Genomic DNA, 72,089 nt, shown 5'->3' on the forward strand with positions numbered 1-72,089 from the left:
ATGAGCAGGTTCTGTGCCAAGCTGCAAGTGAGTCTGTAAGTCCCACGATTGCCATTTTATATAGACAGACAAAACTTTATTTGTCAAGAAAGACAGACATACAGACAAAAAAAAGAAAGAAAGAAAGAAAGAAAGAAAGAAAGAAAGAAAGAAAGAAATGGTCTGAACACAAACCAGAATGACTAAAAAAATGTAAAAATAAAGAAAACACTGACTTGGCTGTCACAGTCACAGTGAGACATTATTTGAATATATTGCTGGTGGTATAGAGGAGTCCCCCCAGTAGCATTTCTAGATGCACTGCTGCTGAATAAAACAATGACTGAAAGTCAGTGTTAGTGTGTCAGAGAGAGGATGTGCAGCATTGTTCATAATCACACTCATTTTCACTCACACTCATTGTTTTCATTCTCTCCATTGCTACAACCTCCAGGGGTCCATAGTATAACCCATAACTGAGTTTGCCCTTTTAAATAGATTGCAGATTCAGCGGGCCTTTCTTGAAGTGATGTTACCAGCCTAGCACACTACAGTGCTGAAATCACATTGGTTATCGTAAAGTTGTAGATGTGAATGATGTAATTTCCCACATTAATGGAAAGCAATACTAAAAAAAGCCTGCTCTGCCATAGATACATACATAGTTCTCTGTGACTGCTGTGGACCCCAAGTAATTTTGATGTGGCCAAGTGAGCTGCCTGAAAGAGTAATGAAGTGAGCAGAAATCTATTTGCTTAGCACTAGTTTTAACATATACATGCATTAAGTTATTGTACAGTATTTTTGTCAACTGTTCTGAGGAAACATGCAAAAGCAAGAACTTCACTGTACTATGAACATGTGGCAATAGACTTGATAATGGTCCACCACCCATTTCTTCAACCCATGGCAGAGCTACAAGGCAGCTGGGGCCTATCCCAGCAATCATTAGGCAAAATGCAGCAATAAAACCTGGACAGGGTACAACACACCCACTTTATTCAGTTCAGTACTTAAGGGAGTCGAACCCTTCTGAGGCACCTCTGGGCACACAGCTTATAACACTACCTATATAGTGTGTTCCATATATATATATATATATATATATATATATATATATATATATATATATATATATATATATATATATATATATATATATATATATATATAATATATATGTATATATGAGCGTTATCATTAAAATTAGCGTGTTTTTAAATAGAAACACTACATAAAACTAAAGCAATACTTATATATGTATCTAAGTGTTTTTTAAACAGACCAGAGTAAAAGCACGAAAAAACTTTACAGGACCAGAACAATTGAGTGCGTGTGGTCAGAGCGGCGCTGACTTCCTGTTTGTCAGACTTGACGGTAAGAGAATGAAAAAAAAACTGGAGATTCATTTTCTCACCGGAGCAGAGAGGATTCCAACGCAGCAGATATGTCCTCGGCTGGCGTTTTGACAGGCGTACTTTTTGCGGTAATGTTATTTCAGCATGTCTCATGTACTGAGCTGAACGTCAACAGACCTAGTAAGTGAGTTTCATTTGCTTTGTGTTCACCTCTCTTGTGGAATAAAATGTAAGCATTTTTGTTAGGTGAAGTGCGACAGATAGCATCAGTAAAGCCTTCTTGCTTTGACGAAAAGTTTCACAGAATGAGCAGACTTGTTAACACCCGGGGTTAAGGATTTAAAATAAAGGTGCCTTCAATATTGTAGCTTGGGAAAGGGTCTATATAAATTTCATGTATTATTATGATTATATTCAAATGTTTCAGCTTGCAAAGTGATAAAACGATAAACGGCTTTACAGTTAGGAATCAAATACTTCTGCTTCTCCATGCCATACAGTCAAAAATGAGAACACCTCCACTTAGAAGCTACGTTTCGATTATATGAGGGCATGTCACATTTTATTAACTGACTGCTTCTTTCATCACTTTGAGTCTTTATCGCCAAATTTAACTGAATTAGTGGGTTTGAAAATGTTTGTTATAATAAAGATATTTGCATCGTTTTTTTAAGTAAGCTTTAACACTCTAAAAGGTTTTTGAGTTTCACGTGTAATCCGAAATGTAAATACCGAGCTAACATATTTTCGATATGTGAAAGTGTACATCCAGTTATTTTGCTGTTTCACTTAATGGTGATAGTGAGCAAGAGTCGGTTTTGAAATCGCTGGGCAAAAAGTAGGACTGAATGCCAGTATATTGCAAACTGCATTATTACATTTGTTCATCTGTTGAACTTCCTTCACCTATATCTGGCTCAAAGCGGAATGTGTGCTTGTTCCGACAGCAAAAGACTCAAAAGCCAAGAACAAGTTCTAGATGGAATGAAAGTCCAAGACAGCACGAATAAAATGATCCGTCCATTCATTTTCTGGACTGATAGGGATGTCCGACAAGTAAAAAGGTTTGCGAAAATTGATGGTGACTCGGGGTTGAGGGGGAATAGGTTCTATTTTCCCTATTTTATTACTTTTATAAAATTAATTTTAAAAATAAAAGTATAATACCAACGACTGTTATGTCACAAACTTTACTTGTATGCGACATTTTCGCTTAACATAGGCGAGGCAGCAGGGTTTTGTTAGTTGCTAAACATTAAGAGACTCTCCCGATAGGCACAAAAACCCACAAGTCTATAGTTCAAGTGTTATTACACAAAAAATGTGTAAAGTAACGTGTGAATGTCATTAATGTTTTTGACCTGCATATCTATAAAGACTGTGGTGGGGTGGCGCCCTCCACGGGGTTTGTTTCCTGCCCTGCGCCCTGTGTTGGCTGGGATTGGCTCCGGCAGACCCCCGTGAACCCTGTAGTTAGGATATAGCGGTTTGGATGACGGATTGATGGATATCTATAAAGAAAGGACAATTCACTAAACGTCGAAAAACACATCGCCTTACCTGTTGATTTTCCATTTGCAACACAATTTAAGCCGAATAATTTGTTTGTTTCTGGTAACGTTATGCCAGCGAATGCCGTTAGCTCGAGAGCGGTACATCATGGACTAGAAGATCAGCGGAGCAGAATATGCCTATAGACAGTTTTAGGTCCGCCGCCGAGTAACGTGCTCGCAGTGCCACCATGTACTGGAGGAAAATGCGAGGGAGATTTTCATTGACAAATATTGAGAAGTTAGTTAATTTAACGGGGCTGCACGGTGGCGTTGCTGCCTCGCTATCAGGACACCCGGGCTCGCTTCCCCGGTCCCTCCGTGCGTGGAGTTTGCATGTTCCCCGTGTCTGCGTGGGTTCACCCCGGGTGCTCCGTTTTCCTCCTACAGACCAAAGACATTCAGGTTAGGTTCATTGGCGATTCTAAATTGTCCTAAGTATGTGCTTGGTGTGTGTGTGCGCGCCCCGGCTGGCGCCCTCCCTGCCCGGGGTTTGTTTCCTGCCAGTGTATATATATATATATATATATATATATATATATATATATATATATATATATATATATATATATATATACTGTGGCCCCGGCGGGCTGGAGCCCCGCCGGGCATAGGAGGACATGAGGAGGGCTTGTGCCTCCTCCAGACCCGAGGCGTCCGTCCTGGTTCTATTGGGAGCCACGGGTCGAGGGCATGGAAGCCCTACCCTGTAGGGGCCCGTGGTTGCCGCCAGGCGGCGCCCGATGCCGGTTGATCCCATGCAGTCGCCGGCGGGCTGGAGCCCGGCGGGACACCTGGAGGGCGAGAGGAGGCTTGTGCCTCCTCCACACAGCAGGCGTCCGTCCTGGTTCTGTTGGGGCCCGGGTTGAGGCATGGAAGCCCTTCCCTGTAGGGGCCCGTGGTCACCGCCAGGCGGCTCGATGCGGTTTATCCCGCGGTCAGCGGCTGGGGCTGGAGCCCGGCGGGCCAGACAGAGTGGGCGTCCGTCCTGGTTACGCAGGGGCCTCGGGTACAGGGCATGGAAGCCCAGCCCTGTAGGGAAGGCTTCCATGCCCTCAACCCGTGGCCCCAACAGAACCAGGGCGGACGCCCCCGTGTGGAGGAGGCACAAGCCCTCGCCCTCAAGGTGTCCCGGCGGACTCCTCCCGGCCGGCGACTGCATGGGATCAACCGGCATCCGAGCGCCGCCTGGCGGCTAACCTGAGCCTACAGGGTAGGGCTTCCATGCCCTCGACCGTGGCTCCCAATAGAACCAGGACGGAGAGCTGCCAGGAAGGCAGCCAGCACTTCCGCCACGCTGGGGCGTGGCCAAGGAACAGGTGCCGGAAACACCTGGGGCTCATCCGGAGCCTTATTTAGGCCGCCTCCCTCCAGTCGGTGGTGGAAGTCGGGAGGAAGAAGGACTGAGCTGGAGGCGTGGCCAGGAAGCAAGGCACAGGACTGTGGGCCCTGGACTTTGGGGATTCGTGCAAGAGGCACTATATATATATATATAAACTAAAGTTTATTTGTTACATACAATTATACGCATAGTGCAAGTTGTAGTGAAACATGTTATACAGCAGTCCAAGATTAATACATAAAAAACTGGCTTTAATAAGAAGGCTGCTGCTGTCAGTTACATGTTTGTACGTGGCAGTGAGATGGTAAGATCTGCTTCATTGTATTGCAGGTTTTCATTTAAAGATATTGACATTCGAATATAGCAGGTCCAACTTGTTGTGTTCACAAATGGAACATGGTAATTGAAGTGTTTTTGTTTTGTATTTAAGTCACCAGCATTCTAGGGCTGAATGATTCTGTTAATGGAATATTAGCATAAAGTGACTCACTACTGTTCCTGAGTTAATAAAAATTAATCAGGATGATGTAAGTTATCTTTCTAGGTTGTAACGTGGATGAATTCAGTCAGTATTTCAATGACTGGATAGACCCTTTGTTAAGGTCTTGTTACACAAGAGTAAATGAGTGGTGCAGTACCTAAACTACAATATTACCAATGTGGAATTTGCAGAGTTTGGGCACCCTACTAAATCACAGCTTGAAAACTTATTTTGTGGCTGGGAGTCTTTGAATCTTATTTTGTACCATTCTTCCCAGCAGATCATATCCATTTGTGAGATACTCTTGGGCTGCCTTGCATGTACAACATGTTTAAGTTCTACCCACAGATTGTCAAACATGTTCAAGTCTGGGGTCGGTAAGGTCCATTCCAAAACTTTCACCTTATGTTTCTTGAGATGCTTAATAGGAGATTTCAAAGTATGTGGTGTAGAAGCCATGCTTTTTGCAACTTCGGTTTCCAGCCTAAGTCAAGTCTCTGACATTTTCCTCAAAGATCTGTTCATATTCAGTGGAATCCATTCATCTTCCTTGGTACTCATACAATGGTTGCCCCATACTTAACAGTTGGCAAGGTTTCTTCAAATGCTTTCTCTCAATTTTAACTTCATTTGCCCACAAGCACAGTATGTTTGCATACTTAAGATGTTTTTTGTAATGATATCACAGGTAAGGTTTCCTTCTGATATACAGTATCTTCAATAAAGGTGAAGTCATGTTTGTGAATGGTAGATCCCTCTTCTATAATTGTATATGTACATTAACATATTTATAACAGTGCCATTGTTTTAGTTTGCTGTCAAAGCTGCATCTATTTTTTACTTAAAATGTCAACAAAATATGTAAGCTAGCCAGTGGTGCCCAAACCCATTGAAATGTATATACATTTAAAGTAGTAAAAATTGAGGCTTGTACTCTGAAAGCTATTTCATTTTTCATGTGGAATGGATAACAGATACCACGTGAGTACATACAGGAACTGGAACTGAGATATGTGTGAAAAAGTAATGACTAAGGACTTGTGGACTGAAGTGACAAGTTTAAAGTGTCAGTTAAAAACCTGTGCAGGAGCACACCAGAATAATAATTCCGAGTAGACAGACAATTCTCATTTCCTGAGGCAATATTTGTGATGTAATCAGTTTTAAATTACAGAATGCTGAAGAAAGCAATGGAAAATGCAAATGAAATAAAATGTTTTTATGCTTCCATACAGTAAAATAATATAAAAAATATCCATCCATCCATATCCAACCCGTTAGATCCAAATTTACAGGGTCAGGAGGGGTCTGCTGGAGCCAATCCCAGCAAACACAGGGTGCAAGGTAGAAAACAAACCCCGGGCAGGGCGCTAGCCCACCGCAGGGCTATAAAAAAATATGCACATCTTAATACACAAGGAATGAATAGAAATAAACACTTAAGTCAGAGTATAATATGTCCTTTAGAGCAATGTGGGACAATACTTTTTCTGTGGTAAGAGATCACCTTATTGCAATAAACAATTCATTTTTGAGTTTTTAAATCAATTATTTGGTGTTGGTATTTATGCCTCTTCAGATATGTTTGTATGCATACCATAAACAAGATCATGCTAAAAAGAGGGTACAAATGGGACTTTAACCACAGGGCTTGTTGACTTGCAGTCAGATATGCCATTATGTACTATTCTTCAACTGCAGTAAATTGACACTAAGATTGCCTCTTAAGGCTGTTAAATTTTATAATTGTTTTTCATATTTTTTTCAGGATTAAATTTGGATTTAATGAGGGATGATGTTGATCCATCACTGAAAACCCTTTTTCAGAAAGATTTCAGAATTTCAGAAATCTAATCTTATTCTCAAAACCACTTAATCCAGTTCAGGGTTCTAAATGAGCAGGAGCCTGTCCCAGCAGCACTTGGCTCAAGGCAGGAAACAGACCTGGGTGAGGTGCCAGTTTCATCGCAGGACCTACTCATGCACATACCCATACTCCTGATGGGCCAGTTTAGACTACTAAACCTAATCTGCAGGTCAGCAGGGATATGGTAGGAAAACCTGACTATCCTGAGGAACACCGAGAAAGACGCAGGAAGAACACACATAATCTATACACACAAGTCCCAGGCACAATTTTCAAATCCAGGTTTCTGGATCTGTGTGTCATAATCAAGTTTAATTTTTGGGGTTATGCTAATTTTTAATTAAAATTGATATATTTTTCCCATCTTTGCTGTCAAAGTTTTGGTTCATCATTAAGGCTGCATCCTGTGTTTCTTGGGGCGTTGCCTATGAGGTTGCAATGTCAAGTCTGGTTCATTGGTGTGATGGGATAAAAGGTCAGCTAGAAACTCGTTTCATTATCCAATACAGTATGTGGATACAATACCTTTAAAAAAGCTCTAATTTCTACTTTTCACATCTTTTTTGGTTTTGACTATTTGCCTAGTTTTTTTACTTTAATTCTTGCTTCTTGTCTAGATTTTGGTTGCTGTTTTTATTTTTATTTTTTTGTTTTGCTTTCACACGTATCTCCCAGTTCTTCTCTGAAACATTTCACTTGTCAATTCTAAAGCAGGACATAGCGCCACCCAGCACAATTCTGCAGTATATCACATAAAAAGGCAGAAGAGATGGATAAATAAAGTTTCTCCCAGCAAATGAATGGGAAATCAATTTTTGTTGTAGGTGGTTTCTTTCAGATCTGTCTTTCACCTTCACTCCTGAGAAACCCCACCATCATAATAGTCTATAGTACGATTGAGATTGGAAGCCCATTCCAACAGCATTAGACAAAAGGCATAAATAAATATGGACTGGATGACAGTCCAGTGCAGACTGAATTATTTCATCCATCCATCCATCCATCCTTCTGTTTTTTAAAACTCACTGTTTTCATTACAGGGTTGTGTGGAGCTGGAGGCTCTCCTTGTTGCAAGGGACCAAGGCAGGAACAAAGTATAGGTGAGGAAACCAGTTTTATTTCCTCCATTACATGGTCAGATGCATTGGACACAAACCTAAAGGAATCCTATCCTGAATTAACATTCTTCTCTTAAAATAAACTAACTTTTAAAAAGTGTTGTTTTTGTTAAGGAAACTCTTTAATGCAAACATAGCTGATCACCCTATCAGTTATTCAGTCTTTTTTATTTAGCGTGTTTAAAGTGGGAGGTATTATGGTGCAGTAATTAACATTGTTACTTTGAACCTCCAGGGATCTACATTTACATGTTGGCCTTGTCATTGTCTATGTAGAACCTTCTTTTCCTTTGACTGTACACTTTTGAAGTTTTTCCTTGTTTTAATTGTTAGATGAAATTTAAATATTTAATATTCTGTGTGCTTCTGCTGAAAAGGTGATTTAAAGCATGGGTACACACAAACCAACATTCACTAAAAAAGCAGCAAAGGTTTTGTTTGTTGAAGTAGCAAAAAAAAAAAAAAATCTAAGATGATGCACTAACAATTATAGGCCAGTTATTCTCACTAATTGAAACATATATATCCATCAATTTTCTCAAGTCATTTTCTTCTGGTCACACTTGTAGGAGTCTTTTTTGATAGTAACAGACATAAATCAGTTCGCTACAACAAAGCAAATTCTCTCCCTCACACACACACACACAGAATGATACACACACTACAAACAGGCAAACAATCTAACACAAACTGCACAATCACATACATACACCCACAGGATGACATATATCCATCCATCCATCCATCCATTATCCCACCACTATAACACAGGGTCACGGGGGTCTGCTGGAGCTAATCCCAGCCAGCACAGGGCGCAAGGCAGGAAACAAACCCCGGGCAGGGTGCCAGCCCACCGCAGAGGTGCAACCTAGAAAAGCTCTTTCAGACACACATCCTTAATTAGAAACTGAAAAATCTCACACACATATACACAGACATGAACAGTTATACTATACATAAGCATCCTTTACAATCGCTGTCATACAACCACAAATATACTCTGCCATATCTATTCTGAAGATCATACACACCTAACCCTGAGAAAATCACACCTACAAAATGACAAACCAATATAATTGTACAGAGATATTCACATCAGATGATTAGATAAACACACACTCAGGCAATTATGAAAAATTGCTCACCCACACGGACACACAACTGCAGATTAAAACCATCTGAAGGGGTTTTTAAGTCCTTAGGACTTGCACAGTTTTTACCACAATATGTATTTTCTGACTTTTCTGTTAAATTTACTTTTAAACAGTTTTGAGCTATGCATTTGTGTAAACGTGGGTGGCGCAGTGGTAGTGCTGCTGCCTCGCAGTTGGGAGACGTGGGTTCGCTTCCCGGGTCCTCCCTGCATGGAGTTTGCATGTTCTTCCTGTGTCTGCGTGGGTTTCCTCCCAAAGACATGCAGGTTAGGTGGATTGGCGATTCTAAATTGTCCCTAGTGGGTGTGTTTGTGTGTGTCCTGCAGTGGGTTGGCACCCTCCCTGGGATTGGTTCGTGCCCTGTGTTGGCTGGGATTGGCTCCAGCAGACCCCTGTGTTTGAATTCAGCGGGTTGGATAATGGATGGGTTTGTGTGAACATATCTTTCAAAATAAATGCACCATGCTGTATATGTAGTTGTGTAATATGTATTTTATCTGAAAAAAATGGAACCATATATAGTATTTCCCTTAATAATAAATATCTAAGAAGACATGTGAAAAGTAAATACAACCCAAGAAATGTTTTTTTTCTTTCAGCATATGTGGTCATATCTTCATTTAAACAGTATCTATAGATAGATAGATAGATAGATAGATAGATAGATAGATAGATAGATAGATAGATAGATAGATAGATAGATAGATAGATAGATAGATAGATAGATAGATAGATAGATAGATAGATAGATAGATACTTTATTAATCCGAAGGGGAAATTCAGATAGATACTTTATTAATCCGAAGGGGAAATTCACATAATCCAGCAGCAGTATACTGATACAAAGAAACAATATTAAATTAAATAGTAATAAAAATGAAAAGAATTAAAATAAAATTAATGTTCGCATTTACTCCCCCGGGTGGAATTGAAGAGTCGCATAGTGTGGGGGAGGAACGATCTCCTCAGTCTGTCAGTGGAGCAGGACAGTGACAAAAGTATAGATAAAGGTGATAAAATATATCAAACATCATGCGACATTTGCATTTTGTAGACTCTTGTATAATTAAAATAAACAAAAATAAAAATTTTGCATGTAGAAAAAGTAAGTACATCCCTGCATTTGTCAGTCAGTCAGTCATCTTCCAACCCTCTATATCCTAACACAGGGTCACGGGGGCCTGCTGCAGCCAATCCCAGCCAACACAGGGTGCAAGGCAGGAACAAATCCCTGGGTAGGGCGCCAACCCACTGCATTTGTCACTACCTTAAATACCTAACAATAGAATCAGATTTATGTGCACATTATTACAACATTATTAGAGATGATCTTGACTGAACCTGCCTTTTTAAACCTCAGACATTTAGCCTGGCTTTCTCTTTGAAGCTGAAGAGTGTGTTATCATCCATCCTAGACTGATAGAGGCCTTCAGAAAGAAGGGTATTGATGATTATGAATGAGTCTGGGAAGAAATTTTTTCAAATCTAACATTTGAAAATGAACCATTCTATTGTCCAGAAAATCTTCTTTAAATGAAGAACGTTTCAAACAACTGCCAACTTGTCCAAGCCAGGCCACCTCAGCAAGTTCAACCCAACTGCAGAATGCAAGATGCTGAAAGACATATTGAAGAACAACTAAATTTCACCATGGGACCTATAGGTAGCTTCTGCCTCGGTTGATATCAAACTGCACGACTCTACCATTAAGAACTGGCTGCACAAATTATATCTACATCTAATAAAGGAAACCATTGCTGTCCAGAAAGACCATCAGGGAAAGACTAAAGTTTGACCATAAACACATAGGCGAAGACCAGGATTTCTGGAGGAATATACTCTAGACAGATGAGGCAAAGATAGTTAATTGGCCACAGTACCAGAAAACATGTTTGGTAAAAATCAACTGTAATACATCTTGATAGAAGCATTATGGTTTAGGGCTACTTTGCCACATCAGGGCCTGTGAAACTTACCATCACAGAGTACACTATGAATCCTTCATTGTGCCAGAGGTTGCTTGAGGATGAAGTGAGACCATCTGTCTGAAGATTAAGGCTCAGCTAAAAGTGGACCTTGCAACATGATAATGACCTTAAACATACCAGTAAATCAACTAAGGAATGGCTACGATAAAAGAAGTCAAAGCCCAGATCTGAATCTTATCGAGATGCAGTGGGGGTGATTTGAAATGGGCAGTGCACACCCCTCAAATATCACACAGTTGAGAACAAATTCTCCCTGTCAATGTCAAACAGTTATAGGAAATGCCTACTTGAGGTTCTTTGTGCCAAAGGGGGCAATAAAGGGTGTATTTTCTCACAGATGGGAATGGCATTTCTTTTTATGTTTTATTAAATAAGATATTGCAAAGTCAAATTTTCATTGTTTTTTTTTTCATTTATGTCATCTTTATCTAAAGATACTTTTTAAATGAAGATCAACTCTTGACATGTCCACATATGTTAAAAAAGAAAAAAAATAAATAATTGTATGTACCTACTTTTTCACAACACACAATGTCTTATTATCTAAAAAAAGCTAAACATAGTCTTCCCAATTCCAGTTTATTCTGAATTCCTGGTAACCCACTAAAATTAGTTCATTTATGTACAAGGGGCATTCAAAACATTTCAGCACTTTTATATTTTCGTTGGAAAAGGTGAAGGTGGGAGTAGTAATTGAGCATTGAAAGGTTGGTATGACGCTGGGAAAATTTTTATCACAAACTATGTAGAAAAGTGATATCATTTGTTTTTGAAAGTAATAGTTAAAAATAGTGAGGAAACGTTTTGAATGTCCTTGTAGCTGCATCAAAAATTTGTATGCTTCAATCTGACTTTTAACTTATTTACTTTATACTAGGCTAATAGGTTTATAGGTAGTGCTGTGCCCAGAGTGATTTTTTTCTAGAACATATATCAGTTTAAGAATCACATGTGAGTTTTCTGTTGGCTAATATTTGCAAAACCAAGTTAATATGCCACATTTGAAATGCACTGCAAAATGCAACAGGCTAGAAAATGTACACATAGCATACTTTTAAGGAAGATAATTTAACTTACATATTAACAGCTTTTAAAGCATCAGGAGGAGTGAGATGTTGATGCACTCATTCTGTCCCATTCGCAGTACATTAACTGGGATTACTTCACGAAGCAGTAACATCCTACCCATGCACATAGTCTGCTGATGTTTCATGAACTTATGTTGGGGATCCATGTGCCATTAGTGGCGACCATTAGAGGTAAAGAAGAGGAAAATGTACTAAGTAAACAAGTTGGTGTTACTGCTATCAAAGCAAAGTTGAAACAGTAAAATAATTTGAGAAGGTGTCATTGTTGAACACAGTTGTGTTTGCAGTGTTCCCTATAGACAACCATAATTATTATTTAGGAAATTACATACTGAAATATAAAGTATTTATATTTCAGTGCGACACCAAGCTGGAAATTAAAGCAAATCAGTGGAACTTGTGAGACGTTATTGAAAACACAGGTGTATTGCAACTTTGCCAGTGAGATTTCAAACAGTTATTTTATTTATTTATTTTTTTTTAAAATGTCAATTAAATTCAGATGTAGTACTTAATAAGCAAAATCTGAATTAGAAATTTTTTACCATGGGGAGAAAAATCACAGGAAGTTACACTCATTCTCATTGTGACTGTATGGCTTGATTGGCACATAGTTGTATATTAATGAGCCCAGTTAAATGACCTTTTATTTCCTGCAGTGGAAAAAAACAAAAGTCATTACAACATTTGGAAAATATCTAAACATAGAGTGCGAATGAAAGGAAAATATTATTTTTAAGGGTTAAAGACAATGCCTCATACAGTGGGATTACATGGTGTAGGTTAGATTTCATCCTTAAATGCTTTGCATTACCTTGTGGCATTGCTAAGAGTATGTTTTTTGTTTTTTTAAATCTGCCACCACTTTACTTATTATAAGTTTAAAAATGGCTATTAAGATTTTTATGGGAATCCTCAGATAAATTCCAGAGACACCGTATGTATGTATATATATATATATATATATATATATACAGTGTTAATTAATGTTTGCTATTGTTTTAGGTGTCTGAAGATCCCACTGTGTTCTAACTCATTTTCAGTCATGCATTGATTCCATTTGTGAATGAATACTACAGATCTGTCATAACCTGTAGTTTATTTTTAACTTTTTTAGTGTCTCCTTGGCCTTATTTCAGAGGTGATTTTAGAGGTCAAGAATGGTTGTCACTTTGTTTTTTGAATCAAACAAATTTTAATAGTGTTAAAGAAAATTGTAAAAGAAAATTGTAAAAGTAAATACCACTATCTCGAGCATCTGTAGTTAGGTATGTGATCATGCGTTGCATGCATGAATACAACCTAGTATCTTGTGTTTTTGCTTGAGTATTTAAAAGACTCTCTAGTTTTAAGCTTTCTTCTGCTCCTTGATAAAGATTTACATCTAATGGCTTCGGCTTTGGCTCCATTCAGCATTTTTGTTTTCTGACATTCTCACTACGATATTCTAGGTTATGCTGCCAAATGTTGTCTTAATGGTGTTGACCTTGGCCAGTTACCTTTTATGATCAATCTTATTTTTTCCTTCCAAAAATGACTGTAGAATCTGATCAATAATGCGTTTGAATCTGTTTTTAACACTTGTAACTCATAATCTAATACTACTAGTGTCCATATGGGTGTCTCCATGTGGGTGGTTCAAGTCATGACTAAACTTCCTCCTTATGGAGCTCAATGATTAAATCTGATATCATATTATATGACTTCTCGTTGTGGGATATGTCAGAATAACCTCAGTTGCTGATCTTGTTGTTGGACCATGTCAAAAAATCACTGACTAAGCCTCATTTACTGACTGAGTGCCGACCTTATTGCATAGAAGTGCTCACCCATTTTTGTGGCAGGAAATAATGTACAGCCTGACAGAGAGAGCCCTTGCTGTATGAAGGGTACACAGGTACAGTGAGTTCAGACGCATGCTTGGCTGTTTTATTTTTTTCCATTTTCCATTTTTTGTGGTACATAAAACAGAAGACATCAGCCAGACAAACTTTTCTTCTTTTAGTGAGGTCCAAAACCCCTATGCTGGATGTGCATTAATTGCTTTTCAGGACTCATGCAAACAAAGCCCTTCCCCACAACTAAAGGCAAAACCAAACCCGTTCGGTTTGAATGGAGTGAGTTTCTGGGCATGTCACAGTACATGATAGACTTTATGCCACCAACTGTGAAAATTATGCAAATGAAGGGCTACCAAAATCACTAGAAAAGTAGGTTAATGTGACATAGCTTTAAGGTGGGTGGTATAAAAGATAATGTTGGGATGTTAAAGAGGAAAAGTGGAGCACAAAAAAGCAGAGAAGATGATAGATAGAAAGTCAATGACATGGCTTTTGATATGATTTCAGTGAAAGAGAGGAGAGTGACAGTTGTGCATTTTATCATTTTGGTGGTGCCCCCCTTGAACCAAACCTGAACAGACAGACCAACAGTACATCACTCATCCAAATTATCAATGTACCTATCAGACGCACTTTAGAGCTAAACATTCCCAAACACAGGGAATACAAATGGCACCGCAATCTGGAATCACACCAAGGTTCATTAGTGATGAAAAGAGAACGCTGCCCTCGGGACACCATTACCCTCTGGGCAAATGTATTGATGCAATGAAATATGCATAACACATACACAGTGTGAGTGCATTTTGAGCTATATTGTATGAAAACGTGCTATATAAATAAATGTTGTTGAGTGCTAAATCATGAAAGGACATTAGTGCACAGCTTGTTACCAGTAAATAAAAACCTGCGGTTTGTGGTCTAATGATTAAAGTGAGACTAGGATATTGAAATCAATAGCTAAAATATAATTTAAAGTACATCCTTAACATCTGTCTGTCTTCTGTGCTCACTTTTCAAAATTCAAGCACATAAGAGCCTGTCTTAGCAGCATTGGGTGCAAGGTAGGAACTGGATTAGTGCCTACCTGCCTGGTTGAGGTAATAAACCCATAATAATATTCACATACTCACCCTCATTCTGTCTTAAGCATGTAATTTAAAGTCACTAGTTACCCTAACCCCGCATGTCTTTGCAATGTGGAAGAAAATTATAAAGAAAAACAAACATTTATAGCTTATAACATTTATAATGTATGTGGTCGGCCTTGTTAAACAATTAAATTTTTTTCTCACTATCAGCTGCAGCATGTGCCAAGATTTGTACCACAGTTCATGCCCAGAAGTAAGGAACGTTCAGTTAGCCTGGATGTTACTGTCACTTGTCCCAGTCTGGTAACGCCAAATGTAAAAGTCACTAATCTATTTAGTCCATCCCCTAAATGACCCCACTCTAGGATAGCATTTGAAATGTTGAACAAGTCAGAAGAGAATATACGCTGAATGTATTCCTACTTTAAATATTTACTACAGTTAGAATAGTGTATTTATAACATTGGTTAAAGATTTTCAGTTTCCTAAAATAAAAAGCCAGTCAGTCATTTTGCATACAGCTTACCTAAACACACAGTATTTAAAGGAAGAATGTTTATTGTCAGTTATTGCAGTCATTTTCTAGACTGGCTATACTGTGTAAACATTAATTTAGGATATGATGTTGAGAAGTAGACATTTGTTCTACCAAAAGTTGAACTGAACACATTTGTTTGCCCTGATATATGTGACTTTTTCACTACTGTAATTAATTTTGTGTTCAGATTGAAACACAGAAAGTGTCTCTTCCCTACATTTTAATCAAAATCTGCTCTTCCTGAATAACCTTTCACCTGCTGTTTCCAGCAGTCTGTAAAGTTCATTGTGCACCTGAAGGCTTTTTGTTCATTTAAGACACATTCTGCGTTGGTGGTTATAATATATTATTGTGCTGATCTGATGCTCTTTTTGTGTTGCTGCTGTTTAAGTAAGGCATTTGTACCTTTTTAACAATGAAAACTTTCCTTAGCCCTTGTGAGGCTGATTGTGACTTTCTTTGTATCAACTTCCATCTAAAGCAAGCACATCTCTTGTCTATAGAGTTTTTTGTTTGCCATTTCAAGTCCATTAATAATATTAGTAGTACCAGCATGGATGCCATTACTGTATATGGTCAGGGCTCAGTACAGAACTGGAGTAATGGTCCCCTTCTTACCCTCAGCCTCATAACATATTAACCATTTAACAACACCATTACAAACATGGATTTTACAGACATTGTCAAATTTGCTGTTACCTCTCCATGGAAAAAGAAGAACCCACAATTGTCTCTAAAATAACTTAAAACTGACAAAACTAATTGGTATCCATCATTGTGTTTTCTGTTTTTAACAAAAATCAGACTTTGCTTTGCAGTTTAGATTCAACAGAATATTTCAAATAATTAACATAAATGAAAATAGCATGGACAAAATGATTGGACCCTTAACGTAATACTTTGTTGCACAATCTTTAGAGGCAATCACTGCAAACAAGTGATTCCTGGAACTCTCAGTGTGACATCTGCACCCGTCAACAGGTAGTTCGGCCCACTCTCCTCAAGTAAACTGCTCCAGCTGTGTCAGGTTTGAAGGGTACCTTTTCCAGACTGCATGTTTTAGTTTGTTCCATATGTGTTTAGTACGATTCAAATCAGGGCTCATAGAAGGCCATTTCAGAATTATCTAATGTTTGGCTCTTAGCCATTTTTGGGTGCTTTTAGCTGTGTGTTACTGTTGGAGGATTCGTGACATGTGACTGAGACAGAGCTTTTTGACACTGGGCAGTATGTTTTACTCCAGAATGTCTTGATAGTCTTGAGGTTTCATTGTTTCTTGCACAGACTCAAGGAACCCCCATGCCAGATGCAGTAACGCAGCCCAAAAACATAATCAAACCTCCTTCCGACCATTCTGGAGTCAATTTTCCTTATTGTGGTCATGTCCAGGGAGGTTGGCTACAGTCCGGTAGACCATCTTAATCATATTTGAAATTTTCACAGAAACATCAAGTTACTTGGAGATGGTCTTTTATAACCTCTGCCTTTAACATGCCTATCTATAATTTTCTTTCTGATTTCCTCAGACAACTATCTCCTTTGTTTTCTATTTGGACCGTATTGAGTGTGGGACACAGTGATACGAGGCAGCAGTGGACCACTTTTCTCCATTTAAATTTAGAATTCCTGAAGCCTACTTAAAAACTTGTAATCTCGGGCCACCTTAAATTCTCTCGCACCTCCTCATCAGCATCTTTTGTTTCGTAAATGTGTCGATCAGCACTGGCAGTAGGCAGCCTACTATCCCCTCCCCTACAGATGCAGCTTTAGTCGTACACAAACTTCTCCCAGCTCAAGTCTGTTTATCTGGGTGTGAGGTGCCTTGAATTGTACAGGGTAAATAATATGTCATGTGTGGTCCATGTCTACAATGATCAGGCTTCCTGTGTTTGTTTGACATAGGAAGGCTGACAAAGTACACTTGTTTTGTTATATCTATGTCTTTTATGAAAGTGTTTGATATTTGCACTTCAGCCTTCACATATTATACACTTCTCATCAGCATCTGGCAAATTATTAGTAGAACATGAAAAAAAGTTTCTGTTTTAGTTATGTGTTCAATATTTCCTGTCATCTTACATTTACACACATCGTATACACATTGTAGACATGAAACACACATGAAATATATCTGTTCCAGGGCACCTTACTCCCAGATAAACATGATTTGAGCTCTGAGAACTTTTTGTCCTTTCTGCTGCGGTGGGGGAATGCGATAGCAGGCTGCTTGCTGATTGTGCTGATCAACACATTTACAAAACAAAAGATGCTGACAGAGAGGTGTGAAGGAGTTTAAGGTTGGGCAGGAATAAAAGATTTTTCGTAGCCTTCAGGGATTCTAGTGTTAAATAGGCTGAATAACTGAGTGCACCAATGGAGACATATAATTAAAGATAACAGCTAGTTTGAAAAATTTGAAAAATCCATCTAATCCAATTATTTATGATCACTATGGGTATCAACAAATGTATCCAGACCATTTTAGGACAATTTTATAGAATAAGCAATAATTTATCCCTTTTCACACTTACTTTCTTTACTTGATGACATCAAAGAGATGCATAGGAAAACTGCTTTTCATTTTATCACTTTTCATGAGGCATACCGCACTTTTTCAATAAAGCTGTAAGGGCACCAACAAATTTTTCCACATCTGTATAACAATACAACCCAAATGCAAGACATTATCAACACATATGACATAGCATTTCAACTCAAATGCAAAATTATATATTTTTTTGCATTTCAAGCCAAATCCAAAAGATGATCAGCTCGTGTTTAGTACCATTGAAAACCAAATGCAACAAAATTATCATTTTAACAGCATGTAAAACAAATATTGGAAATTACAGGTACTGCACTTAATAACTGCACTTAAGGTACTGCACTTAATTCTGTTTAATCAACGTCCAAACTTTCACAGTTGCAAATTCATTAATCGCCCTGCAGTGGGCTGGCGCACCCTGCCCAGGGTTTGTTTCCTGCCTTGTGCCCTGTGTTGGCTGGGATTGGCTCCAGCAGACCCCCGTGACCCTGTAGTTAGGATATAGAGGGTTGAATAATGGATGGATGGAAATTCATTAATTGCATCCACAAAACTCACATTATGTGCAAGTTCCCATTTATTAGACAGGATTGCAAGACTGTTCAGACTTTCTTGTTACATCATTCAGTAATTTCTCGTGGATTTTAGACTGCTGTTTTTAAACAGCCACTGTGGAATACATGAAATCTGGCTGAAATGACTACTGCTTTGGAGCACTAGAAGCAGAAGGCTGATTTTAATTATGCCCCTCTTAATCAAGTCTTTATACATTTCCGCCTTCTGTAGCCATGTAGCTGTCCACTCATGCCGATATTGATATTGATGGTGCAATTACAAAAGCAATGCATTTCTGCACAGAACCTCCTAGGGTCCACACCCAGCGTTATACCGTTACCCTCACCCTCTTGAGATAACACTGCATCCATGTGTTAGAAATTTCATCATTCAAGCTACACAATTTACTTTATCCTTAAAGTAAAATAGTGTGTCCAATCCAGGGCTGGTTGGTACTTTATAGCAGATGAGGCCACAATAGGCTTCATCCTTGCAAAACCCTGAATTAGAATAGATCTATGTTCTGGCTAAAATGGACATGTGTCTGTGGACATGTTTGGGAGTGGACTCGATTAAGTAAAAGTTACATTCTGCCTTTATGCCCAAAGATTCCAACATCCAGTGACCTTGACCAGGGAGAAGTTATCATCGTAACAACAGATAAACAGTCACTTTAGAATCTAAAAGTGGCCTCACCAAGCAGTTATAAAAAAAGTTCTCTTTTATGGTTATTAACCTTGTTATGTGAAATAAGGCATTTGAAGTGTACTTCAACATGTGAACTCAACCATTTGAATACTTTCATCAAGAAATCCCTGTTTTCCCAACATCTCTGTTTTCCATGAAAGAATGTCCACTGCTTTTTATTTTTCTTATAATCTCTTGGTACCCACCGCTGAAAACAATTTGTGAACATTTGTACTTTAAGTTCTGGTAAAATAATGTTAAAAAATGTGGCTGGGTTCTGACTCTTAAACAACATTTCATTTTTTTTTTATATTATCAGTCAGTCTTGCAGGTCAATATTCAAAATAGCATCAGTAGCATTAGGTGCATGATGAAGATCAAACAAGTGCCACTTGCAACCATATAATAAGCCTACAGCAACCACAGATCAGCATCACACAAAAACAAAACAATATGTACACTATAGTGGCTTTGGCTCATTATGCTGAATGCTGCAAATGTTTGATAAATTAAACCAGACGTATGTAGCACAATTTGGTTGCCTAGTTGCTGCTCATTTTCTCCTCAATGTGTTTTCTATAGTGGCCACTCATGGACTTGTAGCATAAAAATCAAGATAATAAGTTTGAAATTACATGGTTGTTAGTTTAGTTCTTAACCAGCAAAACCTCCTAGATAATACTGGACAGGGAGACAGTCAATCGCAGATATTGACGCACACACACACACGCATATACCAAGTGCTAACTTAGCATTACAACCCACCTAACCTGCATGTCTTGGGTGTGTTGGAGGACCTGGAACATGTGCCCTTGGTCTCCCTACTACATCACCATACCACCCATATGGTAGTTGTTGACTTACAACAGCGGTTCTCAAACTGTGGAGGGGCTCGCTGAAGCTGCATAAGTGGGGCATTGAATAAATGAACAAGACATCAAAATACATTTTTTACATTTTTATTTCAAATTTAAATTTGCAAGCATATAATCGCATTATAACTAAAATTAAAATAAAAATTTTCTAAGGCATAGATCTAATGACTAATATGTGCCTACTTTAAAGTACACAGACTGTCCAGATTTGGTTTTAGATAGACACTCTGAGCTCCTTTACTATTTGAAGTTTGTTTCTATGACGAGTGGCGCCGCTACTGCTGCTTTTATAGTTAAGACTCGTATTTTCAATCCAGAAAGTTTGAGACGTATCGGTATCTGTCACGAACATTCGGGTAACAGTAGATCAGGTGATAACGCGGCGCGACTGCACCACAAGATATACACTCTGAGCTCCTTTTCTATTTGAAGTTTGTTTGTATGACAAGTGGCGCCACTACTGCTGCTTTTATAGTTAAGTATTTTCAATCCATAAAGTTTGAGACGTATCGGTATCTGTCGCAAACATTCGGGTAACAGTAGATCAGGTGATAATGCAGCATGACTGCACCACATTGGCAGCGTAGCCAATATTGCCAAATTGAGTTAAATAATTTACTGCGTATTGGGTCATTTTCATGATACAACTAACAGCGGTATAATATTTGTTGGACGAAAATACGTTTGTCTCGCGCAGATTGACTTCATCGGTGTCCTCGTTCACGAGATTTTTAAAAGTGAAAACATATTTAATCGTTTCTTTACATAAACAATAATTAAATAAGAATAAATAATTTATTCTTTGTTTTTGGGATTAGAATTACTACCAAAAACCACACAAGGCATTTTAACAGTTATTAAACCACTTTCCAAAAAAATAAATTGCAAATATTTCATCAAAGTTAGCCGAACACATGCCAATCTTATGGAAGTAAAAATGATAGGATACCGCAACAATGCACAAGTATCATACCTTTGTTAGTTGTATCATGGGTTATTCTCTTCTATCTTATATTATGCAGGGGACGAAGAATTATTCCAGGTAGAAAAGAGGGGGTGCGAAATACGAATTTTTGAGAACCGCTGACTTACGATATATGCATCTTACGACCATTCGACTAATGACTACTCCCGTGTCTCTGGAGCAAAAGGCAGTTTTTGACATACCAGCTACGTATAACGTGACTCAGTCATCTCGAAGAAGTCAAAGTAAAATGAAGGGCAGTGATCTAATGCCAAATGAAGAACTTCAGTGAGGGTCCTCATAATAACATGAGACAGCAGTGCATTAAAAATGGAAAAATGGTACTTGCAAGTATAGCAGAAAGCAGAGATAAGTTTTGCAGGCTGCCATAAGTGTCTTACTGCAGGAACTGGGAAAGAGATCATAACTAGAAGTGAAGAGAGCAGATGAGACTAGACTTCTGCATGGGATGCTTTTTCTGGGAAAACGTAATCTATGCATATAAAAGGCAAAGCGCTCACTGACTCATCACTAATTCTCCCACTTTCCATATGGATGGGAAGCTGAAATTTTGCGTGCTCATTCCTTGCAGTTGCAGTGTACTTACAAAATGTCCTATTGCAACACCCAAGGTTGGGGAAACAGGTGTACCCCCTAAACTGTATATATAGATAGGGGAAACTCCTCACTATTGTACTGTACTTACAAATTAAGTATGTTTCATTTCATGCCGTACCCCGTAGCAAACCTTCGAAAATAATGTCTTCTTTTTGGTGGTTCTCACCATTATGCCGTAAGGATCTTTTGAAACTCTCTCCTTTTGGTGGTTTCATTCCTTATTTCCATTAACGGAGGATTTATTTCACAGCAGAGATGCACAAGGGCCGCCCCTGGTTCCCCTTCCGTTTTCTGCATGGCCGCTGACCGCGCACCTACCACGTGGTTGGCTCCCTGCCTATATACATTAACGACATCCTGCGCTCATGTGCCTCCTCGCTCACTTCCTTACTTTCCTCAGCTGTTCGTCATGCTCACTGCTGCCTTCTTCTTAACTCCACCGCTTCAAGGGTGGAAGGACTGCTCATTCTTCTTCCAGGCTACCTCTAAACCTCACCCATACTGATTCCAATTCAAACGTCTCCAATTTCCATTGTCTGCTTCGCTATGACAATAAATAAGTCACAGGGCCAGACTCTAAAAAAGGTTGCCATTGATTTGACACATTTGATTTCTTCTCACATGGCCAATTGTGCATGCTCAAGAGTAAGCTCAGCAGACAGCTTGGTCATTTTACAGCCCAAGGACAGAACTCCAAACGTCATTTACAAAGAGATCCTTACATCTTAAAAATGTGCATTTCTCATACACAGCATTTATGATCATAAATCATCAAATTCACTCGCAATACTTAAATAAGCCTACGACAATTACATTGACAATCATGTTAAGTTATTTTAAAAATGTTTCCTTTTCTTTTTCATAACTTCTTTAACACACTACTTCTCTGCTGCAAAGCGCGGGTATTTTGCAAGTACTAGAAAGAAAGGATTAAATGAATTGGTTATACCAAGACCAGGGTAGATTAAAACAGGTAGAATGAGGATACCCAAGTGTACTATACTATCAGTGAGAAGTGACTCCAGGGATTGCACTGGCCAGCGTAGTCTTTTTATAGTTGCAGTGTACAATACATGAACATTACTTCATTGACTTACTGAACGTACATATTCAATTATGAAATGCATTGCAGGAACCAATCCTGGGGTGAGATACCAGGCCATCTTAGGGCACATAAATCCACACACACACTAATTAAGGTCCACTGTAAAATTACAAAAATACTCAATCCACATATTTGTGATCTGGGAGGAAAATTGACTAACAGGGGAAAAAAATGCAAAGTCCAGGAAGATTGTGCTGGTATTTAAACCCCTGTCACTGTAGAAATAATGTAGTCTTAGTAACTTCTTGACTACCATGCAATTACTGTACATACAGTATATTCCATATGCAGCGTGCCCACTATAGAAACCCAAGTGGGCAGACTGTGTGCCACTAACACTGGACACAAAGGATGGTGTACTTTTGTTTGTGTTCTCCACTATGTTTCCCCAGGCCCAAAACATTGCAACTATTTTTATTTTCATTTGAGTGCGTGAGGACTTACAGATGTATGCACAAAGTTTGTTCTCAAATGTCTAAAACATTTTTCCACTTCCCTCTAATTCTTGACTACCTGCTCAACTTTCTTTTCAATGAACACTTGGTTCTTTCCTTGCTAACCCCTGCTTCTGGTAGGGAGAAGATATTCCAACTTTAAGCTAAGCTTGACTTTTGAATATTTCCCAAAGTCCCTTGAAGGGTCTTAAATTAGCAAAGCACTCCTTCTTTGGACTAAACAGTTTCTTGCTTCCACTTAAAGAACCAAATGCTTCTTATTGCCCATTGTTGCCATGTATAAAGGACAAGCAAGGCACATTATACAAGTGGGACTACTCTACCCTAGCATCCCCCAGCTACACAGGAGATATCGACTAGTTAAAAAGTTCCTTGCCTCAAAGAAGTCCCTGACCTCACTCTCCCTTTTCTTAGGTGCGGGATTGACTTAAATCATGTGGACGAAGGTTCAAACAAATAGCAGGCAGACACCAATTCTAATAAGCAGAATCTTTTATTTCTGACTTCTTGGTGAGCAGAGTGGCTTTTCCTTACAGAGAGAAAATGCAAGGAAGGCCCCCGACAAGGGGGGTTCAGCTGCATTTATAACAAAATCTTCAAAGAAAATGGTTAGAAAAAAAATAAATCAGTTTCACGCCAAGGCCACAGAGCATCCTTTAGAAACATTTGTTGATTACAACAGAAAACATAAATTCTAGTCTTATATTTGGAATGAATCTTATCAGAAAACCTGTCATAGCCACTGTTGAAACAGCTGGGAAGAGTCAAAAACTGCATTCCACACCAGCAGCTCTACCCTAATAAGCACACTTATTTTTATCTGTTATAATAATACCAAGGCATACAGAGAACATGCAGCTTTTCATACAGAAGCTAGCAATAGATTTTAACTTCCATTCCACAATCATCTGCTGCACCTACAATATGATGTTGACCACAATTCTTAGTGACAGATTTCTACATTTTGTCTTTTAGTTTATTACTTCATATGGGGACTGTAATCTCCTCTTAGAACTTTGCCACTGTCCTCGGGGTTGATCATGCCATTACAGAGTTCTATTTATTTTTATTACCTCAAAACCATCATGTATTTTGGGATTGCAAATGGAGACAAAAACTGTGGACATACTTGCTTTTTCCCCACATGTGTACCTCCTCTTTGCTTGTGGGCCTGCAGCTACAGCGGCTTACTGTACATCAGGCTTTGAGGAGAAGAGCTCCACTTAATTATTTTTATAGGGCCGTTTCTAAAGTTGAGGAAATCTTCCAATTGATTCATAATTTGACATAGAATAGAATGAAGACCCTTGTATTCATTATATTACAGGTAATGCTAAGAGTTAGAAGAATTTCCTGCCTCTTCTAGAAGCAAGACTTCTGTCTCAGCTTGTGGTTGAGCTCATTTATAAACTGAGGGGAGTTGCTCTTGTTTTTTACATTAGGGTGGCACGATTGACACCTTTGGGGCTTGGAACCTCTGCACATTTGGTTTTCCTCTTCTATACACCTGTGACGATGTGGGTTCTGGCTCAACGCTCCTTTGGCTGTTTGGGAACCCTTGAACCCAACACCGTCGATAATGTTACCGAGTGAGCTAGTCAATGGAGGCAAATAATTCCAGCAAGGGGAAGGTATACAAAAAGTGCAACAGTGCTTTTATTAAAAATCGACAAAACAAAAACAGTGTTCCATAAATAGTGCAGTACTCTCCAAGTTCTTCAATAAATAAAATAATCCATTAAATGAAAACGAGGAGTAAAACCAATAAATAGAAAAAACAATCCTTTAAAACCAGAGGTTAAAATCTTCTTGTGGAAGCAGTCTTTAAAACAACAACAAACAAATCCGGTGCATCATTTGTTAGCGTCTCACCTGCTAATCCCGTTTGGGCCAAACAGCAGGCAAGACGCTCTCTGCAGCTGCCCTCCTGAAACACACGCATGAGACTGGAGACCTCCCGATCCCTGGCTCGGTATGGCACTCATCCCAGTCCCGAGACTTGATTACCCCAATAGCCAGGACGCTCATATTGGGGACTCCACCACCAAGCCTCCCGACTTCCGCTGCCTTTCCACGGCCTTCTGCGGCGCGTCGCTTTCCTCTAGGCACTCCCGCTACCTGCTCACTCAGCGGGAGCAACCTCAACTCAAACGTCTAGGTGTTGGCCTAACACCCAGCTTCCATACAGCTGCCCACGCTCGATCGCGCGCTCACCACATACACGCACCGCGTGTCTGTCTCTCTCCGGCACCGCCTGCTTCCACACTCGCTCCCTGTAACCTCCGTCCTCTCTTTTCTTTCCTTTCCTTTCCTTTCCTTTCCTTTTTCTCTCCGATCGTTTTTTTACTCCCCCCCTAAAACCGACTCGCGCTTCTTTTTAAAATGACGAGGGCCACAGCAGCTGCAGCATTAGCCGCGGGACAATCATGAATGTGGGCAGTTCCTCACCTGTGCACTAGGTGAGAAACGCCCACACCCTACGGATCGTCCGCGGCCCACTATGGCTAACGTCCCTCGCTAAGCCGCGAGCACAATGATTATTTATTTAAAAATGGCCTTTACTCAACGAGCTGTGGACCCATAACACCACATTACCCAATAGCAGATTCTCAACAATGAGTCCGAGCTATTGAAATGGCAGTGTGCATGCGTCTGTGGTTTATGACTGAATTTTCTGCTTGCACAAACAGAGGTGCGATGGTCTGAGCAAACCTTTATCACACATGTCACTGTTACAAAATATTTATTAAGCAAAAAATGAGATCTGTCTCTATGATATTGTAAAAAAATTAAAAACCAAAACATTTGAACTCTGTTAGCTGATAGCTCCAGCTATCAAAATGATTAACCTAATTCCAGAATGTACTTAAATGTTAACACCATGCATACATTCTGCTTAAAAAAATAAAGTACTGTACTAATTTTTGCTACAAATACAAAAAGTAAATAAACTTAAAAAAAGTTTTGTATTATTTAAATATTGTTCACAGTAATTGTGCATTTCTTTGTAATTTCAAAGTTTTGAATATGTTAATGTAGGTAACAGTCAGTCAGTCAGTCATTGTCCAACCCGCTATATCCTAACACAGGGTCACGGGGGTCTGCTGGAGCCAATCCCCACCAGCACAGGGTGCAAGGGAGGAACAAATCCCGGGCAGGGCACACACACACACCAAGCTACACTCTAGGGACAATTTAGGATCGCCAATGCACCTAACCTGTATGTCTTTGAACATTTAGTTTATATTGTAAGTTTGTATTATAAATTATTTGATTTTTGACTAAATATATAGCAGTATGGTTGTTGGGAGCATGTGCTGTACCCACCTCACACCGAACCGCATGGATTGGCACCTGAGTGCGGTGGGTGACAACTCGGCACCACATCTGAGCAGCGTAAAGTTTTTGCAGTTGAAGGTGTGCTGATTCTGCCACCAAACCCCAAGTTTTCCCTGTAAGTTGGAGGACCTGCTTGTAGGTTAACATCATACCCAGGACAAAGCAATTGCAGGTTAAGGGCCCAACAGAGTAGAGTCACTTGTGGCATTTTTACAGGATTTGAATCGGCAACTGTCAGATTACCAGTGCAGCTCCCCAGCCTCAAATCCACTCCTCTGCCCTAGTATAGTTCTGACTCTAAAAAATATATTTTTTTTATGGTTCCTTTTTATGATGCCGACCTCAGCCAATAGGTCAAAACTCCATTCGAGGCTCTGTATTTGATTAAAAAAACTTATCTATGCTATATTACTTTTTGTTTTACTTACCCTTTTCTTTATCTTCTTTCTCATTTAAGGAGCTCGCACCTTTAGAGTGATTGAGAACTGCAACGAGACAACTGTGGGCAACACTACAGTGCAATCTCTGACTTCGAAATACACCACAGTGTTAATTCCTTCTCTGTACCTCATTGTTTTCATTTTTGGATTGCCTGCCAACATCTTGGCTCTATGGATCCTAGTAAGAAAAACCAAAAGGATGCCATCGACCACTTTACTGGTCAGTCTGACAGTTGCTGACATCCTTCTGATCCTGATGCTGCCATTTAAGATTATTTATCACTTCTCAGGGAACAACTGGATCTTTGGAGAATACATGTGCCGGCTGGTCACTGCTTCTTTTTATGGAAACATGTATGCTTCAATTCTTTGTCTAACGTGCATCAGCATTGACAGATATATTGCCCTTGTCCATCCATTTGCATCTAAAGTTTTCAGAAGCCAGAAAATGGCCGGCTATGTCTGCCTTGTGCTGTGGGTCGCTGTGATTGGTTCTGTGATCCCATTTTGTATAATTACACAGACCCACAGTATCACCAATATAAAGATCACCACTTGTCATGATGCTTTAAAGAATAATGAAAAAGTATTCTTGCTTCCTTACTTCATAAGCATCTTTGTTGTGGGATTTGTTCTGCCCTTGTGTATTATGTTGTTTTGTTATGGTTCAGTTCTCCAAACTTTAATCAGGAATCAAAAAAAATACTTATTTGCAGCCAAGGTTACAGCTTTAGTGCTGGTGGTGTTTATTGTGTGTTTTGCCCCCAGCAACATTATTCTTATCCTTCACTATTCAGAAAAGAGTGAACATGAAAACAGTGACCATTTGTACTATATTTATATGCTTAGCCTGGCTATCAGCTCCTTCAACAGCTGCCTTGACCCTTTTATTTATTACTACGTATCAGAGGAGTTCAGATCCCGGGTTAGATCTGCTTTCAAGTGTACCAAAAAGTCATACAAGATATCAGACCAAGCTACCAGCTCATCACAATTAAAGTCTAAAGGAACCATAGTGTCCTCTTTAGATACAGGCAAGCGACTCCCAGCTTGAAGATGTTAGTGCTAAGGTGAGGAGCTGACTGCATTTGTAAAATGATTGTGTGCATATTTGATAGCTGATGGATGCTGATACAAACAGATGTCCTGCAGATGAAGCAAGAAGTTGGTCAACTACTGGAGTCTTCAGTGTGTAAAGAAGGATAAAAATGACAGTTTTGGAAGATGCAACAATAATATACATAAAAATAAAAAATGAAATATGGACTGAAATGTTAATTTATTAGTACTTGTAAGAAAGAGAGAAGCTCAAGAGGAAGGACAGCCCCTAACTTATCTGAATGAAGGATCTCATCTAAACACAATTTATTCAACATTCAGCTTATGGTTAATTTCATTTGTGCATTTATTTACACAGCAACCTACAGTGCTGCAGAAGCGTTCTTTTAATGTATATTTTAAAAGAATAACCTATTGGATGAGAGCATTATGAGGAGAGATGGTGAGTAAAACAACAATATACATTAAAATAAAAAATGGAATATGGACTGAAATATAAATTTTTTAGTACTTGTAAGAAAGAGAGAAGCTCAAGAGGAAGGACAGCCAAAACAATAGCAATTCTCACCAGTTAGCAGTTAATTTACTTTATGATCAAATACAGGAAATAAAAAGTAAGTGTGAAACTAAATTGCTATCTTCAGCTTACCATGCTGTTCAGCTTTTTATATTTCCTCCCAGTCTACTGAGGAAACAAAAAAGGATTATATGTGTCACTAGCAGGCTCATGCAAAGGTCTATCATTAGTGTTTATGTGGTGATTTATTTAGCTGCTGTTTTGTATGCCCATGTTACAGAGGTGAAAAGGTAACACTGTATTTATTGGCAATGTGATGCTAAAAAAGGAGAAATGAAAATGTTGTCATGTCAATTTGACCTTTAGGATAGCCTAAAGAAGAAGTGTTATCTAGATTTACAGTCTAGAGTTACTCATTTTTAAATGCTTTGTTATTATTCTATGTTTTATTGCAAAGTCAAATTCAATATTGTCAAAAAATAGAAAGCTAGATAAAGGAAGATAACTGTTAAGCTTTCGATAAGTTATTTTGTACCTGCTTATGCCGATAGTCATTCGAAGGGACTTTAAATTAAGAGAAATAAATGCAGAAAAGGGTGAATTTACTGAGTATTACAGCAGAGACAAGATGAGTGACTGTCATGTTACACTCTTTTATCATAGCCACTGCAAATTAACATCTGAACAGCTTTTATTTTCTGTTTCATCTCTATATTTCTATTACTTTTGATTGGTTCATACTATAAAATAAAACAGATTTAATGGAACGAAGATAGACTGGAACATAATGTACTTTTGCAGTATTTATATATGAAAGGCTCTATAAATAGGAACCTAGATTTAGTGAAATGGGTGCCTAGAAGATATGGAGATAGTGGCATACGAGTACAGGTTAGTAGATGTTAATTCCAAAAAAAAAAGGGCTGACAAGTTTTAAAGAAACACACAGTGTAATACCAAGGGCAAGAAAATTAATCAGATAACAAATCTGAAAGTCTTGAGCAAAGACCATAAACCTAAGATTATAAAGAAAAAACCTTTAGACTACAAATGTAGACAGAACAAAACAAAATAAGTCAATGTGACCTGTAAGTAATTGAGGTTGCCTGGCAATGGCAAATGGAAAGGAAATGCAATGGCCGTGGTGAGTGGCATACCATACCATAGTGTTGGTGATAATGCAGTTGGAGGATATGGAATTACCAGGAGGATATGGAATTACCAACACCTGCTTTAAGTTGTTATTTCCTCAAAAGGTTCAATTGTATGTTTCAGTGTTTGCTTACGCACACAGTTTGATGTGATTAGAATGGTTTTCAAGTAACATACTTAATTAAAAAAAATCGTAAGGTTTAATGTCAGTGTTAAAATGTTTCGTATGAATTGTTTACTGTTGCTGTTTTTTATTAAACGTGTATTAATAAAAATTTAAATTAATAAACCAATTTTTGGTAGTCAAGAACTTTTTTTTCACAAATTTAAAAATTCATACTTTTATTGTGTAAACAGGAAAGCTGGACAAGGTGAGGTATTGTAATTAGAACACTCTAGACCAACCAGGTTTTTCAAAGAAATATCAGGCGTTCTAATTGACAATATTCTGGGCATAGTAAATTCGTCATTAGATACGGGGGTCTTTCCAGACTGTCTTAAGACTGCTGTAGTTAAACCCCTGCTCAAGAAACATAATCTTGACCCCTCTGCCTTTGAAAATTTTAGACCCATTTCTAACCTGCCCTTCTTAAGTAAAATTTTAGAGAAGGCAGTCATTATGCAGTTAAATGACCACCTAAATAAACATGCTATTCTTGATACATTTCAGTCAGGCTTCAGAACAAATCACAGTACAGAAACTGCACTTGTTAAAGTAGTAAATGACTTGCGGGTAAATGCAGACAGAGGCCGTTTATCTGTTCTCATCCTCTTAGATCTGAGTGCTGCATTTGACACCATTGATCATAATATTCTTAGAAATCGCCTTAGTCAATGGGTGGGCCTCTCTGGCAGTGTCTTAAATTGGTTTGAATCCTACCTGGCAGGGAGAAAATTCTTTGTGAGTTGTGGTAATCAAATCTCAAAGACACATGATATCCGATATGGTGTTCCACAAGGCTCTATCCTGGGTCCGCTGTTATTCTCAATCTATATGCTTCCGTTAGGTCAGATTATCTCAGGTTACAACGTGAGCTACCACAGCTATGCTGATGACACACAGCTGTACTTATCTATAGCACCTGATGACTCCGACTCTTTCGATACACTAACACAATGTCTTACTGGTATTTCTGAATGGATGAATAGTAATTTTCTCAAACTAAATAAAGAGAAAACTGAAATTTTGGTAATTGGCAATAATGGATTCAGCGAGGTTATCAGAAATAAACTTAATGCACTAGGATTAGTAGTTAAGACGGAAGTAAAAAATTTAGGGGTAACCGTTGACTGTAATCTGAATTTTAAATCGCATATTCATCAGACCACTAGGACAGCATTTTTCATTTAAGAAACATAGCTAAAGTTAGACCTCTTATATCATTGAAAGATGCTGAGAAATTAATTCACGCTTTTGTTTTCAGTAGACTAGATTACTGTAACGCACTCCTCTCAGGACTACCCAAAAAAGACATAAATCATTTGCAACGAGTGCAGAATGCAGCTGCTAGAATCCTAACTGGGAAAAGAAAATCCGAACACATCTCTCCAGTTTTGATGTCACTACACTGGTTGCCTGTGTCATTCAGGATTGACTTTAAAATACTGCTTATGGTTTATAAAGCCTTAAATAATCTCGCTCCATCTTATATATCGGAATGCCTGACACGTTATATTCCAAATCGTAACCTTAGATCTTCAAATGAGTGTCTCCTTATAATTCCAAAAGCTAAACTTAAAAGAAGTGGTGAGGCGGCCTTCTGCTGCTATGCACCTAAAATCTGGAATAGCCTGCCGATAGGAATTCGCCAGGCAAATACAGTAGAGCAATTTAAAACACTGCTGAAAACACATTACTTTAACATGGCCTTTTTATAACTTCACTTTAACATAATCCTGATACTCTGTATGTTCAATTCTTCATAATAACTATTCATGGTGGCTCTAAAATCCGTACTGACCCCTACTCTCTCTTCTGTTTCTTTTTCCGGTTTCTTTGTGGTGGCGGCCTGCGCCACCACCACCTACTCAAAGCATCATGATGCTCCAACAATGATGGACTGAAAGCCAGAAGTCTACGTGACCATCATCATCAGGTCCTTCCATGAAAATATGATGATTTATGTTAGGTAGAATGCCCAGAGGGGACTGGGCGGTCTCTTGGTCTGGAACCCCTACAGATTTTATTTTTTTCTCCAGCTTTTGGAGTTTTTTGTTTTTCTGTCCACCCTGGCCATCGGACCTTACTCTTATTCTATGTTAATTAATGTTGACTTATGTTTATCTTTTATTGTGTCTTCTATTACTCTATTCATTTTGTAAAGCACTTTGAGCTACATTTTTTTGTATGAATATGTGCTATATAAATAAATGTTGATTGATTGATTGATTGAGACGAGAACAGGTCATTCAGCCCAACAAAACTCGCCAGTCCTATCCACTTACTTCTTCAAAAAAAACATCAAGTCGAGTTTTGAAAGTCCCTAACGTCTTACTGTCTACCACACTACTTGGTAGCTTATTCCAAGTGTCTATCGTTCTTTATGTAAAGAAAAACTTTGTAAAGTTGGTATGAAATTTACCATTAACAAGTTTCCATCTGTGTCCCCGTCTCGATCCACTGTACTAATTCCCTTCAGAATTTTAAACACTTCAGTCATGTCACCTCTTAATCTTCTTTTGCTTCAAATGAAAAGGCTCAGCTCTTTTAATCTTTTCCTCATAATTCAACCCCTTTAGCCCTGGAATCAGCCTAGTCCCTCTGCTCTGGACCTGTTCTAGTGCTGCTATGTCCTTTTTGTAACCTGGAGACCAAAACTGCACACAGTACTCTAGATGAGGCCTCACCAGTGCATTATATTAATTGAGCATAACCTCCTTGGACTTGTACTTCACACATCATGTTATATGACCTAACATTCTGTTAACCTTCTTAATGGCTTCTGAACACTGTTGGGAAGTCGATAGCTTAGAGTCCACTGTGACTCCTAAATTCTTCTCATAAGGTGTACTCTCGATTTTCCGACCACCCATTGTGTATTCAAACCAAATATTTTTACTTCCTATGTGTAATACTTTACATTTACTGACATTAAATTTCATCTGCCACAAATCTACCCAAGCCTGTATGTTATCCAAGTCCTTTTGTAATGATATAATGGATTCCAAATTATCTGCTAATCCACCTATCTGGTATCATCTGCAACCTTAACCAGCTTGTTACTTGTATTGCTATCTAAATCGTATATGTTAAAAATAGCAGCGGCCCTAGCACTGACCCCTGTGGAACGCCACTCTTAACATCACCCAATTCTGATGAGGTTCCTCGCACCATCACCCTCTGCTTTCTGGGTCTTGAGCCAATTCTGCACCCATCTAAAAACATCACCCTGAACTCCCACTTCTTTTAATTTGATGCCCAACCTCTCATGTGGCACCTTTAAATGCTTTCCGAAAGTCAAGATAAATAATATGCTCCAATTTGATCATATCCTTTTGTTGCCGCCAAATAGAATTCCAGCATGTTAGTAAAATACGACTGCCTCTTCTGAACCCATGCTGACTGTTCAGAATATCTCCTGTCCTTTCCAGGTGTTGCTCAGTCTTATCCTTAATAATTCCTACCATTAATTTTTCTGTGATGCATGGTAAGCTTACTGGCCTATAGTTGCTTGGATCTGCCCTGTCACCCTTTTTATATAATGGGATGAGGTTTGCCATTTTCCAGTCCTTCGGAATCTCTCCAGTGCGCAATGACTTTCTAAAAATATGTGTCAAGGGTTTATATCTGTACTCACTAGCCTCCTTAAGAACTTGAAGATAAATATCTGGTCCTGGTGATTTGTTTGATTACAGCTTATTTAATCTGAGAAGCACTTCTCCCTCTACAATTTCCAAAACGCTCAGTACCTCATCAGTAGTCCCATTTACCTATGGGAGGTTATCCACTTGCTCACTTGTGAACACCTCAGAAAAGTGTAAGTTTAGAGCTTCCGCTATTTCATTGTATCTTTTAATTCCTCTTTACTATTTCTGATGCACTTGACGACCTCCTTGACTGTTCTTTTACTACTAAAATACTGAAGGAATCTCTTAGGGTCTTCTTTTGCCTTATCTGCTATATTCCTCTCCAACTGTCTTTTAGCCTACCTGATATCCTTCTTAATGGTTGCCCTCATGTGCTCATATGCTCTATGATGCACTTTGCAGTCATTAGTCTTACATGCTTTAATAAAGCAGTTTTTTCCTTTGAAGCTTCTTTTTTCAATTTTAATCCACAGTGGAGTTTTTTTTAATTTCCTATTAACTCCAAATTTAGGTATGTATCTGTTCTGCATTACATGTATAACATTTTTAAACCTGTTCCACTGCTCCTCAACTGTCTCCACACTTAAAAGCTAATCCCAGTCTATCCTAATTAGACTTTGTCGCATCTCGTCAAAATTAGCCCTACCAAAGTTAAGCTCACTTTTACACCCTCAGTTCTATCCTGATTATTACAAAATACTAAATCTGTACAAGCCTCACCCCATGTTGGTGCTTTAACATACTGTGTTAAAAAACAGTCACTTTTAAAAACTCCTGCTCTTGTGCTCCTCCATCTGCAAAATTATCTTAGTTAATGTTTGGATAATTAAAGTCCCCCATGACTATAATATCTCACTGTAAACTTGCCTTTTTGATATTACTAAAAAGATGTGTGTTGAAATTACTGTCTGAATTGGGTGGTCTATAACACACTCCTAAAATAATACCTCTTTCCCTAATATTTTCCAGGCGAAGCCACATGTCCTGACTAAGATAGGGCTCATTGTCCAACTGAAGAAGACTTATATTTAACTTCTGTTTGACATAAACAGCAACCCCACCTCCTTTTCTGTTCTGTCTATCCTTCCTAAAAATGTGTATCCCTCTATGTTACACTCATCCCCATCTTTGTTATTTAGCCAAGTTTCCGTTATTGTAATATAATTATGATCTGCTACATACTGCTCCAACTCACTTACCTTATTTTTGATACTTCTAGCATTAAGGCAAGCTATTTTTAATGTGTTACTTACTCCTTGTACATTTAAATGATTGCTTAGAACTTACACTACTATTCATTTTTATTTTTACACCAGTTTGTTCCTCTGTTTTTACACCACTGTTTGTTCCTCCATGTATACATCTAAACCTGGCCTGTCCAAAACTCCCTGCCCCCATTCCCTAGTTTAAACAATCCTCGACTAGCCTACACATACGCCTCCCCAATACATTGGTGCCTCCCCAGTTCAGATGTAAATCGTCACGGCGGAACAGGTCCCATCTGTTCCAAAAGGAGTCACGATGCCCCATAAACCTATACCCTTCTACCCTGCACCAAGATTTGAGCCATGCGTTAAGCCTTCTAATCTCCTCAGTCTTACTTGGACTGGCATGTGGCACAGGTAGAACTTCAGAGAAAACTACCTTATCAGTTCTGCTCCTCAGCTTGGCACCTAACTCTTTGAATCTGAATCGCAGAACTGACAGACTACCCTTATGTATGTCATTTGTTCCAACGTGGACAATGACAACTGGATCCAACCCCGCTCTGGCCAAGAGCCTATCCACCCTTCCAGGGAGGTCCTCCACCTGTGCTCCTGGAAGGCAACACACCGTGCGAGACTCTTTCTCTCTAAAGCACACCTGTGCTTCAATCACCCTAATGATTGAGTATCCAACTATTACTACCTCTCTCTTTTTGGGAACTGGTTTTGGGGTGGCCAGTTGGGGCTCCTCATTCCTGCCTACCACCTCCACATGGATGTGATAACAGTTTGACACTTCTAATTCTGGGGTTGATGCCCCTGAACAGTGTGCACCCGTTGCCTTATGCCTTGTGAACGTGACCCACCTATCTCTACCTGTCTGGTCTGGAATCTCCTCCTGTGCCACCTTGTAATGTAACTATTTTTTCAATTTTGTTTAATTAAAAAGAAGTGTTAATGGATAAATGGCAGAGTTAAGAGAAAATCATGGATTCATAGATATACTGTCTACAGTTTACACTGTTCTGAAAAACTGGAAAAAGATCTACCTGTACTTCAAACAAATGCACTTTTCCCAGTCACAGTATAGCTGCTTCCAACACTTATAGAAATCACGTTCTGGAAGTTGGATAGGAGAGTCCTATGGCTGATGCCAACCAGACCCTCCAGTTTTATCCTTGAGTTTTATTTCAGATTCATTTTACAGACTCTTTCTCAAAAAAAAAACATCTAGTTGCTGGTGCCCCCTGTGAGAAGACATTTTTTAAAATACTTTTTATGATACAATTTTGATTTGATTTGATACACTATATGTCAGTATATGTGAGAACAATTTATGTAATTTGTGATCTGGAAAATTAAAGGGTTGACTCTCCTGGTGTACTTGACACAGCTTTGTTTATACATTTGGCAATTTAATGATAAATTCTTGGCACAATATGTAGGTGTGAAAGGCTAATTGCAAGTATTTGTGTGTGATATGGATTATTTTTATTCTTTTTAGGAAGTACAGTACTGTCTCTCTCCCGTACAGGTGGGCAGATTCAGTCCTGGAGGGCCGCAGTGGTTGCAGGTTTTTGTTCCAACATAGTTGCTTAATTAAAAACCAATCCTTGTCAATTATTTAATTTCATGGCTTGTTAGTGTTTTAACTCTGCCATGTCAAGTCATTCCCATATCCTAGATTTTTTTTCCTTTCTAAGGATATCATCCAAATGATCTGAAGTCTAAAACAGACACGTTATTCTCAGTGCTTCACTTTTTTGTCTTCACTTTCCTTCCAAGTATTTAATCAAACCGAATAGTGCAAGATAAATGCACACAGGCATAAGTGGAAACAAGCTAAATGGAGACATGCTGGGGGCTGTTCCACGAAGCGAGCTTATAAAATCGAGGATTATTTGTAATAGCCTCGCTTGAGTTAGCCTAACAGTTCACTTCAGGCTCATTGAGTTCCACGAACAAAATTCAGGTGTATTTAATCTCCGCTAATTCAAGCCAAGTTTGATAAGCAGTGGCTCGTGCGCGTCCACGCGATATAAAAGGCAGCCTTGTTAATCGATGCTGGATAAGTAAGAATGGAAACTAAGGAAAGAGCTGCGTTTTTTTCGCAGGTGGAGCAAGAATTATTATTACAAGCCTATGAGGACTACAAAGCTATAATAACTAGAAAGGGGAACACGAGCTGTATTATCAAAGCTCGTGAGGCTGCATGGCAGAAAATAGCTGACAAGTTAAATGTGTAAGAACATGATTTTAGTAACTTTTGTGTTAAGGATGTCAAACTATTTAACAACTAAATGAGAACAGTTTCAAGCCTTCAAAATGTATAGTCATTAAAATTTCCTTTTACATATGCATTTTGTTACCAGTTGTAAGGTACTTTAAGGTTATTTTAACACATTGATAAACAGGACAGCATGTTAATTATATGGGTTCATCTTGGATAAAAAGTGATATATAATTGTAATTAATATAATTATTAATATTGCTTGGTTTCAGGAGAAACATGAGCGGAATGAAAAGGTCCTGGCAGCAAGTGAAGAATGCGTCATTATTGGCATACGCTCCTGCTGCAGTATTGCCACATTATGCAAAACTGCACAGGTTACTACAATGTCCCACGCTCTGTCTGGTGTAACTCTGAGATGCCGCAGGCAGTTAAACCTGGATTTTAACTGTCCAAATGTCATTTCAATGCGTGCCCTTGTCTTACAATGGGCATGGTTGAAATGTCTTTCTGCTTGTGTTGCAGGATCTGTATATGGTGTGAGAAGAAACGGTAGACCTGGGTATCCTCTGTCACCAAGCAGCACACCAGGAAAAATTCCTATAATGGAAAGTAGACACATTAGACTGTAGTATAATAAACTATAGTATATTTGTGAATTTTAGTTGACTTGCCTTGTCTGAGGCTTTGAGCCAGTGAAGACTCGAAAAATTCTGGCATCATGTACTGATCCTGGCCATTTTGCCACAATGTTTGAAATTAGATGTTCAGCAGTGCATACCATCTGAAACATTTTAGGAAATGGTAATGACATACATTGCTAATGTTGGACGACTACACTTTCACCTCTTGTATATAAATGTGAGATATTATCAGTACTTACCTGTACATTAATACTGTGATATGATTTGCGGTTTATGTAATCAGGCTCTGTTGGACCTGCTGGAGCCTTTATCCTCACGTGTGTACAGTCAATGGCTCCAATGACGTTAGGAAAGCCTGACAAATTAAATTCAGTTACTTATCAGGTAATGATTTATGTGCTGTAAATGAGTAGATGTTTAAAGATTAAGCACCATTAATTCCAAAGAAAGTTTCCTTAATGGCAAGAATTCCTTCGGTGGCCAGGAAAAGTAATGAATATATTTAAAAAGGACTTTAATGCAACGCAAACCTTCCTGATTTCACGGCACACTGTAGCTTTGCTTAAATGTTCAGCATCCCCACACTGTACAGAAATGAACCACTGGCAAAATAACGAGATACACAAAGACTGTGCAACTGTAAGGGCTTTAGAGCGACGTGTGTTTTTAGAAATGTAAGGTTCCAGTAACTGACACAAATATGCAATACTGTGTCTACTAAATCTATAGCTCGTATAAATAATCATCCAAAATGCAACGGATCTATCCTGGGCAAGTAATTGTGGAACCTGTTGCCTTAAAGCTCTGAATGAGCCTCGCTCCCTCATCAACTGGATTATGAATAAATGGGCACGCCATGGTTATTCATGTAAAAGCCTTCAATGCACTCCTTGTCATTTTATACTTTCTAAGTAATTAGAATCGCCTGCATGTAATCTGTAATAATTTTATTTTGGAGGGTCGATGTGTGCGAAAGAGGGAGAGAACAGCAGCAGAATGTCGTGCTGTGACATCACATGGCTTGTCCAATCATATTCATCAAGCTAAGATAAGCTTCACAACTAACCTGCCACGGAGCAGGCTTGTCCAAGAGCATATGTTGGCACAGTAATTAAGCGGAGCTTCAGGTTAGCCTCGTTCGTGGAACCGAATTTCGAGAAATTAAACCGGGATTATCGAAATAAACCTGGATTTTGAGGTTAGCTCGCTTCGTGGAACAGCCCTCTGGTCTCTTTTGTCATTTGCATGTTATTGCTAATTAGGAGCAATTAAAAACCAATAATACAGCTGTTTAAGACTAAAATACTGTAGCGACCCGTGGTTGAGTCTTAAATGTTTTTAGAGCCGTACTCTGCCGTGCACCTCTCCCAAGCTGTAGGCTAGCGGACTGCCAGCGTTATGCACGCAGCTTCACCCAGCTCTTTAGGTAGCGAGCACTCGTGTTCCATACACCGCACGACTCCGAGTGTCTCGGTAATAATTGCTTCGATAGAAATCTTAGCAATACACAGCTCTGTCCTGTTGTATCTCTTTATTAGAACAGATAGTCAGCAAAAACAAAGCTCAACTCATTTGCTTAGACATTGCCAAGGTCATTAATGAAGCCATCTTTCTTATCGATGGTGACTATTTACATTCAAATAACCCCCGGATGGCAACAACCCAACTCACCCCACCAGTTGAGCACAGATACATACAATAATTACAACAGGAAACACAATTATATTACTTGGTTAATTTAACGCAACAATCAGCTTTTACATAAATTACCCACAATGCTATTTACATAAATTACCCAAAATGCAACACGCTGCCAGCGCTGCTGCCGGGTCGCTACACAGCCCCCCCCCCAAGAGGGTTAGTGTCCCCACAACCCTACTCATCACAGTAAAAATTGAGCAAATGTCCTGGCCGGCGACGGACGTGCTTCGGCCTGCCTGATGTACCATCACTCGTGTCAGGCTCAGTCCTGAGACTGTCAATGTCTGTCTCGGCGCCGGGGGTGGAGGTTGGAGAGCTGCTTGGATTCTCAAGTCTTTCTTGTTCTGGGGCCAGTGGGTGGTATGGTGCCAACCGTTCCTTGTGCAGCACCACCCGTATGTCCCGTCCAGGCATTCGAACTCAGAAAACTACCTCCGATATTTTGTCCAAAATTTCTCCAGGTCCTTGCCAATGGTGAGTCAATTTAGGAGACAGTCCCCGTTTCCGTTGCGGGCAAAATACCCACACTTTTTCTCCTGGTTTCAGCGTCGGGCCATGAGCCCGTGTGTCATAAGCCCGTTTCTGGCGAGCTCCAGCTCCCTCCAAGGCCTCCCTGGCCAGTCGATGAACAGTGTCCAGGCGCTCTTTCAACCGTCTAAAATAATCCAGTTCGGGCCCACCAACAATCTCAGGCTCAGGGGGCGAGCCAAACACCAAATCCACTGGTGTGCGCAGTTCTCTCCCGAACATCAGCCCCGCTGGTGTGCATTGGCTTGATTCTTGTACGGCCGTCCTATATGCCCACAGGACCAGAGGCAAATGTTGGTCCCAGTCTCGCTGGTGATGACTAGTCAGGATCGCCAGTTGAGTGGCCAGGGTGCGATTAAATCGCTCGACCAGTCCATCACTTTGCGGGTGAAGGGGAGTGGTTCTAGTCTTTTTCACCCCCAGTCGCTGACACACCTCCCTGAACAAACGGCTCTCGAAGTTTCGCCCTTGATCACTGTGCAGTTCTTCCGGAACCCCAAATCGAGTGAACATTTCATCCACTAGTTTTTGTGCTGCTGCTCTGATCCGGAACTGCATACGCCTCTGGCCATTTAGTGAAATAATCCATCGTAACTAAAATAAAACGATTTCCGGCTTCAGTTACAGGAAAAGGACCCAGTACGTCCACTCCGATTCTCTCCATGGGTGCCCCGACAAGGTACTGCTGCAACGGCGCGAGAGCGTTGACCAGGTCCTTTGCGCAGTGCAGATGTCACAGCAGTGGGCGTGCAGCTCGCGTCTTGCCGACACCGGGCCAATAGAACCGCATGCCGCAGTCGACGCACTGTCTTAGCGTTTCCGTAGTGTCCGGATCCAGCTGCTCCATGGACCCATCGGAGGACCTCGGCGCCAAAGCCTGGGAACCAGCAGTTGTAGTCGGTCAATCCCCCCCCGGTGCTTGCCACCGTCTGTAAATTACGCCATCGTGCAACTCCAAGTTGCCCCACTGGGAGTGTAGTAACTTGAGTTCAGGCCCCTGTGAAGACACGGTTTGCCAGTCGGGACATTCTTGGGTCTCCAACCAGCCCTTTACCTTCTCTAGCGCTTGGTCGTTCGCCTGTAATTGCCTCAATTGGTCAATGGTGAACGGCTCCCCTGCTCCAACAGTGTCATCTGGCCTTGCGGATGCTGACGATGGCCCCAGACCCCTTTCTTCCTGTCGGTGGCAATATCGACACTCGTTGCTGAGGCATGGATGCCTGGAGAGGGCATCAGCGTTGGCATGCTGTCGTCCCGGTCGGTGCTGTACCTCGAAATCGTATTCCTGGAGGATCTCCATCCACCTTGCCACCTGGCCCTCTGGTTGCCGGAAATTTAACATCCAGGTGAGGCTAGCATGGTCAGTCCGCAGCGTGAACCTAGTGCCCAATAGGTAGGGCCGAAAGTGCCGTACCGCTAAGATCACTGCCAACAGCTCCCGCCGAGTGACGCAGTAATTTCTCTCCGGTCTACTGAGGCTGCAGCTGTAATAAGCTACCACTCTCTCTCCAGCCTCCCCCTTCTGTGAGAGTACGGCCCCAATTCCCACATTGCTAGCATCAGTGTCCACAACAAAAGGTTGGTTGGGGTCAGGGTAAGCCAGGACAGGCGCGCTGACGAGGGCAGCTTTCAGTTGTTGGAAAGCGGCTGCGCAATCCTCCGTCCACCCAAACTGTTGGTCCTTACTCGTCAGTGGGTGCAAGGGGCTGGCAATGGTTGCAAAGTTCTTTACAAACCTCCTGTAGTACTAGGCTAAACCCAGGAAGCTCCGCAGTTCGGTGATGTTGGCTGGTGGGGGCCAGTTGCTCACGGCAGCCACCTTTGCTGGGTCGGTAGCCACCCCACTCTCGCTGATTACGTGTCCTAAAAACTGGGTCTGTCGGGTGAGAAGATTACATTTTCAGGGTTCAACCAACCCGGCGCTCTGAATGGCGGTCAGGACCTCCCTTAAATTGTGCACAGCCTGGTCAAAGTCTCTGGCATGAATCAACAGGTCATCTAAATAGACCACACAACGGGTTTGGGGAATGTCTTTTAGGACCTGCTCCATTAGTCTTTCAAAGGTGGCCGGTGCATTACAAAGTCCAAACGGCATTACCTTAAACTGCCACAGCCCTTGTCCGATGGTGAATGCAGTTTTGGGTTGGTCCTCTGATGCCAGTTCTACCTGCCAATATCCACTGCGCAAGTCCAAGGTGCTGAACCAACGGGATCCAGCCACATAGTCCAATGCATCATCGATGCGGGGCAATGGGTAAGAGTCTTTTCTAGTGACTGCATTTAATTTACGAAAGTCCACACAAGGGCGCCAACCCCCCGTTTTCTTCTGCACCATGACCATGGGTGCGGCCCAGGGACTGTCCAAAGGCTCAATAATGTCGTTGGTTACCATCTCGCGAATCAATTCTTGGCAGCTTGGCGTTTTGCAAGGGCAATCGGTGGGGGCAAACGAATGGGAGCGGCGTGGCCAGTGTCAATGTGGTGTTTTACTAATGAGGTTCTGGTGCAGTCCTCCTCTCGAGCCGCAAAAATGTCTACAAAGTCATTCAGTAATTGCTGGAGTTGCTCCTGCTGTGGCGTGCTCAGATGTTCACCACTTCGATGGCCCAATTCCTCTACAGCGGCAACCGTCTCAGCTGATGGGGGGTCGTGCGATGAATTTGTCTGTCCAGCAATACTCTCCTGGGGGTTCTCTGCAACTTCCAAACAATGGTTGGGAGCCGGTGAGCAGTGGTGTCCAGGTGAATCCACTCTGGCAGTCCTTCCAGGACGGTTCCAGCCTGACCGGAGCGGCACAGTCTCATTACCAAAACAAAGGACGGCCCTTGACACATCAACACGTGCTCCCCAGTGGGCCAACAAGTCCAACCCAATAATGCACTTGTCTTTAATGTCCGCAAGCCAGAATTCGTGGCTGGTCTGGCTCGTCCCTACCAACACAGATAACAGTTTCTTTCCGGGCATTACTGTCCGTTCACCGTAACAGTGCGTAGTTCGCTATTTGTGGGGGTCCAGTCCTCTGGAAGACCACCAGCGGTTTCGGGCAACACTCCTTTTTGTAGCAAACAAATAGTGGACCCCGTGTCCACTAAAGCACTGCATGGCCGCCCGTCAATAGTGCAGTCTAGGTACAGTCCAGTGGAAAATCCACAGCGCCCCACTTTAAGGCAGTCATTGTGGAGGGGGGCTGAAAAACGGAGCGAGGGTCCCCTCACGGCCTCACCCCGAGGTCGTTTCCCGGCGGTGATGTTGTATGAGGCAAAGGACTTGGAGCAGGGCAATCCCTGGCAAAGTGCCCTGGTTCCCCGCATCGGAAACAGCAGTCTACTCGTTGTCTCTGTCGGGGGGTTGATGTTAGTTGGGCGCGACTGCCCTCCACTACCTCAGACGGGTCCCCTTCCACTCTTCGTTCAATTGCTCTCGTTAGTCGACTCGGGCGTGGCGTTCGTCTTGTCGGTGACTCAGCCTGTAGCACCTCTTCAGCCCGCTCAGCCTCTCGCAGTGCCTCGCTCAAATCTCGGGGTGACAACAGACAGACATGCTGGCGGAGACGTTCTGGTGTGAGGCCCCGCAGGAAAGCATGAAGACTAAGTTCCTCCCTTGCTGCTGTCGAGAAAGTAGGGTAACCTTTTCGTGAATATACCCTGATGTCAGCGGCAAAGGCTCCTACACTCTCACCTTCACGCCGACGTCGGCTAGTCAGCTTTTCTCTGCTGCATTCTGCTGAGGTTCTTTGTCCAAAGCGACAGGTGAGAGCAGCGGTCAATCCGCTGTATCGCGGTAGCTTAGCAGGTGACCGTGAAAGGAGTACCGGCCGACTGGTAACCTGAGGTATCGTTGCTGTAGTTGAATGTTCATTCTGGCCGTGCCTAGAAGATCGTAACACTGTCCGGGGAATACTGGCACCATCAGGCCCGTTTGCCTCTTTTCTCCGCACAGTTCTGCTGATCAGGCGCTCTAATGTAGCACTGTTCTCTAAGATGGCACGCTCTAATTCTTCAAGACTCTGTTCCATAACGGCGTCTTCTAAACAGCCTGGTCTCCCACTTCTGACACCAATGTAGCGACCCGTGGTTGAGTCTTAAAGTTTTTAGAGCCGTACTCTGCCGTGCACCTCTCCCAAGCTGTAGGCTAGCGGACTGCCAGCGTTATGCACGCAGCTTCACCCAGCTCTTTAGGTAGCGAGCACTCGTGTCCCATACACCGCATGACTCCGAGTGTCTCGGTAATAATTGCTTCGATAGAAATCTTAGCAATACACAGCTCTGTCCTGTTGTATCTCTTTATTAGAGCAGATAAGGGTTCAAAATCTTGACAACTAAAGTGAAGCAGAAGTGTTACTTGAGCAATAAGTGCTTCTTATTAGGTCATTGGGTTGGAACAAAAACCGGCAGCCACTGCGGCCCTCCAGGACTGAACCTGCCCACCGCTGCGGGGGCGGTGGCGGAAGACATAATCCCATCACCAAGTTAGGCTCAGATGCTGGAGATACTGTGTATTTCTGGTGTGTTGTGCATGCATGAGTCAATATCCTGTGGGCTTGGTTGCTGAAGATAGTCGTATGTTAACTCCTGATAATGCTTTGCTTCAAAATAAAGGCTCCAAAAGGAAACCATGTCTTGGTTTAATTCTTATACAACTATGATATTGATCTATATGTTGCTCTTTTAATTTAGTTCTTTTTTTGTGTGTCATTTTCTACTCAAAGGAGGTTTTTAATATATGATGTTTCTTAAGTCTCAAGAGCATAACAGTAATTGAGTAAATGACTGAAGTGATTGTTTGATCTACTCATATACTGTATAGAGCTGTACTTATACTGTAGCATATCTGGTCAGAATTAGCCTTAAATGTGTATAAAGCCACTTTTTGGGTATATTGTCATGTATGGGGATTTGGCTAACTTGGAGTTGCCAGCTAACAAATCCAGTGTCCCTTTAGGCTGTGTAGAATCCAGCATACCTGTATAAACACCATGGACACATAAAAAATAATGTAAATCTCACTTATAATGACAAGAGGGGGATTTGAATCCAGGTTTCTGGATCTATGAGCCAGTAGCAAATCCGTACCATAATCAAAATAAAATAAAGGGTAGACATGTTATATCTTCTATATTAAAATTGATCCAATTTTTCATTTAAGGATTATCATTTTTAATCATCCTATCAGAGCTTACTATCTATATTCCAGATGCACAGTTTTTTGTTCAGACCAGTAAAAGGATCAAGAAAAGAACAGCCATTATGTGCTCCTCCATCATCTGTCACAATTACACAAATAGCATCTTTTATAGTCAGGCTCCGTCACAAAACACTTTACAGCACAGTTAGGCATAAAGTACAGAGGAAGGTCAATGCAAAAGTTGTAAATGTATTAATGTACAAAAAGTATATCTGTGTTACATAATGATCCAGGCAAATGCCTCTATGCAGTTAAATATTTCTGTGAAATGATTTTCACTGTATTTGCTTCTGCATTAGCCTCGTTTAATTTTATCACTACTAGGGGGCTTTGCCCCCTGCTTGCTTCGCTCGCCAACCCCCGTGTTTGGTTTGTAAGATTTTTTTTTCTTTGAATTGTTGCTATTTCATTAGTTTCACTTTTATTTCAGAACTTCTGTAAAAACAATATTTGGAATCTTTCCTGTTCCAATATGCTGAATCTTTTAAATGAGGTCTGTGAGACTTGCGTTTAGTGACTTTGTGCCATAATTTAGGATAGGTTTCTCTGTTTGGAATTTCAGCACAGACAAAACTATTCACATCATCAGCAGTTAATTTCTTTGCAAAGTAACCAATAGATGCATTTGAGTTAAACCCCGTTTTTGAAATTCTCTGACTTAAACTAATTTCCTTTTGTTTGCGTCAATGCAATTTGTGCTCTCTTTTTTTTTTTTTTTGATACTGTAACGACTGACATAATAAAGTGTCACAAAACTTCTACTTTAACAATCGCCGACTGCGTACCCCAAACACAACTTTGTAGCACCCTCTCCAACCCCTCCTCCCACGGATCTCGTCTCCTCCTACCGCATCAATCAGCACCCAGCTATGAGTATGCCGTGCTGTAGGCTACTCTGCCCTCCCTCGAGCGGACCTAACAGTCACTTAAAACAAAAAAGGCTTCAGCTTGGCTGGGACGCTACAATACTTTCAACTGTTACTGGTTTCATATTCTGTACCTTTCTCTGCATATGTATCGCGCCTTGGGTCTCTTTTCTCCACGCTGCTCTTTCTTCTTTGCTGAGAGCACAGGATCAGCGGTGACTTTACATGACTGAATGTTTTGCTGGCTGTCCTTGCTCTTATTTGATAAGAAGGGTGTGTCTTGCAAGAATCTTATGTTCCATGTCCCCGTGAGACTGCCCTGGGATAATCACTTGGTACTGTGGTAGATTAGGGTTTTCTCCGCTCCCTTGTACCCTCAGACCACTCGTCAGATACCAGATAAAAAGTCCAATTATTATTTATTATAATAATAATGTGCACAAAGCATGCTCCTCTCCACAATACTCAATAAACAATAAACCAATAACAATCCTCCTAACTCCCAAACGCTTAGTCACCCTGCCTCCCAACTGAGCTCGTCCGTCTGGGATTTCCCACAGTCCTTTATATTCCTTGACTCGGAAGTGTTTGAGCCCTCAGTCCATGTGATTATCCAACACTTCCGGGTCGGGTAATTCTCTTTTTCTTCAGCCCGGAAGTATATCATTCCTTCTGTTTCCACAATCGTGAATTACTTCCGGGCTATAAGGAAAGTATAAGTCCCTGGGCCTCCCTGCAGCGTCCTCCGGTGGCCCCCATGGTATCCAGCAAGGCTATGGTGAAAAACTCCCAAGTACCCTGCCCTGCTGGAATTCGGGGCCCTTTCATGTTGCAGGGATGGCTCCATCTGGCGGTTTGGGGGTGTTGGCTGGGATACCTGGCCGGCAATCCCTCACAGTACCAAGTCTCATGTTTATGGTCCCCGCAAGATGCTCTGTAGCCAGACTTTTTTGTCTCTTGGGTCTTTAAAATGTCTTTTGAAAACTTCCAAGAAGATCACGTATCGTCGCCTTGCTTTTCCATTCCAGGATTTTTTTTTATATATAGAGAGATAGGAAATGTAGATTTTTCTTTCTGGCTATCCAAAAACATTGATATGGAATTTGCAGCATGAGATGATGACTTATTTTGTACTAGCCACTTGATGCAAGAATGGTGGTTAATTGTTTAATTTTTGAGTAATCTCCCTTTCTAATCACAGGACAGACATTTCACAAAAGTAGTCCTGCTTCATTTCAGTTCTCTTAGCAAGTGTTGGGAATACAGAGTTTGATGTTCAAAAGGCTCTATCCTGGTTCCGCTGTTATTCTCAATCTACATGCTTCCGTTAGGTCAGATTATCTCAGAGCACAACGTGAGCTACCACAGCTATGCTGATGACACACAGCTGTACTTATTAATAACACCTGATGACCCCGATTCTCTTGATTCACTAACACAATGTCTGACTAGTATCTCAGAATGGATGAATAGTAACTTTCTCAAGTTAAATAAAGAGAAAACTGAAATCTTAGTGATTAGCAATAATGGATACAATGAGGCTATTAGAAGTAAACTGGATGCATTAGGATTAAAAGTCAAGACGGAGGTAAAAAGCTTAGAGGTGATTGTTGACTGTAATCTGAATTTTAAATCACATATTAATCAGATCACTAGGACAGCATTTTTTCACTTAAGAAACATAAGTAAAGTTAGACCTCTTATATCACTGAAAGATGCTGAGAAATTAGTTCACGCATTTGTTTTCAGTCGACTAGATTACTGTAACGCACTCCTCTCAGGACTACCCAAGAAAGACATAAATCGTTTGCAACGAGTGCAGAATGCAGCTGCTAGAATCCTAACTAGGAAAAGTAAATCCGAACACATTACTCCAGTTTTGATGTCACTATACTGGTTACCTGTGACATTCAGGATTGACTTTAAAATTCTGCTTATGGTTTATAAAGCCTTAAATAATCTCGCTCCATCTTATATATCGGAATGTCTGACACGTTATATTCCAAATCGTAACCTCTGATCCTCAAATGAGTGTCTCCTTAGAATTCCAAGAGCAAAACTTAAAAGAAGTGGTGAGGCGGCCTTCTGCTGTTATGCACCTAAAATCTGGAATAGCTTGCCGATAGGAATTCGCCAGGCTGATACAGTAGAGCAGTTTAAAACACTGCTGAAAACACATTACTTTAACATGGCCTTTTTATAACTTCATTTTAATTTAATTTAACTTAATCCTGATACTCTGTATGTTCAATTTCCTTATAATAACTACTCATGGTGGCTCTAAAATCTGTACTGACCCCTACTCTCTTTTCTGTTTCTTTTTCCGGTTTCTTTGTGGTGGTGGCCTGCGCCACCTTCACTTACTCAAAGCTTCATGATGCTCCAACAATGATGGATGGATTTAAAGGCAGAAGTCTACGTGACCATCATCATCATCAAGCCCTTCCGTGAGAATCCTAAATCCAAAGAGGACTGTTTCATTTATGTTAGGTAGAATGCCCAGAGGGGACTGGGCAGTCTCATGGCCTGGAATCCCTACAGATTTTATTTTTTCTCCAGCCGTCTGGAGTTTTTGTTTTTCTGTCCCCCCTGGCCATTGAACCTTACTCTTATTCGATGTTAATTAATGTTGATTTATTTTGTTTTCTTATTGTGTCTCTTTTCTATTCTTTATTATGTAAAGCACTTTGAGCTACTGTTTGTATGAAAATGTGCTATATAAATAAATGTTGTTGTTGTTGAATTAGTTGAGGTATTTGACCAACCACATCTTAAAAAGTAACAAACTTTATATAGTGTGCAGCACATTATAAAAGTAACCAAAGTTGTACATGTAGGACATAATGGAAAAAAAAATGGGAAAAAGCAACACAGTAAATAGAGGGGAAAAGTGATGGCATAAAAACAGTATTAAGTTAAAAAAGGTTAGCAAACATCTGTGTCAACACCAGAATAAAACTTGGAATACATTTTTCAGATACTGTAACATCAGTGCCAGCAACAGATGACATTAGAGCCTTTTTAGTTTACAATGTGCTATGTACTGAAAGAATGACACCAGCTACTCAGTTTTACAATGCTGGAGTGATGAACTTCAAAGTTTGCTCACTACTATAATACAAACTCGACTTGATTAGTCCCGGGACTCTCAGACCAAGCATCTTTTATTTCTTTTGGAGGCTAAAAGGCAGCTTTATGCACTACATCTCTGGCCAAATCTGCTTCTCCCACTGCCAGCTTTGAATGTTTTTCAAGAATAATGATGGTGCTTTGTGGATTGGGGCCCAACTATGTAAACATTACATTGACTTTTATCATTTTATCGATTTTCCCACTGCATTCCAAGATTACAGAATCTTTTGGTGCTTAAATATATAAAAAATACTCCCACTTGGTGGAACCCCAGTCCAATGTTTTCCATGTTTACACACATTTGGCTGTTTTTGGTTTGCCAGTCAACCTAACTGTACCTTTCTGAGCTGCGAAATGTAAAAAGAACTAAAAGACGACTGCCAGGCTAAAATTCAAATTGAGGTCCAAGCTCTCTTAAGTGACAACATTCAGTGCCACTCTCCTGATAATTAGTAATTACACTTATGTACACTCCTCAAATAACACTAGTGTTAATGAAAAGAGTGGGAAGAACAAGTTTACCTGGATTGTGTCTCTGCAATGATAAATTCACAAAACTCTGTTCTAAAGGCTAGGTGTGATGAGACATAGTCTGTGGATTTACTGTGAGCAATGAAAGGACCAAGAGATAATAACATGAACCAGAATCATAGTCAGCACCAGGCAAGGTCAAAACTGGGAGATCAAAAATATGTCAAGCAACTAAAGCACTGGGGCCAACCAAAAATCAAAGCTAAAGGCAAATAATAGATTGAAACTGAAGGAACATAGTACTTGGCCTACCTAGGTGAAGCATAATCTCTACTTGCACCTAAGATGTTCCGGTGATATTAAAGCCACATGACCCGTGATTTGTAAATAGTAAATGGGAAGAATTAAATAATTACAACTTAATCCCAAATGAGTTTCAAACACTAAAGATCTACAGAAATTAATTTGTTCTATGGCATTACTCAGGTGGGTGCCACCTCTAGTTGCACCATGTGTGCCTTTGTGCTCTAAGTTCATAACTGTTGTGATTCTACTAACACAAAAAGGATGAGGCCTTTAAAAAAAAACAACAATACAGAAAACAGGCCAGAATCCTAACAGAAATCAAATCCTAATAGGTCTCAGAAACACAATAAATCTTAACTCTTTCACTGGTAGATTCATAGAGACTTTTCATTCACAGGTCATATTGTTACTCCACTTACACCTTAACACCAGCAAGACCAAGGAGCTGGTGGTGGATTTTAGGAGGCCCAGGCCCCTCATGGACCCTGTGATCATCAGAGGTGACTGTGTGCAGAGGGTGCATACCTATAAATATCTGGAGTGCAGCTGGATGACAAATTGGACTGGACTGCCAATACTGATGCTCTATGTAAGAAAGCTCAGAGCAGAATATACTTTCTGAGAAGGTTGGCATCCTTCAACATCTGCAGTAAGATGCTGCAGATGTTCTACCAGACGGTTGTGGCGAGTGCCCTCTTCTACGCGGTGGTGTGCTGGGGTGGCAGCATAAAGATGAAAGACGCCTCATGCCTGGACAAACTTGTTAAGAAGGCAGGCTCCATTGTAGGATTAAAGTTGGACAGTTTGACATCTGTGGCAGAGCGACGGGCACTAAGCAAACTCCTGTCAATCATGAAGAATCCACTGCATCCACTTAACAGTGTCATCTACAGACAGAGGAGTAGCTTCAGTGACAGACTTTTGTCACTGTCCTGTTCCACTGACAGACTAAAGAGATCGTTCCTCCCCCACACTATGCGACTCTTCAATTCCACCCGGGGGAGTAAATGCTAACATTAATTTTATTTTAATTCTTTTCATTTTTATTACTATTTAATTTAATATTGTTTCTTTGTATCAGTATACTGCTGCTGGATTATGTGAATTTCCCCTTGGGATTAATAAAGTATCTATCTATCTATCTATCTATCTATCTATCTATCTATCTACTCACACCGAGCCAAATATGTTTGGATCCACTCACCCAAAATAGCCAAAGAACTGTGAGGCCTTGAAAAACAACCAGACCCGAAGTAGACCCGAATCCCATCAGTGTGCCTAAAGGACGTGCACAAAAAGGCAGCCTAGCTTCCACTTGAGTGGCTGATTAGGCCCCACAACAAGCTAAAATGCACTTAACACGTATCAGGAATATACTCTGAAATGACCCAGAATACACACAAACCTAGCTAGATTTTTGACTAGTACAGAGCATGGCAATGAAAAATCTTCATAAAAGGAGAATTTATTCACAGAACTTAAAAAAGAGGCAAAAGGGATTTACCAACAAAGCAATCCTAAGCAAACAAGTCTCAAAACATTAACCAGAACTCAGAATCCTAAAACCAAAAGCAAAAGAGCTGAAAAGCTAGTAAATACAAAAATTAGAAATAGCAAAAAAGAGAATAACCAAACACCAAGCACATATAAAATGCCAATTCCCATGAGTCTTTATAGGGCTGGGAGCAGTCCCTCAACAGAGACTGACTTGTGGCCCTGCTTCTTGGGACTCCACACACAAAATACAAGGGGCATGGCAGAACACATTTAAGCACATAAAAATTACATAATAAAACTATATATTTTCCCACTTGTGTCCTTCTCTAATTCAAGTGAGATTATATGCATTTCTTAGATTGACTTTAGTAAAAATTATTCTGTATACTGTATGATTTGGGGGCGGCACGGTGGCGCAGTGGGTAGTGCTGCTGCCTCGCAGTTAGGAGACCTGGGTTTGCCTCCCGGGTCCTCCCTGCGTAGATTTTGCATGTTCTCCCCGTGTCTGTGTGGGTTCCCTCCGGGCGCTCCGGTTTCCTCCCACAGTCCAAAGACATGCAGGTTAGGTGCATTGGCAATTCTAAATTGTCCCTACTGTGTGCTTGGTGTGTGTGTGTGTGTATGCTCTTTGGTGGGCTGGCAGCCTGCCCAGGGTTTGTTTCCTGCCTTGCGCCCTGTGTTGGCTGGGATTGGCTCCAGAAGACCCCCCCGTGACCCTGTAGTTAGGAAATAGCAGGTTGGATAATGAATGGATGGATGATTTGATTTAAAAGAAGAGTGGTTATTCTTAACTGTAATTTTGTTTACTTTACTGAGCCATTGTTTTCATCTCAAAGAAAAACCCAACTCTAGCTGCACTAGAAGATGAGCAGATAGATCCAGTAGCTAGATTTGCTATTACAGGTATGTAGCTATCCATAATGCTTGATTTGGGACCAGCAAGTGCATAAATTCTAATTTTTGGTAATGGTGGCTCCAGGTAATTGATTAATTGCTCAGCAATTCTAAGAACCATGTGAACTAAAAAGTCTCAAAATCACAATAATAAATCAAAATAATGAACCAATACATACAATTAATAGTTTGGATTTGTTCAACCAGTCCAACAATAGTTGATCAAACATTCCTACAATAAGAGGTGCCCCTTCAGTCTCAGCTTTTAAATCCCAGCTGAAGATTCACTACTTCAGTTTAGCATATCCTGACTAGAGCTGCTGATTGACTGTACAGACTACATCTCTGTTATTAGTCATTAGCACTAAAACATAAGTAACATGATCGTTATAATTTGTTACTAACCCTCACCTATTCTGTTTCTCTTCTCGGTACTCAAATGTAGCACTTGGTGCCAACGGCCCACCTGCCAAGTTGTTTTGCCTGCCTAAGGTAAAGTCATCCCTGATGGAGGATCACAGGAATTTTGGGAAAGAAAGGGTGCTTTCATCGGATTGGCTGGCCCAGTGCTGTTTCAGCTGTGTAATGGCCAATAGGGGGAGGCAGCTTGATGGCTGAGGTCACCTGGACTCAAAACAAATCCAAATCATATTATGTGATATCATCTACTGTTAAATTTTGCTTTGTACTTCTAAAATTTTTATTTGTATACTGTATTGAAGATTTTTTCTGTTCTGTGTATTGTATTGTATTGTATTGTATTGTATTGACCCCCTTCTTTTTGACACCCAGTTCACGCCCAACCTACCTGGAAAGGGGTCTCTTTTTGAACTGCCTTTCCCAAAGTTTCCTCCATTTTTTCCCTCCTGGTTTTTTTTTTGGGAGTTTTTCCTTGTCTTCTTAGAGAGTCAAGGCTGGGGGCCTGTCAAGAAGCAGGACCTGTTAAAGCCCATTGCTACACTCCTTGTGTGATTTTGGGCTATACAAAAATACATTGTATCGTATTGTATTGTATTCCAACTCTTTGCATACCTTGTTATGCTGTTTCAGTGCATGCACATCATATTTTTATTTGTCAAAAACCTCGGCACTCATTTCAATTTGTGGGTTAGTGTACTCCATAAACCATCTAGTTCCCCATCAACAGTCTGACTTATTATCTTGAATTGTAATGACAGCTTGACTAACTGATCAATCAAGAACAATCAAAATGTTTGGCTACCCAGGAGTGGATAAGTGCTTCATCATGGATTAAATTATTCAGCATGAATAATACTGACATACTTGACTAGTCAATAGTAACTGGACTAATCATTTTAAATGTCAAAGGTTCAATAACCCTAACTTCATCAGTAATTTATAACAACTACTTAACAAATGCACATCCTCTCCACAAAACAAATATAAACCCCTTGAAAAATACTTTTCCATTGATTCATATCCTGTTTTCCAAGAAATTAACAGTATGTTCCTTTTTGCTTTTTGCTCAGAGATTCTCAGTCTTAACACCAGGGGCCTCATGCATAACGCCATGCATGGAACTCATACTATAACATGTGTCACGCACGTGCGAGTAGTGGGCCGCGGAAGAACCTAAACGGGAACATGAAAGTACATGCCAGAGGAGATTGGCGGAGTACTAACCTCTCTCTCTTTTATCCTACAAAAAGAAAGACGCACCACCGCCATAATCCTGCTACCATTTCCCGATTCCACATCACCACTTCCGCACACCTTCTGTCGAGTCCTGATGATGTCATCAATCCCAGAATTCATTTCGGTTCCTTCCCAGCATGCATCACTCTTCATTTCCGGTCCCTCATCATAAATCTTCCCCCATTCCATCATTTGGGCAGTCTCTGTTAGAACCTACAATTAATGTACAAATCTACTTTGACTCATCTTGACAGTATACAGGGCTGAAAACCCCAAACCTTTATGTTTGTCTGGACTCTTTATTACAGTGGCTTACAGTGAACCCTCGTTTATCGCGGTTAATCTGTTCCAGACTCTACCGTGATAAATGAATTTTCGCGAAGTAGGATTCTTTATTTATAAATCGAATATTTTCACAGTTAAGAGTATAGAAAACCTGTTTACGACCTTCTAAATACGTTTTTTAACATTATCAGAGCCCTCTAGACATGAAATAACACCCTTTAGTCCCCATTACACTCGTATTACCCAATATATTAGACAAAATAAGAGAAAATAAGACATATTAGATGTTACAAATATCATATTATTACAAGGCTCACTTTTATCCTCAATTTGTATGCGCTCCATGTGTACATCAGGCATGTAAGTGTAGGGAATGAGAACATCAAAGTGCCCATTCATAACGTCTCCCCTCGAGTGCCTGTCCAAAGTCGTACAATGTCAGCCAGAATCTGTACCACTAAAGATGGAGTTTCATGCACTAAATAAGCTATAGATGAAAATTAGCAAGCACCATCTCCCCTGATATTTACTACGCGGTGAGGCATTTGTACTCCATCAACATTAATTATTTCTATCGACATAATTTTGTCTATTTTTCCAGCGCATTGCGCACAAAAGCAAGGGAATGATGGGAGCACCAGAACTCTGCTCACATCGCGTCACTTCGTAACGCAAGCCGCAAGTAGTAAGTCCGTGATAAGCGGAATACCACTACACTTTGCACTCACGAGACGGAAGGACAATCCCGACCACTTTTATATAGTAGATTATTGTACTGTACATTTAATTGCACACACACACACACAGTTCTTACACACAACCACTAACCTATGAAGGCACAACCTCAGTAGGAGTGTCTTCAGGTGGTGCAGTATCTTCAGCAGGTGCGTTGTTAACTTCTTCCGCTGAAGGAGTACTAGGAGTAGGCAGTGGGTGTCTGGGTGCGTGACTGAAGAACATCTTGATAGGCAGTTGCTGGCGTTGTCTTTTCATATGCATGAGAAGATTTTCACCTTCTCCTGGATAGTAAGCATCTTCCTCCGGCGCTTAGTTGTATTTACAGAAGGCTTAGAAAAAGCAGCACGTTTAGGAGCCATCGTGGGGCTTAGATAAAACTTCTCAGAAAGCGCATGCATAGTGACGTAAACGTGTATGAGAAAAAATCACGATAAAGTGAAGCCACGAAAGTTGAAGCGTGATATAGCGAGGGATCACTGTATTTGGCAGGATTCAGAAAGTCGGAAAAATGTCTGAAGGACAGGACCTTAACTCCGTACTGACAGGAATGGCAGCACAAATCCAAGCTCTGTAGCTCAAACAAGCCGCGACCAAATGCGAGTTGGAGGATACCAAAGCCCGGTTGGCCTCAGCAGCAGCAGTAAGACCTGATCCGCCTCGACCTCTGCCTCCTCCTATCATTCCACTCTCCGAGGCGGATGATATAGAATCGTATTTAGGGATTTTTGAACGCACCGAATCAGCGGCAGTGGACAGAGTGGGCGTCCATATTAGCGCCATATTACCCCCTGAAGGGGGCCGCGCAGTGGACTTATTATGATCTCCCCAAGGAGGAAGCTGCAAGTTATGACCTCCTGAAAGCTGAAATACTCAGCCGCTACGGCATCACCTTGGACCAGCAGGCGACTGAATGGAGGAATTGGCAATTTGACTCGGATCGCCCTGCCCGAGGTCATGCTTTTGAATTTTGGGGTAAGATGGGTCGCTGGCCAGAAGGACCACAGGCACGCCGAGTGGTTGAACAAGTGGCATGCGAAGGTTCAGTTAATGCCATGCCTAGCTATCCCGCCCAGCAGGTCCGAAGACATCCATTCAAGGATATGAAGGGTCTCTTAGAGGTCCTGGAGCACCAACTCGTGGTGCACCGAACCGGGAGATCAGAAAGGCCAACTCGCGGTGCTTGACGCGCTGCTACCCCAGAGCCCTCCCGCCGTGCTGCGGAAGCGTCCTCCAAACTTCGAGAAAAACCAGCCAGACCGCACTGTTTCAAGTGTGGTGAGGCCGGACATCTGCTGCCAGCCTGTCCTCTAAACATGTTGAATGTGGAACCGATGGACTGTAGTTGGGCCACCAGTGAGAGGTACTGTGCTCTGTCTAATCCTCTGGCAATTCTGAACTTGGGAGTGGTGTTGGTGAACGGGCATATGGTTGTGGCTTTGTTTGATACCGGCAGCAACATTACCATTGTAGCTCGCTGTTTTATTCTACCGCAACAGTGGCTTAGGCAATATACAAAAGTTACCTGTGTGCATGGAAAGACCAGATCTTATAAGTCCGCTCGCTGTTACATCTCATGGGAGGGAAACTTAACTCAGCTGACTGTAGCTGTGTTACCTGATCCTCCCTTTCCTGTAATTTTAGGACATGACTGGTCTCAGATTAACCGTGGTAGACTAACAATGATGACATAGGTGGGACGGAGGAAAATATTCAGGCGACGGACCCAATCCCAGAAGTAGATCCAGGTAAGGGCCCAAGCCATAAAATAATATTTTATCAAGACCTGTTGATCCTTTAGATAATATGGATCATCAATTTAGATCTACGCCTGCCTCGTTTAGACAGGAGCAGTGGAATGATGACTCCCTAAAGTTCGCCAGAAATGCTATTGTGTCTATTAATGGCCAATTGGCTACTGGTTCCCTGCCCTGCCCTATTTTGTTTTGGATAACGATCTGTTGTATCGGGTCACTAGTCACAAGGGTGAGGTTCGGAAATTGTTGTTAGTGCCAAAGACCTTCCAGTGGGAGGTCTGCGAACTAGCTCATGCCCACCTCCTAGGCGCCCATCTCGGGGCCGAAAAAACACTAGAGAAAATTAAACTCCGCTTTTATTGGCCTGGAATAAACGAGGAGGTCAGACGTTTTTGCCAGTCCTGCCCGGAGTGTCAGATACGTCAGATTCCTAGGAGGGACCGCGCTCTTCTTGTTCCAATTCCCCTAATTGATATTCCCTTTGAGCAGATCGGTATCGATCTAGTTGGACCCCTAGAACCCTTGAGCCGTAGCCATAAATATATATTAGTCATGGTTGATTATGCGACATGATACCCAGGAGCGGTTCCGTTGCGCTCCGCTAATACAAAAAGTATCGCACGGGAATTAGTCCTTTTTTTTTCAGAGTGGGAATACCTAAAGAAGTCCTGCCGGATCAAGGTATTCCCTTTACTTCAGATACGTTCAGGGAGGTGGCCAAGTTACTCCGTGTTAAGCATCTCAAAATGTCTGTCTATCACCCGCAAATAGACGGGTTGGTAGAGCGGTTAAACCAGACACTTAAACAGATGCTGCGCAAAGTAGTCAGTGCGGACGGTAGGAACTGGGACCAGTTTTTGCCCCTTGTGCTTTTTGCCTACCGGGAGGTGCCTCATGCCTCCATGGGTTTTTCCCCTTTTGAGCTCCTATATTGACACCAACCCTGGGGACTTTTGGATATAGTAAAAGTAGGGTGGAAAGACGAAACCCCTCCTTCTACTAATGTATTAGAATATGTCACGCAACTACACGATAGATTAACTAAAATTTGACCTGTTTTAAAAGAACATATGATACGTGCTTAAACAGCGCAAGTGCGGTGTTACAACCGGAACTCGGTACTTCGGGAATTTCATCCGGGAGATCGAGTAATGGTGCTTGTGCCCACATCCCATTCTAAATTATTACCTCATTGGCAGGGCCCTTATGAGATCAAAAAAAGAAAAGGGCTCATTGATTATTTGGTAAAACAACCAAATTGTCGAACGAGCAAGAGGGTCTACCACGTGAACTTATTAAAGCCATGGAGAATCAGGGAAGAAACTCCGATCTCCGGGATAGCCCTCTCCCTTTTCGCAGATAAGTCGGTTCTTAACTTCGTTCCAGAACTGACAACCCAACAAAGACAGGAATTAGAGCAAACCATATTAGCCGTCCCTGAGGTAGTTAGCGAGTCACCTGGCCGTACTTCACTGATTAAACATGATATAATTACAGAACCTGGGGTGGTAGTCAGGGAAAGACCCTATCGCCTCCCAGAGGCAGAAGTAGAGCTGGAAATCCAACGGATGTTGAACCTGGACGTTATTGAAGAAAGTCACAGTCCATGGTCCAGCCCTATCGTCCTTGTTTCTAAACCAGATGGCTCTTGGAGATTCTGTAATGACTTTAGACGTCTGAACCAGGTTTCCAAATTCGATGCTTACCCAATACCTCGAGTCGATGACCTTATTGAAAGATTGGGTATGGCCCGATATTTGACTACTCTTGACATGACCAAAGGGTACTGGCAAATTCCCTAAGCGGCATCTGCAAAAGAAAAAACTGCCTTTAGTACTCCTAGTGGACATTGGCAATATAAGGTTCTCCCATTTGGACTGCACGAGGCACCTGCGACCTTCCAACGTCTGGTAGATAGAGTGCTCAGGCCCCATCAGTCCTATTGTACCGCCTACCTTGATGACATAGTCATTTATTCCGGCACCTGGAAGGAACATATATTGCAGGTATTTAAGGTTCTCTCAATGCTAGCGAAAGCCGGTCTCCGCATTAACCCACGCAAGTGTTTCTTTGGACTACAGGAGGCCAAATATTTAGGCTACCTAGTGGGGCGAGGACAAGTAAAACCACAATGTTCCAAAATAAAGGACATCTTGGAATGGCCCCGTCCAATTACCCAGAAACAGGTGCAAGCCTTCTTGGGGTTAGCGGGGTATTACCGCTGGTTCGTGCCCCGTTTCTCCAAAAGGGCAGCGCCCTTGACTAATCTCACAAAGAAACTGGCTCCTTTATATGTGGCATTTATTGACTTGAAGAAGGCCCTGACTTTGGCACCAATTTTGAAAATTCCTAATTTTTTTTGCCTTTTATTCTCCAGACCGATGCTTTGGACACAGGCCTGAGCACCGTTTTCTACCTAAGCCGGAAACTGTTGGATCGAGAGACCAGGTATGCGGCCGTGGAGAGGGAGGCCTTGGCTATTAAGTGGGTGGTGACTCATCTGAGGTCATCTGTTGGGTCGCGATTTCACTCTGGTGACGGACCATGCCACCTTACAGTGGATGGCACTTCATAAGGAGTCGAACCCCCGAGTCACCAGGTGGATTTTGGACCTTCATCCTTATAAGTTTACCGTCACTTATCGTCGAGGTCCCCTTCAAGCCAACGCCGATGCCCTCTCCCGGATTCACGACCTCTCGGTTCGGGCGCGCACGACCCGATGGGTCTGGGCTGAGGGGGTCTCATGTCACGCACGTGCAAGTAGGGAACGGGACGGGAAACATGAAAGCACATGCCAGAGGAGATTGGTGGAGTACTAACCTCTCTCTCTTTTATCCTACAGAAAGAAAGACGCACCACCGCCATGATCCTGCTACCATTTTCTGATTCCGCATCACCAATTCCGCCCTCCCTCTGTCAAGTCCTGATGACGTTATCAATCCCAGAATTCATCTCGGTTCCTTCCCAGCATGCATCACTTTTCATTTCCGGTCCCTCATCATAAATCTTCCCCCATTCCGCCATTTGGGCAGTCTCTGTTAGAAACTACAATTAATGTACAAATCTACTTTGACTCATCTTGAAAGCATACTTGGCCAAAAACCCCAAACCTTTATGTTTGTCTGGACTCTTTATTACACATGACATAAGCACAAAAGCCAAAATGTACTTACGCACAGAAAAATCCAGATGCAGGAATCTGTGTGTTCGCCAACTTCCGCATTCTTCCGCTACATAAATCCCAATCAGCATGAAAAGTAACGCTTATGCACGCGCCTGCTGTCCCGCCCCAACTCCTCCCAGAATTACGCCTCTTTGAATATGCAAATCAATATAAATAGCCCTTAAGCTCATCTTTTATGAAAAGACAATGACAAAAGCACGGGGGAAAATAGAAGAATTTCAGTGAATTCCAAGTGGAGGCAAGGAAAAACATACTATTTGTTGGTTTAAACAGTGGTATAAATAACAAAAGGAAGCTGATTGAGTGACATAGTGCACTGGAGAAACTTGAAAGCTCAAGTTCACAAAGTTGCACAGTGCCCGAAATAAAAAAGAAGTTGTCAGATATTAAAGTCGCCGTGAAAAGGCGAGTCGTACCCCACCATCTGAGTGTCATATGAAAGCTTATTAGGGTACAACGAAAAAAAAAGGCACGCAGTGGGGAAAAAAGCACGAAATGTCAACTTCAATCTCGAAATTTCCACTTTAATCACGTAGTTTATTTTGTCATTAAAGTAGAATATCATAAACTTCATCTTAAAATTGTTTAGTTAACTAGTTTCTCAAATCACATCGTTAGTAAAGTAGCATGTTAAATGCTTTGTTTTGCATGTGTTCTTCTATGTGCTCTATGTGTGTGAATCACTACGTGCTTCTTAAACCGGCTCTCTTCCTCCGACAGGACACAGAATCCATTACATTTGTGATATTACAGCTCTCTGAATAACTAAAATACTGAGATGTATACGTGATATTTTCATGATGATAGGAGTTAAAGCACATTATTAAACATGGAAACACGATGGCGCAGTGATTGTGCGCGACCTTTGATGAAATAATTTATTACAGCAGTACTCGGGGTGGCTCTAGGCTCATGGCGGCCCTGGACAGAGGAAGAATCGGTGGCTCCTTCGCCTGCCAATGTCAATATGGTATCTTATGCACGGCGGATGGCCACGTCCATTGTGGACACAGCACAGCCGCCTCGTGCTCATGGCGCAAGCGTTTAACTTTTGCTGAAATTTACCGCTGTGTTTTTAGCTGTGTCATTATTTTCTCTTTCTGTTTTATATTCAATATATATTGGTGTGGCAGTGCCTGGGATTAGACGGCCCTGTGCAGGTGCACAGTTTGCACATGCCTAAGGCCACCCCTGCAGTACTGTCTCTTTCAAACGTACTAACCTCCAATTCCTGTCCTTCCCTTTCTTTCTCCAAGTAACCTAACCACACAATCAGCTCTGTAATGGACGTTAAGCCATCTGTAAGCTTGTAACGCAGATTCTTCAAAACTTTTAAGGAACATTGAAATATCTTCGTAGTACATGTGTAATTATTCTATCCTTCACGCCAGTACCAGTGAAGCATACAGTGCAAGGCAGGAACAACCTTTAATTATTAACAATATAGATTATTTAAATGAAGTTAAAGTTTTATCTGTATAATATAATAAACATATTTTGCTGCATTTCATCTTTAAAATGATATCATCATCATATATAAATACACTCTTTATAAAGTGGCTCAGGTTGTGCAATATTATAGCTATACTGCATGTTTACAGTGAAGTAATTGTACTAATAAGTACTAACAGTTCTACAAGGAGCACTTGATGGACTGATTGAGTGCATTTAGAGTTCTTGGGATGAAACTGTTTCTGAACCGTGAGGTCCATACAGGAAAGTTTGAAGTGTTTGTCATATGAGAAGCAGTTCAAATAGGAAGCATGGCTGAGGCAGCATGTGCTTGATGCTGTATACCGATAATTCTCTTTCCGATCAGCTGCTCCGCAGCTGCAGTGAGAGTAATATGGAAAAAGATGATCCGCTGTGGCAACCCCTAACGGGAGCAGCTGAAAGAAGAAAAAGAAAGTGCAGTGAGAGTAACAACGCTAAATCAGCTATGGTATTTAGAATAGTTTTACCATTCTGTGGACCATTATATTGTTACTGGTTAATTACAATCAGATGCAATAAACTAATAAATAATATGCGGTTAATTTCAGTGTATTTATAAAGATTTCTCTCCACAGCTTCTCAGTTTAGTTAGCACATAGTTAAGATATTTCCAAGGTGGTCATTATTTCTGGCCAGAGAGATGAAATGCAAGTTGCAGAGATGCAAGCAAATTAAGAGGGAAAATCTTTAGAGTTAGCACAAAAGCCAAAACTGAAATCAAAATAAAAGCCAATAAATTAAAGAATAGATCTAATGCCAAATTTAGTTTTTAGGTTTTTTTCTTTTTAAAAGTGCCTTTCATTTAAGCCATCACAAATAACATTAACATTAACGTAATGACATTATGCATCTTGCATGCTCTAATTATAAGACAAGGAAGAGCAGTGTCATTTCATTAACTATGGGGGCTAGGGTGCCTCCCCACCACACAGGTTAAGCTGCTATGATCCAATGTACATCATTAAGCCCCGAATAATGCATGGGAGATCTTTTTCATGGGACAGTATTCTTCTGCCATCTAGTTGATAAAATAACACCTTGTTGCAAGAAAATCATGAATATTTCTATGCCTTTAGAAACTCTATGGTAACTTATCAATATTCATGAGTGGGGCGGAGCCTTTAACCAATACACATAATGATGTATAAGCAAAACACTGTAAAGCCAGTTTTGGAAAAAACTGAACTGAACCATTAGATGAATTAAACGATAGTGACGACAATGTGAATGCATACAGCACTGTACGATCAAACCATTGCGATATGCTTGGTGAATTTGGTTGTGTGAAGCTTCCACGTGGTAAAAGGGCAAAATGAATGAAATCAAGTCAAAGGACATTAACCTCCTAAGCACTGTTCCCAGTGCAGTGACTGCTAATGTTTGTGTCAAGAGAAATGTGGAAATCACTAAGCCTTGAGCTGTAGTTGCCTACAATAAACCCAATGGGCAGCATCGATCGTGCGGATCAGGCACTGACATTTTACCCATCCATCCATTATCCAACCTGCTATATCCTAACTACAGGGTCACGGGGGTCTGCTGGAGCCAATCCCATCCAACAAATGGTGCAAAGCAGGAAACAAACCGCAGGCAGGGCACCAGCCCATCGCAGGACATTTTACCCTCTCATGTAAAAGCAACACAAAAAATATTATAAGAAAATTGCACAAAGAAACATGCTTCTACTGTCCTGATTGCAATATTAGGCTGTGCCTTGATGACTGTTTCAAAAACATATCACAAGAAGGATGTGTGCTAAACTTGCATTGGTGCAGTCATGGATGCTAGACATATCTTTCGTATGGTATTTATGTGGATGTTTTGGAATTGACATGCTTCTGTTACACTGAAAAAAAATCTACCTTTTTGGCTTGTTTTTCCAGGGGCAAAAATAACACAAAAAAAGTTAACACTGCGTTTGTCAGGAATTGGGCTATTTTATTTCAAACAAAAAAATCCATATTTATAAACTACTGGCAGTCAGAGTGTTCTGTATGTGCTGTGGAGTGTCTTCTAACAGCACCCTAGGAGGATTGTTTCCTTCTCCCCTGATTCGGCTCAATGTGCTTTTCATTAGCCAATCAGCAGCACAGAAACGTAATAAGGTAGAGCAGTAAAGACAAGGTCCTTGTCCAGCTGAGTGGCACATGACAAGCCCTTTATTGCAATGAATCTGCTTCAGAGCTCACTGATAGGACTTTAATTCCAAGCAGCCAGTGCACATATGCAGGGAGGAAGCCATTAACACATTGTTAGTCGTCGTTCAGCAGGAAGAAAGGATTAGAGGATGTCTTTCACACGCATTGTCATGAAAAATGGTGCTGTGCTTAATGATCGAAACTTCAATCTGGTGTGACTTTTATTTGGCAGAGTGCATATTTGTGTATGATGCAATTCATCTGTCTAAGATATGCATATCCAAAGAAATAGCATTTTCCATAGCAAAATTGTTCTGTATTCCCTAATACCACAGTAATATAACCTGCCTGATTACCACACTGCTTGAAATCTTATAACTTTTAAGTATAATAAAAAAAATCATTGGCTACACATTGCATTACTGGTATGACTGACTACACAGAACCACCGCGTAGGTAAACACACCACATTAATAAGCAAGAAGAGCCATTGCCTACAACAGCATGGTGGTATCTTTACAATTTTCTCATTAGGAAAGGAATCCTGATGTAACAACATTATTAAAATACTAGTGGAACACACAGACCTCCAATGTTCAAATATAAGGAAACTGGAATAGGTGGAGTCCATCAATATAATGAAAATCTTGAATATGAATTCTGATCACATAGGCACCATGTGCTGGAAAATTATCGTTACATGCTGTCATGGATGGCAAAGATAAGGAGCTGACGATACTGTACATGTGTTTCTCCAGTTTCTTTTTTAAAACTCTATAGAGTAGGTGTATGATTCAATGGCATCATGGCCATCCTTCATAAATGGAGAAAGTTTTCATGAAAGACCTGAACAACTAAATCGGAGTGATGAACATTGTCTTAGTATGTGTGTGTGTTTCCTTGAATTTCTTTAGCATAGCAGTTAGGTGCGAAAGTAATAAACATATTGGGGTAACAAAATGACGAACAATTGCTATCATATCTTGAAAGTTTTGTTGCATATTTCATACATCACATACTGTAGAAAAGGTTTTCCAGAACTATGAATGAGACTGAAGTCTTGTCTAACGGTCAAATGATGCAAATACAATAAAATAAGCGTTAAGTTTTACTTGTTTACTGTTTTAGTAAGAGAACTCCAGTGGTGTTTATGGAGTGGAAAAATCAAAGGATAGACAATTGGTCGTAGGATTCAAAATGGAAAGGCATTTGGTTTTGTCTTGTTTGGTGTAAATAACTAAATATCTTTGTGCTGGTAAATGACTACTATTTGCAATGAAGACAACATTAATTTCGTTGAATGCTGAAACAACGTTGGTGATCTTGTGTGAGGGTGGCGCAGTGGTAGTACTGCTGCCTTGCAGTAAGCAGACCCAGGTTATCTTCCTGGGTCCTCTCTGTGTGGAGTTTGCATGTTCTCCTCGTGTCTGCATGGGTTTCCTCCGGGTACTCCAGTTTCCTCCCACAGTCCAAAGACATGCAGGTTAGGTGCATTGGCGTTTCTAAATTGTCCCTAGTGTGTGCTTGGTGTGTCTGTGTATGCCCTGCAGTGGGCTGGCACCCTGCCCAGGGTTTGTTTCCTGCCTTGTGCCCTGTGCTAGCTGGGATTGGCTCCAGCAGACCCCCGTGACCCTGTAATTAGGATATAACGGGTTGGATAATGGATGAACGGATGATCTTGCGTGAAATCGGTTATGACGTACATTGTAACTTCTTGAATGTGTCTGCCTGTTGTTTGCGTTTTTATGTTTTTCTTCAACTTGTCTCATTTTTAAATGATTGAGTAAAAACATTGTCATCGTCAATGACATCTTGAAGTGTTTAAAGTAAATGAGGAGAGATATCTGTATTTTCTAGTCTGTAAAGTTATTGTCTAATTGTTTCATGAGAGCCTATAATGTAAAGATTGGCATATGATGGAGGTTGGCCTTTGCAGGGGTGTGGTTTACAAATATAATATAAAGTTGACTAAGAATTTTAAACATGTAAGCACTATACAATATAATACAATTTATTTTTGTACAGCCCAAAATCACAAAAAGCTGAGACCGAAGGGTCATCTCTTATAGAAGCAGGCAGATCATTCCACAGTTTAGGGTCCCTGTAACTAAAAGCTCGACCTTCCACTGTTATTTTATTAATCCTTGGAATCGTAAGCAGACCGGCATCTTGAGATCTTAATGTGCGCTGTGGTTTGTAAGTCATGATAAGTTCAGGCAAGTAAGTCGGACCTTGGCCATTTAATGTTTTATATGTTAAAAGGAGGATTTTGAAATCTTCCCTAAACTTAACTGGGAGCCAGTGTAAGGATTTAAGAACTGGAGTTATGTGTTCATATTTTTTTGTTCTTCTAATAATTTTTGCAGCCGCATTTTGGATTAACTGGAGGCTGTATAAAGAACAGTTTGAACAGCCAGTGAACACCGCATTGCAGTAGTCAATCCTACTAGAAATAAGTGCATGAATTAATTTCTCAGAATCCTGTTTATTTAGAAAGTGACATTTTTAAGATGGAAGAAACATGATTTGGACAACTTTGTAATATGCACTTTAAATGACATGCTAGACTCAAAGATAACTCCTAGGTTGCGGGCTGATTCAGTAAAATTAATGGTGATTCCAACTGAGTTAAATGATGAAAAAATATTGCTGTGATCAACGTCATTCCCTCCAATAATTAACATCTCTGTTTTATCTGTATTTAAAGACAAGTAGTTCTCATCCATCCACTCTTTTAATTCACTAACACTAGTAACTAAAGAAAACATTGGAGAAACTTCATTTGATCTAAATGAAAGGTATAACTGGGTGTCATCTGCATATGAGTGAAAATTAACTATGTCCTGGTGGATTATCAATAGATGTTTCAATGGACAGAAAAGCTAAGGAGCTGTTGATACTGTAAATCTGTTCCAATATTTTTTTTGTTATACTTCCTCAGGAAGTGATAATGTGTGGTGGTTCATACAGACTGTGGTGGGTTGGCGCCCTGCCCAGGATTGGTTCCCCCCTTGCGCCCTGTGTTGTTTGGGATTGGCTCCAGCAAACCCCTGTGACCCTGTGTTTAGATTCAATGGGTTGGAAAAAGGATGGATGGTTCATACAGAGTAAGCAACAAGTTTCCATTTTGGCAGCTTTTTGTATTCCTCCAGGAAAAATATATTTGATAGAAGTGTCACAAGCAGTGTGTTTATCTAACAAGCATTGATGTGGGGCTTTAAAAGCAATGTTCACAATTGGGTGTGAGTGGTGAATGGTGGAAGATCTGTTAGTATCCAGGGAGACATGTTAGCGTGTATGTAGTCTATCTCAGGAGTTCAGTCTTGCACGTGGATGGGCCAGATTACCAGTACCTTGCTCAATGGATCTATATTCAGGTCAACTTCTTACTTTCATATGTGTGGCAATGTCTTTTCATTGTTTGGTTTGCCATTGGTCGGTAGTGACCTGTTTGCTGCATTTGGTTTGCTGATTGAACTCAGATCACTAAAAAGAATCCTCCCTCCCACTCAGATGATCACGCTCAGTTCAAAAAGGTGGATGCTCTGTTGATTACACTCAGTTCACTAAAGGGGACCTAATCTGACTTACACTTACATGAAAAAATGGAGCACAAAAGTTTTTTTTTTCACTTTATACTGCAAAAGAGCAAAAGCATGAGTTTAGTAAACTGATATTGATTAAAAATCACTTACGCTGAATTGTGTACCAAGAAAGACCACACAGTTTTGTGATCCTGAACCTTTAAATGGAAGCTTGAGAGTCAAGTGAATTTTGCAGACAATGACTTCAGAAACTTAAAAGCGTGTAAATGGGTTCTGTACAAATTAGGATTTGACAGGACGTGTAATTTACTATATTTGTTTTACATAAAGTTTTGTTCTATTTGGTGCTGATTGTTACAAAATATTTACTAAGAATCTTCAGCATTTGGTGTGAAATGTAAAACACTTATGTGCTGGTAATGTTTTGCATTTCAACTAAATGTTACATACTGCAATATGCATTTGTAATGTTCTGTTAGTGAGGGTTATGATAAATGGTCAATACAACATGAGGCTAAGGAGAGACCCATTAGGACAGTTCTGTTCTGGGACCTGACATTTATAACTACACTACTGGGTAGTATACACACTGTGGTTCAGCCTGGTGCCTGCTTTACTTGTTACTGTTAAAAAATGCAGGCAAAGAGTACTTTGTTGTGACACACAGTGTACCTTCTTCAGCTATGGTATAAAGTAATGACACTACTGTTTCCTCTGACACCAAAAAAACAATAATTACATGCACTCACTTTCATTAATTTGTAGGTGGAGACAGTGGTATGAAAAGTTTCTCAAAGTTGCTCATGTAGCAGCCATGAACTGATAAAAGCCCACTTATCAGGACAGTGTATCAAGAACAGTACAGAGGAATTAAAATATACAGTGGTGCTTGAAAGTTTGTGAACCCTTTAGAATTTTTGATAATTCTGCATAAATATGACCTAAAACTTCATCAGATTTTCACTCAACTCCTAAAAGTAGATAAAGAGAAACCAGTTAAACAAATGAGACACAAATATTATACTTGGTAATTTATTTATGACTTCATGATATTATTTATCTTAACTTTCAGAAAGCATTTGATAAGGTTAACCAGAGAGGTTGGGTATCAAACTAAAAAAAGTTCAGGGTGTTGTGTGTAGATGGATGCAGAATTGGCTAAAACACAGAAAGCAGAGTGTGATGGTGTGAGGATTTCGACCGGAATTGGCTGACATTAAGATTGTTGTCCGACAGGAGTCAGTGCTAGGGCCACTGCTGTTTTTAATAAATATAAATGGTTTGTATAAGAATATAACTAACAAGCTGGTTAAGTTTGAGGATGAGACCAAGCCAAGTGGCGTGACAGATGATCTAGAATCTGTTGAATTATTACAGAGAGACTTTGACAGCATACAGGGTTGGGCAGATTTGTGGCAGAAGAAGTTGAATGTAGTTAAATGTACATGCGGGAAGTAAAATGTTAGATTTGAATACACAATGGGTTCTAAAAATTGTAAGTGCACGCCATGAGAACAATTTAGGGAATGTAGGGGACTCATCATTATCAACTTCCAGACAGTGTTCAGAAGCCATTAAGACAGCTAACAAAATGTTAGGTTATATAGCACAATATGTAGAGTACAAGTCGAAGGAGGATATAATGGGTTATAGATGGTTTATAGGCTTTATAATGCACTGGTGAGGCCTCATCTGGTCTACTGTACAGTTTGGGTCCCTGGGCTACAAACAAAGACATAGAGGCGCTAGAAAAAGCCTGACTAGGCTGATTATAGGGCAACAGGGGATGAATTATGAAGGAAGATTAAAAGAGCTGAGCCTTTTCAGTTTAAGCAGAAGGAGATTAAGTAGAGAAATGATTGAAGTGTTTAAAATTATGAAAGGAATTAGTACAGTGGATCAAGACTGTTATTTTAAAATACATTCAACAAGAACATGGGGAAACAGTTGGAAATTTGTTAAGGGTAAATTTCACACAATCATTAGGAAGTTGTTCTTCACACAGAGAACCACAGACACAGAATAAGCTACCAAACAGTGGGGCAGACAGCAGGACTTCAGGGACCTTCAAAACGTGATGTGATGTTTTTATAGATGAAGAAAGTGGATAGGTCAGATGAGTTTTGTTAAGCTGAATGACCTGTTCTCATCTAAATTTTTTCAATGTTCTAATGTCTATAATTTATTGATGAAAATATTTTTTTTCCATTAGGTGTTGACATTTGAATGCTGGATTGTGCTGTTTTCATTGTTTCTTAAATGGGATTAATGATAAATATGATTAATTCCAATTTTTTTTTACATATTTTATTGCATATTGTCTGTGGTAGAAGAATTTCAGTGGCACAAGAACTTGCTGTTACAACACCAGATAAGCTTCTCCTAGAAATATCAGTGAACATCAGTGTGTGTGGTGTTACCTACAGCTACTTAATATTTAAGTGCATCATATTTCTTTGAAGTAAAGCATAAGCCTACATTTTTATTTCAAAATATAAGAAACCAAATTAAAGTAAAATAACATTTGTTTAGAAATGACTCCCATTTGATATTGAGGTTTGGTTTTAAAATTGGTCTTTTAAAAAATCACATTGATAGTAAATATTTCTCACTAAACTAAAAAAAGAAAAACAACAAATGCTTTTTATCAAGTAGATAGATAACAATAACTACAATATATATATGTGATGACCATTAGCAAGTAGTTGTGTCTTGCCTGTCTGTAATAAGTGTATATGTTTAATATGTCACTGTGTTCTGTACAAAAATATTTTACAAATCTACTTTTCTTTCTACTCACATGCACAGCTAACACAAAGCCGGATTTAGCACAGGGGTTCACCATATAAGAACTCCTAGGGCAGCATTTTATGGCAGTGGTTCTCAACCTATGGGGCAGGGCCCTCTAGGGGGGTGCGAAGTAACAAAAAGGGGGACGCGAAGATGTGAAAAAAGAAAACAAGAATGAAAAATATGAAAAAAAACATCTGTTGAAACCAAAACAAAATTAACTTAAACTACATTCTGATACTTGAACAATAGAGTTAGATAAATGTCGATAAAAGTTAAGTAGGTATAATAAAATATGCATCTACATTTCAAAAAAATTTTAGGGGGGCGCGAATAAAACTGTTATGAAAACTCGGGTTGCAAATATTTAAAGGTTGAGAAACATTGTTTTAAGGCAAGACAGTTAGGGACAACTGTGAAATGGGCAGTCAGACTGAGGACCATTGTATACTATTTCTGTGTGTCAAACTCAGCATGAAACTGTATCCTCTTTGCCTTGTTTGGAATGGCGTGATTCACTGAAATGGGTGGCTACACATGAAGAAAGAGTGTAAAGCCTTGGAACATTGCCCGGCACACCTTTGAAACCAACGGACGGATGGGAGATAACATCATCTGATCCGGAAAATCCTTCCAACGCAGCAATGAAAACGGTAGACTCTGCACATCGGGCCCCCACTCCTGAACTGGGTTTGTGTCATGGCTTCCTTCTTCTGTTATGCAGCGTAAACCGTCATTAAAGAAAGCTAAGTTATATCTCCTATGTGATTTCTTACCACCATATCACCAAGGGAGGGGTATCGCCTTTTTATATTATATGTTTATAGTTTCGAGTTATGTAACACGCCGCAATTAAAAAAGAACTCATTCCAACAAAGGAGCTAGCGCCCCCTGCTGGGTACACTGTTTTTCTTAGAATGGATGAAACTGATTGAAGATCTTTGGGACTTTTTCTACCCTTCATTGTGGGGACACATGCTTTGATTAGAAACAGAAAACGAATTCATATAAACATGAGTCGGTGATTATGCTCTGTGCTCTGTATAATATCATCATACTCTTGACATTATTCCCAAAGAAGGTTTAAGCTGATGGCAATATCCCTTGTTCATCACTTTTACAAGTTTAATATGAAGTAGAGGCAAAAATATCTTTGTTGGGTTAATAAGAGGTTTATATGTCATATTTTTGACAAAATGCTACTGGAGCAGCCAGCTCTTTTTAGTGTAATAAGTCTCTTTAGCATGGCTGTCCCATTCACAAATGAACAAAGAATACTTGGTATATCTGAGCTATATTCCTAGTAGCAGTGCCACAACCTCAAGACCACCACAGATGATCCAGTTGTAGTTGCTGTACTATATATGTATACTTATGAGAGGATATCACAAAGATATCACACAAATAGCTGAATGCAGTAAAACAATACATGATAGGAAAATGTAAAGTGATTTTCTGATAAGCAGGCTAAAATCAGTTACGACTGACACAAAAGTGTTCAGGAAGCAACATTTTCCTAGTCCAATGCAACAGATGAATGAGTAACTGCAGAGATTTTTTCTGCAAACTAATATTTACCTTAGGCTGTGCAAATGTCAGAGAATAAAGAACTGCAAATCCTCTTCTTATATTTAAAATAGCCATGCAGTATCACTCACTGTGGTGCCAAGTGACAAGGCCTGTGAGGCACAGAAAACAAAGACAAAAAAAATACTTGAAGAACTTAAAGTGACCTAAAACAGTACAATGAATTTGTGCTACACCACTCTTGAGTAAGTAACTTGAAGTATTTGCTATGTAATATTCTCTGGAAATAAACTGACACAGTAACCACTAGGTGGTGCAGTGTACTGCACAGATGCCATCCACAGCAATATTTTTTACATCAATTGAGCAAAAGACAGTGGGATGAAAAGGAACAGAACAAGTCACAATATAAAATCAGAACAACACCATCTGCCTGTCTTGCAAAACATGCTGAGTTCAAATGTAAGTGGTGGTTCATTATCATTTTTTATGTTCCTGATCCACCCAGAAGAATAAATGATGGCCTCATGCCAGTCCTCAGATATGCATCTGTTAGTGCAGTGCCACCAGCATTTCTACATACATTTATTTATTTAAATTTCAAATTTAGAAATTACAGTTGCAATACAATTGTTTGCATATTTTAAGAACTTTATCACCAGCATGTGGAATTACTTTCTCAGTTTCACACACTGAGAAACTGGAGGATATGGAAGAGGAACTCTGTGAAAGGTGTGTGGTTAGCAGGATGTTGCCAGCAATAAAGGCACCACCTGAATGGTATCGGAAATGACATTTCCACATACA

The 72,089-nt window shown here is 40.4% G+C and overlaps 1 protein-coding gene across 2 annotated transcripts; it reads left to right on the top strand.

The window, feature by feature from the left end:
• The first annotated feature begins 1,393 nt into the window (after window positions 1-1,393).
• On the top strand, window positions 1,394-29,999 carry si:ch211-132p1.2 (proteinase-activated receptor 3). Of its 2 annotated transcripts, XM_039775425.1 has the most exons (3): window positions 1,394-1,517; window positions 7,618-7,677; window positions 26,996-29,999. In XM_039775425.1, exons 1-3 carry the CDS (start codon window positions 1,427-1,429, stop codon window positions 28,030-28,032), a joined length of 1,188 nt encoding a protein of 395 aa, XP_039631359.1. In that variant the 5' UTR covers window positions 1,394-1,426; the 3' UTR covers window positions 28,033-29,999. The 2 variants fall into 2 exon arrangements, with proteins under 2 accessions (XP_039631359.1, XP_039631360.1); XM_039775426.1 differs by lacking the exon at window positions 7,618-7,677.
• The last annotated feature ends 42,090 nt before the right edge of the window (window positions 30,000-72,089 follow it).

Source organism: Polypterus senegalus, chromosome 13, assembly GCF_016835505.1.
Source record: "Polypterus senegalus isolate Bchr_013 chromosome 13, ASM1683550v1, whole genome shotgun sequence".
Classification (NCBI taxonomy): Eukaryota; Metazoa; Chordata; class Cladistia; order Polypteriformes; family Polypteridae; genus Polypterus; species Polypterus senegalus.

Bases quoted from the DNA above. Each gene is read 5' to 3' on its own strand.
- si:ch211-132p1.2 (XM_039775425.1), top strand. From the start codon at position 1,427: ATGTCCTCGGCTGGCGTTTTGACAGGCGTACTTTTTGCGGTAATGTTA. The intron at 1,518-7,617 runs GTAAGTGAGTTT...TTTTCATTACAG, and splicing joins GCTGAACGTCAACAGACCTA to GGTTGTGTGGAGCTGGAGGC. The intron at 7,678-26,995 runs GTGAGGAAACCA...TTCTCATTTAAG, and splicing joins AAGGCAGGAACAAAGTATAG to GAGCTCGCACCTTTAGAGTG.